Source organism: Macaca thibetana, chromosome 15 (genome assembly GCF_024542745.1).
Source record: "Macaca thibetana thibetana isolate TM-01 chromosome 15, ASM2454274v1, whole genome shotgun sequence".
NCBI classification, from domain to species: Eukaryota; Metazoa; Chordata; class Mammalia; order Primates; family Cercopithecidae; genus Macaca; species Macaca thibetana.
In genome coordinates this window covers 40,536,847-40,608,778 of record NC_065592.1, presented here as the reverse complement: position 1 = coordinate 40,608,778, position 71,932 = coordinate 40,536,847, and the positions used below count along the sequence as shown (strand labels likewise).

Genomic DNA, 71,932 nt, shown 5'->3' with positions numbered 1-71,932 from the left:
GACCATGGCAAAGGTCAAAGAACACTCATCAGAAAGAGAGAGTGAACTGCAGGATCATATATCCTCCCATGAAGAAGACTCTGGTGCTCTCGTCACCAAGTTCATGAAAAAGAACAAATAGAAGGGGTGAGCCACACTCCAATAGGCGTGATCGTGAATTACTCAGGGGCCTTTCCCACAGGTACACATGACCCAGTCAGGGCCCTGGAATCTGAGCTTGCAGCTCAGAATCCACTTCTGTTGGAGAAAAGCAAGGAGAGGGCTGTAAAGGGGTGGAGAGTTTGAGTGTACCTGTTCCTTTAGAGGCCTCCATTCCCATAAACCCAGTGGCCTAACAGCCAAGACTAAAGTTGACTAGGGCATGTGCTGCCTTTCTTGGGGAAGGAGATTAGCAGGCTGCATGGGAAATCCTACCATGATGTCCACCTAGCTGCTGGGATTGGGATAAAGGTCAGATGGTCCACAACTCTAAGTAAAAGAGACCAAAACAAAACTACTACTTTCCATTCTGTGTCCAGAGTCTCCTTTGAGAAGGAGATGTCAACTGGCAAGGATCGGGCAAATGTAATTAGAAGGGATTGGAAACCTGAGACCAAAGAAGAGATAGGAGTGGATTCAAGTCTCCCAGCCTAATTACATTTCACCTTAGTGTACTAGAAAAGTGCGGGGAGGTGGGCTCAGTGATTCTGAGTCATTGGAGAGTCAAATCTCCCTGAAAGACTACACACTATAAAAGATCATGTACATCTGAAAAGTGAAAGAACATGAAGTTTTGACAGTATAAAAAAGGAAGTAAGAAATTAAAAAATGAAAAGTGATGAAGGGTCAGCTCCAGGAAACTGGCACTGCAAACTTTCCATGGGTTAAGCTATCTGGTGCATAAGAACCCTAGGAGGTAAGTCATATTTTCCACACTTTGTAATAGCGGAAGCTTAGGTTTATAAAAAACTTTATGACAGTTGGTGAGGATCTAGGAATTAAACCCACATATGTTGATGTGGAGACATAGTTAAATACAATTAAAACTCTCTCTGGTGGCTCCACTATACCATGTCACCTCTCTAAAAGACAAGCAAGCAATCCCGAAAAACTTCTACCACAGGTTACCAGGCATGATGATCTATACGAATCCACACTTGTGATTCCTGGATCAGCTGGTTCTACTAAGCCTTAGCAAATACATACTGTTTCTTTTTGTTTTTGTGGACTGGCAGAGAGGAGCTGCCAAATCTCTATATCTTGGCATCAGCAAGTCATCTGGATAATTTTTTTTAAGAGCTGGATGCTTTTTCTAAAGCACAAATGAATCCGTAACCTGTTCATTACTCAGGGTAAACCTGTAGGGAAAATTTTTCTATGACTCCAAACTCCATCTTTGGACCTGTTAATCATTATAAATAAGGTGTAGGTGAAGAGGTAAAAAAGTATGCTTTAGAGTTTCAAAGATGAGACAAAAGAAAGAGTCATGGCTAAACCATTGGACAGGGACAACTGACCTAAACCAAGAGGATGAAATTTAGCCATGCTAACAGCCCAATGCTCAGCCATGAGGAACCTCTCTGTTGACCAAGAAGACAAGGAAGAGGCTTTCTCTTCAGAAATCCAGGCTCTGGCTAGCAGCAGACTGCACAGGTGCAAAGGAGCAGTCAACATGTGGATGCAGATGTGGGTGGCCTCTCCCAGGAGACTGAGGCCCCAGGTGAGCAGGGCCACGTTTTCCAGATGGTCCTCTGAGAATACCGCTTTTTTATTTGGGGGCGTGTGTGGCGCAAGACCAGGGGTTGGGACACGTGTTACATCAGGTTCTTGTCCCATTCTCCTTTGCTTCCAGAAGGCAGAATAAGAGCTTCCATCAAAACAATAACAAATAGCAACTCTCTTCATGGTTAACTAAATCTACAGGCACCTACATACCAAACAGCACAGAGAAACATTCAAAGGAAAGCCAAGTATGTATGCTAAGAAATTTCAGAAATAATTTTAAAACCAAGGAAGTCAATATATTGTGTGGATTTTAAAATATAGCTCAAGTATAACGGGAAAATCTGAATTTTCATTTTAATTCTTGCAATAAGATTTCTACTAGGCTTTTTATTTTATTGGCTTGAAGGAAATGTTGTGTTTTATTCTTTTTTTATTTTTCTTTTTTCTTTTTTTAGAGAAGCGGTCTCACTATGTTGCCCACAGTGCTCTTGAACTCCTGGGCTCAAGTGATCCTCCTGCCTCAGCCTCCCAAAGTGCTGGGATTACAGGCATGAACCACCATGCCCAGCAAATGTTGGGTTTTATATGGCAAAACTGAATACAGAGGAAGTCACTAAAAATGAAATCAAAGACCAGAGAGGATGGGCTCAGCCAAATTTTCAGTGTTATTGAAAAGCCACTGCATCACATGAGGCTAATGTGAAATACAGCAGACACAGGCTTTGGAGTTGGAAAGACCTGGGTTTGAATCGCACTCTGCCAGTTAGTGGCTGGTTTAGTATTGTCATATAGTAAATGGACTAATAATACTTATTTTAGGAAGATTAATTGAGGTGATGTCTGCAGGGCATTTAGCACAGAGCCAGAACCATAATAAACACTCAAATTTATTATTGTTGCTATTATTGTTATCATTATTATTGTAGAGCGTATAAAATCATGTTGAAAATCCTCATCATCAACCGATTAAAAAAATCACTTTAATAATAGACCCAAGAGGCAACTAATCCATTAAATTCACAAGCCAGGCAAATATTCTGAGAAGCAAGCAAATTAAGTAGCAAACAGTGAAACTAGCATTATAAGTTAACAGAGGGTTTCAACATCAAGCCTAAGACAATAGGAATGAAAAGAAAAAAAAAAAAAAAGAAGACAACAATATTGGTCCAATTGTTTAGAGGTAATAAATGTATGCAGTATATAAGTATGTAAGAAATAACATTAGATAATATCACCTATTTAGAATATGCAAAGCTAAAATGTCTCTGCCAAAAGGCAGACAACAATGAGGTTTTAATGAAAAGAACAAATGAGACAACAACAAAGAAAAAGAAAAAGCTAATAATAGATTAAGAATTAATCACCAAAAGATGATGTTCACATAAAATAAGCTAAAAATGCTACTATTTTCACAACCAGAGAAATGAAAATAATTCATTAAAAATATCTGGGGCAGCCACGGTGGCTCATGCCTATAATCCCAGCACTTTGGGAGGCCGAGGTGGTCAGATCACCTGAGGTCAGGAGTTCAAGACCAACCTGGCCAACATGGCGAAATCCCGTCTCTACTGAAAATACAATAATTAGCCGGGCACAATGGGAGGTGCCTGTAATCCCAGCTATTTGGGAGGCTGAGACAGTAAAATTGCTTGAACCTGGGAGGCAGATGCAGTGAGCCGAGATCACACCATTGCACTCCAACCTTGGCAACTGAGCAAGACTCCATCTCAAAAAAAAAAAAAAAAAAAAAAAAAAAAAAAAAATCTGTAGCACCTAAAATCCCCCATGCCAGAAGACAGGCACAGAAGTATTGACAAGATCATGCTATTGAGAGACCTTTTTTCAACAATTAAAAAGTAATAATAATAATAAACATGAAATCAAGATAGCTAATTAGCAATCTCAAACATGTGGAAATAGGTCAGAAAGGAACATAAATATACATAGAAGATATGTCACACATATCCATTTCTCAAGAAGCAGCAGGGTTTTTTTGGTAAAAATTACGAACCCAGAATTCAAGACAGAAAAATAAAACCAAGAAAATGGATAACGTTTGGGTCTCTTTAGATACATAACTTAACTTACTATTGTAGAAGTTTTAAAGATACTATTTTGTTTAAGCAATACTGGACAAGGACATAGAAACCTAAATACAAAACCTATGTTGAGAGATTGATTCACCTTTCAAGCATGGTCAGTGTTACCTTCCTAATTCATATATTATTCCAACCTTAAAGAAATCTGATAGGTCTCTAGTGAATGTAAAACAAAGTTTAAACTTCATAGTCCACTGCTGAAGTCTCTGGCTAGAAGCAAATATCCTAAATCAGGCTGCCTGGATTGAAATCCCGCCTGCATCACTTTTTGGTATTACCTGAAACCTGGGATGTTACTCTTTAAATCTTATTCTTCACCTGTGGAGTGAGGACACCAGTGTCTCATAGCAGTCTGCCTGGTACCCAGTGAACATACAACCAATTGTCACTATTATGTGGACTTCTTGCATTTCTCATTTTCTCTCCCATTATTCTTTGCTCAAACAGCTATTCCTGAATACACCCCATTATCTTCCACCTCTGTGCTTTTCTTTAAATTTTTTGAAAAAATAGAGTCTTACTCTGTCGTCCAGGCTGGAGTGCAGTGCTGCAATCTCGGTTCACTGCAGCCTCTGCCTCCCGGGTTCAAGTGATTCTCATGCCTCAGCCTCCCAAGTAGCTGGGACTACAGAACACCACCAAACCTGGCTAATTTTTATATTTTTAGTAGAGACTGGGTTTTGCTATGTTACCCAGGCTGGTCTCAAACTCCTGGCCTCAAAAAGTTCACCTGCCTTGGCCTCCCAAAGTGCTAGGATTACAGGCACGAGCCACTGTGCCTAGCCACCTCTGTGCTTTTTTTTTTTGAAATGGAGTCTTAGTCTCACACTGTTGCCTGGGCTGGAGTGCAATGGCGCGATCTCGGCTCACTGCAACCTCTGCCTCCCAGGTTCAAGTGAGTCTCCTGCCTCAGCCTCCTGAGTAGCTGGGATTATAGGTGCCTGTCACCACGCCCGGCTAATTTTTTGTATTTTTTTAGTAGTGACAGAGTTTCACTATGTTGACCAGGCGGGTCTCAAACTCCTGACCTTGTGATCCGCCTGCCTCGGCCTCCCAAAGTGCCATGATTACAGGTGTGAGCCACCATGCCCGGCCACCTCTCTGCCTTTAATCTGGTGTTTTTAAAGGAAATTGAGGCCTGCTAAGGTCACAGATACAGTAAATAGCAAAACTTGGATCTGAGCTCACCTCTGTTGAGTACCAGAGTCCTAACTTACTCTACTCCTACTTTTCATCTTATACTCACCTCCACTTGTGTCAGAACAATTCCCTTCCAAAAAGAAATACCCCTAAACTAGGGAAAAAATACCTATTTGAAGACATTGATAAACTACTGATTGAAGGGTCAAGATCATGGAAAGAAGGGAAATCCACTGAGATGAGCCTAGCGTTCTGCATAGATTTTCCTCTTGAAGCATTTACTGCTTCATAAGATAAACTAAACAAATGGAGGCCTATTCCACTTTCATGGATTAGAAGACTCCATATTATCACTTCTTTCAAATTAATTTATAGATTATTATAAGCCTAATCAAAATTTTAGTAGATTTGTGTCTGTGTGTAGGGAAATTAATAAGCTGCTTCCAAAAATTATTTGGAGACACAGAGGGCCCAGATTCCTAAGGGAATCTTGAAGAACAAAATTGGAAGACTTACACTACCAGATAAAGCTGCAGTAATTATAAGAGCATCGTATTGGTACAGAGAGAGACAGACAACCCAGTGGGATAGAATAGAAAGGCCAGAGATAGACTTATACATGTACAGTCACCTTATTTATGACAAAGGGGACATTGCAATGTAGTGAGAAAAGATTGGTCTTTTTAATAAATGATTCTGGGTCAACTGGGTATCCATATGGAAAAAATATGAATCTTGTCATCTACTTCACACCTTATGCAAAATCAACTCCAAGTGGATTATAGCTATAAATGTGACAGTTAAAATTATAAAGCTTCTAGAGGATAACACACGAGAATAGAGTGATGACTTTGGGGTAGACTGAGAGCTCTTCAACATTAGGGTGGAAGTAGCACTGAAAAGAAAGGAGAATAGTAGGATGTTGGACTATATTAAAACTAAGAACTTCTGTCGAGGCTGGGCACGGTGGCTCACGCCTGTAATCCCAGCACTTTGGGAGGCCGAGGCAGGCGGGTCATCTGAGGTTGGGAGTTCGAGATCAGAGTGACCAACAAGGAGAAACCCCATCTCTACTAAAAAATCCAAAATTAGCCGAGTGTGGTGGCAGGGGCCTGTAATCCCAGCTACTCGGGAGGCTGAGGTGGGAGAATTGCTTGAACCTGGGAGGCAGAGGTTGTGGTGAGCCAAGATCATGCCACTGCACTCCAACCTGGACAACAAGAGCAAAACTCTGTCTCAAAGCAAAACAAAACCAAACAAAAAACCAAAAAACCAAAACCAAATTTCTGTTATCACATACACTATTAAGAGAGTGAAAAGCAAACCACTGAATGGGAAAAGATATTTGCAAAACATGTATTTGACAATGAACTTGTGTCCACAATATTAAAGAAATATGTACGGTTAGAAAAAGATAGACAATGCAATGTTTAAAAAATATTAAAAACCTTGAACAAAACTTCAGAAGAGAAGATATCCAAATGGCCAATAAATGTGAAAAAGGGCTCAGGGTTATTCATCAATCATCAGGAGAACAGATATTAAAATTACAGAGACGATGTGACATATTCACTAGAATGGCTAAATCTAAAACATTAGGAGTATCACATGTTGGTGAGGATGTGGCACTACTAAAACTCTCAAACATTGCTGGTAGAATGTAAATTTGGGGGTTAAACTATTTAAAATTACTGGTATTTAAAATTACTGATATTCAATCAAAGGGAAAAATGGTAACTTCCAAAGGTCAAAGTAATACAACCGTCTTGGTAGTTTGTCAGTAACTACCAAAGCTGAACATGCACATAGCTGATGACCCAGTAGCAATGTCACTTTTAGGATACCCTAACAGAAATGTGTATATATGGGTTTCATAAAACAACACCCGGAATGTTCACAGCAGCATTACTTGTAATAGTCAAAAACAGTAAACTCTCATTTTATATTAAGGAGTCAAAAAGAACCAAACAAACTGTAAACAACTCAAATATCCATCATCAGTTGTAGGGAAAATAAAGAAATTGTGGTTCATTTAGTCAATAGAATACTCTTCGACAATGAAAACAGATGAACTATAGCTACAGGTAAAAACATAGATGCAATATTAAGTGAAAGAAACCAGACACAATACATGTTGTATAAAGTTTAAAAGTAAGCAAAAGTAATCTACAGCAATAGAAGGCAGAGTAGTGGTGCTTTGGGAAGGGTGTATTGATAAATGGGAGGGGCATGAGGGGCTTTCTAGTGATAGTCTATTTCCTGGCCTAAGTGGATGTGAAAATCCATCCAACTGTACACTTAAGCCATACTTAAATGTATATCATACTTAAGTTAGGTAATTAATATTGTTTAATTAAAAGCCAGGGTGATTGATGGAGAACCCCAGACAGGTTTGTAACCCCAGAACTAAAGGTGTGGAGATTTGCCCCAGTGATCATCAGGAATCTTAGGGGAACATGGCCTTGTAGGTGTCTTGAGCTCCATGGGCCAGCCACGGTAGAGGAGACGCACAGGTGCAGTGTGTTCAGGTACTGAGAGCAAGGATAGTATCACATCACCCTTTCCAGCAATCCTCACCTGCATGTGCTTCTGAGGAGATCGAGATAGTCTCTTGAGCTCTGCTGGGGGGAACTCAGGGATGCTGGAAAGGCCAGTAGAGTGTAACAGGCCTCGAGTCAGGTTGAAGAGCTCTCTGAGAGGGGTGAGCTTGTAATTGGAGACCAAGGCACACACAATGAGCATCAATAGTGCACGCAGTTTGGGTAGAGATCAACACCCAAAGAGCAACAGGACAAGTCCCCTCTGCAAGGGCCAGTGAGCATCTGGAAGAAGCACAACCAGGTACCCACCCTCTAAAACCATGATGTCATTTGGGGCCACCAAGTCCCAGACACCTGGCTAAGGAGAGGGGAGGAAGGGGTAGACTTGGCTCTGGGATATATGAATGTGTGAGGAAAGGACCACAGCCAAGTCTCAATTCTCTTGTTCTATTCTCCCCATCTCCCAACACTCTCCTTCTATCTAGGAAGTGTGTTTATTTCCTACTCTTACTCATATCCTGCATTCTACCTGCTCAGAAGTTTATGAAAAAGTACCATACCATAAATCTTTTCTTCTCCCAAGAAAACTTTGTTTTTGAGAATGAAATTCTTGATTTTCACAGTTTTAAGATCCTAATTTGGAAGTTAAAGGTTGAACTGACATCTTTCTCTTTGCACTCCAGCTCTAAAAATCCTTCGTCTCCTCAAGACAATGAACCTCTGGCTGAAAAGGATATATTTGATGTTCAAAAAAAGTGAGAGAAAAAAACACATTAAAATACTTTAAAATGTTATCTTGACACATTAGCTTTTACACTCATTCAATAATAAGCATCAATAACATAAAGTAAACCTTTTATACAGCTGGAGTTCTTGCTTGGTGCAAGAACTTTTGATTGGTGCAAAAGTAATTGCGGTTTTCGCCATTACTTTTTCCTGTAAAGTTCCTGAGGATAACCATGATTACTTTTGCACCATCCTAATAAAAAGGTGACACAGTAGGTGTCACCTTTTTGCCACACAAAGTAGGTAGCATTGAGCGGTATGGGGCCTAGAACAAGGAGGGTGATCTTCCAGTTTTCCATTGGTCTGTGGCCAGGTTTTTGTTTCACATGATAAGTGGGTCATTTATAAGCACAAGTGTGTTCAGGTACTGACAAAGAATAGAGGTGTATTGACACCACGATGTACAGAGAATAGTTGAAGAAGCTGTATATTTTAGCCTTAAAAAAGACCTCAAGGCAACAGATCAGTTGACTTCAAATATCTAATGGGTTGTCCCTTCTTAATATTTTAAATTATACTTGCACATGTATTTTGGGTTATGTCACTTCTTGTCTATTTTTGAATAAGGATGAATAGGTAATGCATTTCCAAACAAATACAATACAATTCAATTCCTTATGTTCATCAGATGGACCAGTCTGACCTAGTCGCATCCTGTACTGTCACATACCAGATTCGCTCCACTTTGTTCCATTCCTTCCATTAAGATTTGCTTGTCCCTGGCGCCCTGCTGTACACTTTAACATTTCCACATGGAGTATCCCTCCTTCACAGGGAATTGTATGTCAGGTGGGGGTGTTGGTGGTGGTTAATGTTTTTGAAACTATTTCATCATGAATGTCTATACTGGGAATACTTACACAGCTTCACGTTTAAACTTCAGTCTATTTTACCTATTTTATCTCAGGTAAGAAGCAGAGTCCCATTTAGGAAAGAGAAATTTGTTTTGTATCAAAACTCAGTCACTCATACTGACACACATTTTAAAGCCTAATTAGTCTCTTATTTTAGAGCCTAAGGCAACAATGAGATCTGAAAGGCCCTTAGATATACTGCAGCTGTGGCTTAAAAAAGAGGCTTCGAGCATATTACTCATTCATTTGTTCATCTATACATTATTGTACAGGCATTTACTGTGCATTAGACACAGTGTTAGATGTGGGGGGAAACAACAGTGACTAAAACGCAAGATCTCTGACCTCCTTACCATTCTTCGGGTGCTGAGATCATTTCCTTACCCTTTCATCTTTTTTTGTTTTGAGCTCATTTGTGGTTTCCCCTAATTATCAGCTCTTAAGAAATGAGTGGAAGCCCAGATTCCAATTTCGTGCAAGGCACATACATTGGATGAGACTGGCCATATGCCTCAATTGGCACTTATTTCTTTTGTCAAGAAATGATTTGTTACGCCTTTAATAGAGATTTAAAAAATAGATGCAGTTTTTCCAAATCTCTATTACACATAATGGAGAATTTTCTAAAGCTCATTAGTGAAATGAACATTGGGCAGTTGACACTGAGTTTGGGCATAGGGATGCCAGATTGAAAGATTGAATACATTATTTGGGACATACTTACTAAAGATTGCTTGTTTATCTAGAATTCAAATTTAATTGGAAAATTTTCTGCCTAAATTTTTGCAATCTTATTTGGATATCATAAATTTTATAAAGTCGATTAGGTCAGCAATTCATCTTTCAGTAGAATCTGGGCTATGTTTCCAAACACTGCCATCCAGAATTGCATATAAAAGAAGGCTGGAGGTCCTTTTGTATCTGAGAGAATTCTATCTCAACCTTACTGAAAAGTCACTGTGAGGCTCCTTAAATGGAGAGTAACACAAGCATTGGAAAGGATGCAAAACATCCAAGAACCGGGGGCCTCTTGAGTGCCTGCCTATATTCGAGGCTGGAATGAAACTCATGAATGTGAAAATGCTCTGTAGAGGGCATGACAGTGCTTCAGGTGAATCTCTGGGTTCATGGCATAAACACTCCTTTACATAATGTTTATCTCAGAGACTAGAACAGTTCCAAGAGAACTCCTCTCCCTTGCCAAGAAAAATCTATTTTTAAAAACCCTTATTACAAAAAACCCTATTTAAATATCATGGCAATAATCCCTGAGGAAAGGTGTAGTATTATAAAGAAAATTGTAAAATAAAAAGATTCAGGAAGAACTCTTAGGAAAATTTCTCTCTCTTCCCAGCTGAGACTTCCTGAACTCACATACCCAAATGACTCTAAAGAAATTCAGTATTTAGTATTTTAAAGTTATTTGTACATGAATATTTTACAGGGATTTTAAAGAACAGATGTTCTCATATTTCCACTCTTGCAAATTTTCAAAATAATCTAAAATGTCTTTAATATTCCAAAGTGCTTAACCTTTGTTCTGAGGTAATTACAGGTAAACACCTCGTTACTCACTGGGCAGGTTTTTCAAGAATATTTCTAAATCACGCAATCATCAAATGTCTCCAGCACTTTGTAGAGTCTATCAAAGAGTGGGATGAGGATTTATTCAACACAAATGCCCAGTGATTCACTGATAGTAGTTGATACTTCTTTCAAAATTCCCTGATGACCCAGCTTCACACAAGAATTGAAAGGCGGAGAGTGAAACCAACCATGGATGAAAAAAAAAAAAAAAAACTAGAAGAAACTAGTGATGATTAGGCTGCAAAAGACATAGAAGGAAGACAGAGGCCTTCCATTCAAACCTTGAAGTGCTATTAGAGGAAGAAGGGATTGGGTTGGTTGAATGTGGCCCCAAGCAAGGACATGCAGCAGAAACTGAAGGACGGTAGAGATTTCAGTCGATGCTATAGAAGCTCCTCAAATGACGACAGTGCCCAATTCTCCACTATATTTGGGGAGACTATATACCAGCAATGCTATATCTTCAGGGCAACTGGTCTTGATGAAGCCTACCTTGTCAACTCTATGATTCTATGGTTCACAAAATTTAGCAAGAGTGAAGGCAGAATGTGCTGCTTCAAACCCCAGTCATTGGGGATTTCTATTTGAACTTGAATCTCAGCTATAGCTGAGTGAACCTGGATACATTGCTGAGGCTTAGATCTTCTAAGAACAGCAAAACATTGTGGTGAATATTGAATAGCATATCAATAATGCCTGGCATCTACCAGGTGCCTAAAAAATGCCTTGTTAAAAAAGAAAAATAAATAAAGAAAACTGTTTCACCTGGGTTGGGCTTTGTGTTTCTGAGGTCTGAGATTTCTCTGATAGACTCACAAGCACAGCTGTGGGAGAAAAGCAGGACATCCCAAAGTTTAGTGGGGTTGAAGAGGTAAGTAGTCTGACCCCCAGTGGATTCAAGAGGAGGTGAATGCAGATTTCAAAATGGGTAGATGACTGAACCAGCTGTGACATTGCATCTTTGGGGCTAAAGGGCATGACAGTACATGAAAAGACAGGGTACTAAAAGTTATGACCTTTTCTTAAAGGCCAGTTTTGGCTTTTAGACACTGGGCAAGCAAGACTCTTCTGCAGGAAATAGTAGCAGCACTAGACAGCTGGTGTGCATGGTATGGATCATGCTGGCACTGGATAGATAGTAGAGGCTCTGGATGGATGGTGGGGACACTGCATAGTGGGATATACTAGTAGATGGAAGGGGCACTGGATGGATGTGGGGGGCACTGGATGGATCATAGGGCACTGCACAGTGGGGGATACTGGACAGATGGAGTGGGCACTGGATAAATGTGGGAGGCACTGGATGAATGGTGGGGTCACTGGATGGGTGGTGGGGTCACTGGATAGATGGTGGGGTCACTGGATGGATGGTGAAGTCACTGGATGGATGGTGGGGTCACTGGATGGGTGATGGGGTCATTGGATGGGTGGTGGGGTCGCTGGATGGATGGTGGGGTCACTGGATGGATGGTGAGGTCACTGGATGGATAGTGGAGTCACTGGATGGGCGGTGGAGTCACTGGATGGGTGGTGGGTCATTGGATGGACGGTGGGGTTACTGGATGGATGGTGGGGTCACTGGATGGATGGTGGGGTCACTGGATGGACGGTGGGGTCACTGGATGGATGGTGAGGTCACTGGATGGATGGTGGGGTCACTGGATGGACGGTGGGGTCACTGGATGGATGGTGAGGTCACTGGATGGATGGTGGAGTCACTGGATGGATGGTGAGGTCACTGGATGGATAGTGGAATCACTGGATGGATGGTGAGGTCACTGGATGGATAGTGGAATCACTGGATGGATGGTGAGGTCACTAGGTGGATGGTGGGGTTACTAGATGGATGGTGACAACACTAGATGAACAATGAGGGTCACTGGGTGGATGGTGGAGTCACTGGATGGATAGTGGAGTCACTGGGTGGATGGTGGGGTTACTAGATGGACGGTGAGAGCACTAGATGAACAATGAGGGTCACTGGATGGATGATGAGGTCACTGGATGATGATGGAATCACTAGATGGATGGTGGAGTCACTGGATGGATGGTGGGGTCACTGGATGGATAGTGAAGTCACTGGATGGATGGTGGGGTCACTGGGTGGATGGTGGGGTCACTGGGAGGATAGTGGGGTCACTGGATGGATAGTGGAGTCACTGGGCAGATGGTGAGGTCACTGGGTGGATGGTGGGGTCACTGGATGGATGGTGAGGTCACTGGATGGATGGTGGAGTCACTGGATGGATGGTGAGGTCACTGGATGGATGGTGGGGTCACTGGGTGGATGGTGGGGTCACTGGGTGGATGGTGGGGTCACTGGATGGATGGTGGGGACACTGGATGGATGGTGAGGCCACTGGATGGATGGTGAGGTCACTGGGTGGATGGTGGGGTTACTAGATGGATGGTGACCGCACTAGATGAACAATGAGGGTCACTGGATGGATGGTGGGGACACTGGATGGAAGGTGAGGGGCACTGGGTGAATGGTGGGAGTCACTGGGTGGATAGCAGGCCACTATATAATGGGGGATACTGGATAAATGAAAGGGACACTGAATGGGTATGGGAGGTATTGTATGGGCAGCGGAGTCACTGGGTGGATGGTGGGGACACTGGGTGGATGGGGAGTCACTGGATGGATGGTTGGGGCACTGGATAGATGGTGAGAGCACTAGACGGATGGTGGGGTCCATTGGATGAACAGGGGGGCACGGATGGAAGATAAGGAGTACTAGATGAATGGCAAAGGTCACTGGATGGATGGTGGGAACCACTGGATGGATGGTAGGGGCACTGCATGGGGGGGATGCAGATTAAATGGAGGGGCACTGAATGAGTGTCGGGGGCACTGGATGGGCGGTGAGGTTCCTGGATCAATGGTTGGGGCACTGGATGCATGGCGAGGGACTAATTTCAGTGTCCATGCAGGAGTAGGAACAGTCATGGTCACTCCAGCTGAGAGCTGCAGGGGGCTTTTCCTGCCTAACAACATTTTCAAAATGTGTAAGCCCTTGAGGTTTTTGTACAATCTGTGGGAGGGGAGGGAGTAATGAGAGTAAGATAGTGTTCTCTTCTGCCTTTGATGGATGGACCAGGAAACAGTTCTAACTTAATTTGCAAAATAAATAAATGAGGTCTTCCTTGCATCCTTGGAATATGGAACTCTTTGGACTGCCAAGGTCATCTCTGCTTCTCCCTGGCCCTTTCTCTCGTCAGTGCTCTCTCTTCACCTCCCTCTCAGCCTCACACCTCAGTACACTCCTCTTCTTCTTCCTCCCTGCAGACTGTAGGCATCTGTCTTGGAGCTGCATTTATGGACTATTTTCTCTTTTTCCTTTTCAATATTAGAGAAAGTTATGAAAACGTGAAGGAGGAAATTTATTTTGTTATGATACTGACTTTTTGTCCTTACACAGTTAAAAAAACATAAACAGAGTAAAGCACTTTACCAGCTTCGGCCTCAGTTGCAATCTCTTTAAAATGCAGGAGTTAGAATCTCTAACAGCCTTTCTAGTTCAAAAGTCTTGTGATCTTTGGTATAGTTGGGAAGTACTATTCAGTCATATTCACACACACAGTGATAGACCTGGAGCCATGGTGATGCCTTTGGGTATCTTCACTTGTGTAGCTGACCTGCCCATGCTAAGGGCTCACCCTAGGAAGAAGGCCTGCGGGCCTGGGAGAGAAGCAGGTTTTATTCCCATACTCAAAAGCACTGCAGGAGAGACTGTTTCCTAACTTCAAATTGCTCAAAGACATGAAGCGCAGGGTCAGCCTCACCTCTCAATTTGCAGCTTCATGGAAGACCTATTCAAAGTAAAATATTAAAACATTTTTGTTTTTAACAAGTAATCACCAAACAGTGTAATCAAATACTCTTCTGGTCTTTTCTACTATCTACAAGAATCCTTAATATCTTTGTGCATAAAATGGGGGTAATTGCTTGTGGGATTATTGGAAAGACTGAATGAAATAAAGTATAAAAGGTACCTCTCAAGGATTTTGCGAATAAGAGCTTCTTAGTAGAAGCTATTGCCAGTAAATCCCATGCCTTATACCTCCTGTTTTATTTACATCAGTGACAGGTCATGACTTTATCCTCCCTCATATTCCTCAGGCTCCTGAAAGTAACTTTTTTTTTTTTTTTTTTTTAAAGATGCAGTCTCGCTCTGTCACCAGGTTGGAGTGCAGTGGCGGGCGAGATCTCGGCTCACTGCAACCTCCATCTCCCTGGTTCAAGTGATTCTCCTGTCGAGGAGCTGGGATTACAGGGCACATGCCACTACACCTGGCTAATTTTTGTAATTTTAGTAGAGACGGGGTTTCACTCTATTGGTCATGATGATCTCGATCTCCTGACTTCGTGATCTGCTCTCCCTGGCCTCCCAAAGTGCTAGGATTATAGGCGTGAGCCGCCGCGCCTGGCCAAAAGTATCTTTTGTGAGAAACCAGATTTCTCAGCCATGAACACAATGAGTCCAGGGGATCATCAATCCAGTGATCCATTTCTTTGGAACTCTACTTGCATGATTTTCCATATTTAATGACATTCCACCAGCAGGATAAACACACATGCAAGGTTGAATCATCTTTCCTTTCCCCTTGGATCAGGAACCCAAGAAAACAGGTGCAGGAAGCAGGTGGGAACGCTGGTGAGCAGGATGTTGCTTCTGCCATGCTTCTACTGCTCAGCGGCCCCAGGGGGGATGTGGTGGGAGGAATGAGGGGGCTCTTCAGCTATCTGGGGGCTCGTCTCGATAATATACAGCAGGTCTGCAGACAAGGGACACAGTATGGGCTGCCTAAAAGCAGCTCTCCCAAAAGCCCTTTCAATCAAGGCCAGAAAGCAGCGGTTTCCACAGCAGTGGTAGAGAGGGTTTTGGGAGAGCCATACCACACTGCTGTTTTGTTTAGGGCTGGGGTGTCCAATCTTTTGGCTTTCCTGGACCACAGTGGATGAAGAATTGTCTTGGGCCACACATAAAATACACTGACACTAACGATAGCTGAGGAGCTTAAAACAAATACATTGCAGAAAAATCTCATAATGTTTTAAGAATGTTTACAAATGTATGCTGGGCTGCATTCAAAGTCATCCTAGGCTGCATGTGGCCTGTAGGCTGCGGACTGGACAAGCTTGGTTTGGAGATTCAGAGCACATGGACAATGAGGGAACTTCTGTAGGAACCTATACAATTTGGCTGCAAAGGGAGAGAACTAAGTACACATCTGGCAAGTGTATTCTGGCTAAAGGAAGAGAAGGGGTCAAAAGAGAATACCTCTTTGAGCACTTTTAGGGGATAGAAGGGTTTCCAGATCGGATGAAAGAAATGACAAAGAAGAAAATTAAAGATGAGGAGACCTCCAAAGAGATAAACAGCAATCAAGGTGTAGAGAGGGGCAGTGGAAGAACATGACATTTAAAAATGTATATACAGATACCCTCACCTTATTTCATAGCAGGCCTTGAAGACATTTACAGAAGCATACACGATACAGAAGGATAAAACATAAATGAAAGGATTTGGGTTTCAAAAGGCTTTTGGAACTTCTGGCTAAAGATGGCAGCATAAAGGTGTTTGTAGTTCTTGTTTCTCCTTAGAAACACACTGAAAACAAACATGAATAAAACAGAGGGAAAGAAAACTCTTCCTCTTTAGTAAAACAAGGAAAAGGGCACAGCCCCAAACCACAAGCTATGAACCATACTGCGAAATCTGGAGAAAAATGAGAGAGGAGTAGAGACCACCTCAGGGCTTGAGCAAGAAAGATTTCCCTAAAAGGGAAACAGGAACACGGAAGAACCCACACAGGCTTAGGTATAGGTCCTGCGGAGAAAGGAGGCAGATGACTTACAAGGGGACACAGCATAAGAGAAATCTTGAGCACGTCTGAAACATCCAGGACGCTTCACACTGGTGTGTCATCTGGTGGTGCCAAATGAAAACATTATTTCGGTTGTGAAAAAAAACAGACTTGGTTGTGGACTTGAGTTAGCCAAGTAAATATTTTCTTGGCAGTGTACAACATCAGTGCAAAATGCCTATTACGCATTCACTATAATTACAGCATTCAATTAACATTCTCAATGATCATCTTGGGCCTGGTGGTGGCTGAGATTTGGGAGGTGTGAGCTCTGCCTTATATTTTTGCTTGGAAACTGCTGATATTTGAATTTGGAGATTTGATATGGAAAAACCAGTTCAGAGGATAGAAGGTGGATGTGAGCTGTGGCAGGTTCACATCACAACTCGTTGCCCAAACTTTTCAGTGAAACTGATCTTACTAAGCTAAAAAATTCAGTTTCCAATCCAATAGACACTTTGAATTATTAGTTTACTCAATATATTTCTGAGGAATGTGGGGTTTGGACCATTCTTTTTCCTCTCCAGAGGATTAGAAAGGTAATCTAGAAGGAAAGATGTGTGTAGTAAACACATTATACCTCTCCTAAACACAGGGAGGGGCAGTGATTAATTGAGTACCTCTTGTGAGCAATTTGTGGTTATTTGTTAAGGGTATAACCACTCTGTGAAAAAGGCGGCATTATTTCCATTTTACAGATGAGAAAACTGACTCAAAGAGGCTAAATAATTGGTTCAAGATCACACAGCTAGCAACTGGAGGAGCTGGGATTCAAACCCAATACTTAGGCAGGGCGTGGTGGCTTACACCTGTAATCCCAGCACTTTAGGAGGCTGAGGCGGGTGGATCACCTGAGGTCAGGAGTTCATGACCAGCCTGTCCAACATGGTGAAACCCTGTCTCTACTAAAAATACAAAAAAATACAAAAAAAGCCGGGTGTGGTGGGAGGCACCTGTAAGCCCAGCTACTCGGGAGGCTGAGGCAGGAGAATCATTTGAACCTTGGAGGTGGAGGTTGCAGTGAGTGAGATCGTGCCACTGCATTCCAGCCTGGGCAACAAGAGCAAAACTCCATCTCAATAAACAAACAAACAAGCAAAAAACCCCAATGCTTAGAGAACGAGCCAATTAGCATCAAGAGTCAGAATATTAGGATAGGCTCAGTGGCTCATGCCTGTAATCCCAACACTTTGGGAGGCCAAGCCAGGAGGATTGCTTGAGCCCAGGAGGTCTGGACCAACCTGAGCAATGTGGCAAAACCCCGTCTCTATAAAAAAGACATGAGCCAGGCGAGATGCTGCATGCTGTAGTCCCAGCAACTTGAGAGGCTGAGGTGGGAGGACCACCTGAGCCCAGGAGGTCAAGGCTGCAGTGAGCTGTGATTGCATCACTGCACTCCAGCCTGGGTGACAGAGTGCCACTCTGTGTCAAAAAAGAAAAAAGGATAGAGTATTGAGCGTTCCTCAGTCAGAAGTGCTTCTTAAAAGGTATCAACCTACTTAAAAACTTTGATGGAGTTCAAGACAGAAATCTGAACATAAGCATTTTACTGTATTTTCATGCATACAAAATCTCATCAAAATGGCCAAAGGAATATAATAGGAGAGAAAAAAATAAATGTGCAGGAAAATAGGGAAGGGTGCTATCCACTCCCTAGAAATGACAAGCACTTTCTGCAGATCGCAGTGAAGATGTGTCTAGATAGGAGGGGTGATGGGCTGATCAGGAACACCTGATCACATGCCATTAACACCTGCTCACTTGTGCATGGGTGGAGATGAAGGTGGCTCATGGGACTACCAGAAGCTTATTTGAGCAAGAAGCAGATAAAGGTGCACCCTCTTGCCTCACATGGGCCTGCCTGGAGACCTCTTGAGGTAAGGTCTGCATTTTTCATCAGCCTTTAACATAGGCCGTGCCCAGCATTAGGAAGTGGCAGAGTCAGGGCTTGAATCTGCTCTGGAATTCAGAACATTTACAGCTGGGAGGCTGACCATTTACCCAGCTGGTGTTGAGGACACTGAGAGAATTGGGAAGCATCCTTACCTTCCATGAGTCTCAGTCTTTTGTGGGATGCAGAGTAAACTGGGCTATGACAAATGCCAGGGAAATCCTCAAGGGAATGGAAAACCCAGAGGAGAGAGTGATTCTGTGTTTGACGTAGAAAAGGAGCAACTTTAGAAAAGGTGATGCTGCTGGACTTTTTTTTTTTTTTTTTTTTTTTTTGAGATAGAGTTTTGCTCTTGTTGCCCAGGCTGGAGTGCAACGGCACAATCGTGGCTCCCTGCAACCTCCACCTCCTGGGTTCAAGTGATTCTCCTGCCTTAGGCTGGTCTTGAACTCCTGACCTCCCATGATCTGCCCACCTCGACCTCCTAAAGTGCTGGGATTACAGGCGTGAGCCACTGCGCCCGGCATGGACTTTAAGGTTCCTGGGTAATAGTTGACCTATAGGGGCGGGTGTGGCTCTGAATATATGGAAGTATATGAGGAAGAGAGGAGTGGATGGGATGATGGGAGAACATACTTGGGAAAATGGAAGAGACTGCCCCCCGCCACACACACACACACTCACACACTTGAGGGGGCACGCTTCCAGTCCCATGAAGTAAGTTTGCTGAAAGGTGTCTGAGCAGGGAAGTAGGTGGGACAGTGTTCTCCCATGAATGTCTTAGAGTGTTCTGGGATATTCCTGGGTGCTCTGGCAGGAATCATCATGGGGGTAGTTCAGGGAAGAGGGAGGGATTGCTGCTTTTTATGGCAGCAGGAAAATCCCTGCCATTAGAGAGGATAAGGTGGCTTTATACTTGTGTCTAAGGTGGTGATCAAATTATGCCACATCCCTGGGTCTCAGCTAAGAAGACTGAGAAGTAAAACAATTATGCTAGTACAGGCTAGTACTTACTGAACATCAGCTCCCCATCTGCAGACTGGAGCGAGGTAAAAGTTCTCCCATCATGCAGTGACTGTTAATAAAGAGCCTGGGATATATGGTATAAGCTTAGCAACTATAAATGGAACCATTATTTTTTTCAAGTTATCCCTATTCCAAGTCCAGTGCTTCTTTCACTAGTCACCAATGATCTCTTCTGGAAAAGCAAACAGAGAAGCAAACAACTTTAAATTTCATTTGTACAACATGTTAAAATTTGTTGGTTGCATTCTTTCTGCATTCTCGGCCAAGCTTTCTCAAGCTATCTCATGTTAGTGTTTAGTACACGTTATTCCCTTTGCCTAAAACCCCTTTCCTCATCGTTTCCGCAATTGACTTCAACATTCAGCTCAGCTGTCACCTGTGCCCCTGCCTCTGGTCTGTGTGTCCCTCTTCTGATATACGTCTATCATGCATACCCTCACCCTGGATTGTAACCACCAGGACATCTGTTTCTCTTACTAGATCATGAGCTTCTGAGGATAGGGCTGCGTTTTATTTCTTTATATCTAGTACCTAGAATGTAGTAGACCTGAACAAATGTTTGTTGAAAATCAAGTTGAAGCAGAACTTAGGAATTATTTGGAGGAAAATGCATTTTTCCATGATTTGCTTTGAGTCACTATGCACTGAAAAAAAAAGTTCTGAACTTAGATAAATTCTCATGATTCATTCATTTAAATAATCCCTGCTCCCTCTGCTCCAAGACTCCTCAATACTGGCATTGTTCCAGGCTCTGGGATATAAAGATGAATGAGAGAGTCAGTTTCTGCACCCAAACTGAATGAGGATGACATCAGAAGTCTACATCTTGTATTCAAGAGGTGATGGAATTGTCTCCCAACGCCAGTAGTTGGCTCTGATGTCTGTATTAGAAAACATTGATGTAATGATTGAACATTAAAATACAAAGCTGTTGAATTTGGGCCCCCATAATAGGTGTAGAAATAATAGTGGTCCAGGGGTCAGGAGATCCAGGCTCTTGTGTGAGCTTAGTTATGAAAGGTTGCATGACTTTGGGTAACTTGCTTCCTCTCCTGTGGCCTCAGTTTCTGTCTACAAATAAAGAGATGGGATGAGAAAATCTCTATGCTTCCTTCCATGAAGCTTGGGTCTGTGATAGCTTAAAGCAGGCCCTGAAATCCATCAGCAGGAGCACTTTGATTGGGAAGATACCCTATGGCTCACAAATTGACATTCCCCTTCCCCAGCTGTGTGAATGGCATCTCATCAATACGGTCATAGCATCTGGCCTAGAGAGCCAATGCACTACCTCTGAATTGATTTTCAGAACCTTATTGCTGGTCAGTAAAGGCCATCTTAATATCTAAATGAAAGTCTATGAACTAGACCAACAAAGTGGCCTCAGAAAGGTGGGGGCAGAATTCTGAGTACCAGGAGGTGAGTCTGTTTATTTGTTTCCTAATTCTAATTAGAGAGAGGAAAAGAGTGTCAGGAGCCTTTAGTGATTCACATCTTAATAGCCTGGTTATAATTTATTAATCCCTTTCATCAAATTTTCAGCATCCCTTTCCCCAGGAGTCTAAGACTGATTCAAATGTATTTATTGTTTCTAGGTGGGGTGTCATTAAATATTTGGCATCTCCTAAAGCTGGTTGAGAAATTGGATTATATACTAAGTGCAGGCACACAATTTCTGAAGGGAAAAGCATGAACTGATAAAACATTAGGCAGAATGGAAGATATATGCATCTTACCTCCAATATTGACAATACAGAGCTACCATTTCATTCCCTCCTGCAATGTCCCCTCACCAGTTAATCCAGTGGTTTTCCTTAAAGTAAAGCACCAGTAAGAATAATACATGTGTTTATTCATTGTTTTTTTTAATTCTAGTCCTCTTCACCTATGATGCACCAGAATATGTGGCAACATTACTAAGGGTCTACCATTACCACAGAGCAGAAAAGGGTTTCAAGGGTCCTTGTAAAGATCAGGAAATTGAAGCCAGGAGTGGTGAAATGACTAAGAATCATAGCTTTTTAAGATGGAAAAGGATCTAATAGGTCTATTCTCTTTTGAGGCTGTAAACCTTCTACAGCATTTCCAACCAAAGTTGTCCTGCCAGAGACAGAGAGCTCATGATCTTCAGAGGCAGCTCTTCCATCCTGGAGATCTGGCCATTAGAAAGTCCTCCCTCAGCTGCACTAAAACCTTCCTTCCTTCAGTTTCTTCCTTATAGTCTTGTGGTTTCTGAGACATCCTTGGACCCTTTTTTGGACATTTTATATCACCTCTCAAACTTAGGACCTGTCAGACAGCAGACATTGAGAGGACTGGATGCTGGGTGAAGCCAGAGTGGGAAGGATCCTGGGAGAGGGACAGCCAAGACACACACAGACACCAGTAGCCCCGGGCACTTCTGCCCCAGATGGAATGGTTTCCTGAATACAGTGGAACATTAACTACTTATACAACTTGTTCTGACCAGCAAAAGGAAGCCCTCAACATGCTTTAACCTAGTTTATTGGAATTCTATAATAGATCTTAGTATTAAAGCCTCAGCTAATAATGTCTTATTTTGGCACTTTTGAGCCTTTGTATTTCCCTTGGGTGCCTCATGAGAAAGAAGGTGGGTGGACCCAGGTAGAATTTAGAGTATACCTGGCTCCCCTGCCTCAAATCCCTTTTTTCATTCTGCTTCCCAGGTTGAAGTGCAGTGGTGAGATCTTGGCTTATTGCAACTTCTGCCTCCTGGGTTCAAGTGATTCTTGTGCCTCAGCCTCCTGAGTAGCTGGGATTATAGGCATGTGCTACCACGCCAGGCTCATTTTTGTATTTTTAGTAGAGACAGGGTTTTGCCACGTTTTGCCTAGCCTCAAATGATCCACCTGCTTTGGCCTCTCAAAGTGCTGGGATTACAGATGTGAGCCACTGGGCACAGCCCCAGATCCCATTTTTATATCACCTCTCAAACTTAGGACCTCTCAGATAGCAGACATTGATATTGTATACCCTTGGGCTCACATAGATTATCCTTGAACCCACAGAGTGCACATTTGGGCTCACACTGTCCATTCTTGGCCTCCTTTGTCAACTACCAGATGCACCATTGGTCCTTTTGGGCCTTCTGTTTCTCAGTTCCTCTTCTCCTTGTAAAAGCAGGAGCCCTTTAGCATCTTTGGTCCAACATTTGTTTATACAGCCAGGGCCTGCCCAGTGCTACCAGCTTTCGTATTCACCAGTTTTCCTTGGAGAACAGGGCCTCCAGCATCTTTATTGGCCTGTTTTAAAAGTGCACATACTCCCACGTGGAGCCTTTTCTCTTCCCTATGAATAGGCAACATATAAACCTTATAACTTAACCAAAATCTACAAATTCTGTCTTTATAGTTATTTAAAATAATATAAGCCAGTTCCCTCCTAAGAATTGTCCCATCCATGCTGTCCCATAGCAATGGCATGATGAACAGGTTCATGGAAGGACTCAGTATACAGACCCTCCACCTGGCTTCTAGTTATCCTGGAGCCAGCTTGCTGAAGGGCCTCAAGGTTTCCCAATGGCTTGGTACACCACATCTGGAGTGTCTGCACATCTCACACCCAACCCACCAATGAGCAAGCATGATCTGAGGAAGCTCGCCTTGGACTTCCAGCATTTCCAGGGATTGCATTGGGAGTTATACCTGATGTAAATGACGAGTTGATGGGTGCTGACGAGTTGATGGGTGCAGCACACCAACATGGCACAAGTATACATATGTAACAAACCTGCACGTTATGCACATGTACCCTAGAACTTAAAGTATAATAATAATAATAAATAAATAAATAAATAAATAAATAAAAAAGAAAGACATTATGAAAACCTCTCAAGGTACAAACCTTGGGAAGCAGAGTGGCTGACATCAAACTTCCCATTATGTTCAACACTTCATTTGAGCAATGGAATATAGGATGGAATTTGTATTGAATTTCTTACTAATGGGTCTTCAGAGGAGATTTGCACTGCCTGTTGTAGTCCAGCTATCTTCTCAAGAGAATTACCTTGTAGTCACCACAGTATGTATTACTTTGGCCAAAAATCAGACGGTGACAATTTGGTCGTTGAGTGACATTGTTGTTATTGTGATGATAATAGTAATAGCTAACTGTATAACAGTAGCCTGAGTCCTAGCCTCTTTCTATACAATGTCTTTAATCCTCACAGCTGCAGGAAAATATATATTATTGGTGGTTGTGCTGAAATGACAAGATGTTTTGCTGAGATCTCAAATCCACAAGTCCATCAGCTTCCCACCTTGTCTGGCACCAGTCCTGCTATTTCAATGAGCAGGGCACAGATCAACAAAGCCAGTCAGAGGGAAAATGTTACTACAGAGAAAGCTTTCGCACCACATCTTCTCACCCTGGTGAGATAGGCTAGACTATATCCAAACTGTAGGGTCCAAATTTGTGCCCCTAGATTAATCAAGTCCATCACTAAAAGTCATCCTAGCTCATTGTAGGAGCTATCATCTCCATGAGCAGAATTAAGGAAGAACACTCCCAAGGAAAAGAGCATAAAAGGGAAAGAAAGCATTATCCTGAGATAATGCTTAAATTATCTTAAATAATTTAAGCTTAAGATTTAGGCTTAAATCTCCTACCTACCCTCTCGCTTAGAAAATTATGGTGGAAGAGTGGGACTTTATAAGTTAGAATATCGCCTCAGGCCCTTGTTAGCCAACTACAGTTACAGACATAATCAGTCCCAAAAGGAAAAAGCATCCAGTAGGGCATGCCATGTAGAAAGAGGAATTTTAAAAGTTTTTTGTTCCACCCACTGAAATTCTTTTTGTTAGCATAGAAATGGTAAATTACCGAGACGTGTGCAGACGCTTTCTGCTCCGGAACCATAGTCAATATCCCACATCACTGAGGGCTCTCATTCTTGCCAAACTTAGATTCTTTCTCAACATGGTGCACTAAGCGTCTGTATTAGATAATTGGAATTGGAGAGTGTTTGAAATCCATTTACCATTATTATCTTAGCACCCCGGTAGAGCAGTGCTCATCACCCATGTCAGAAAGTTCCTGCTTATGAGCAGATTGTTTAAAAAGGTATTTTAGCTTTCCTCTCCAGAGGTTGGAGCCTGCAGCCAACACACCCTCATAGTTTGACCTTCTCTCTTTAACTCAGGGATGTGGGTGTTATCCTTGGTACAGAAAAATCAAGAGAATCAGAGAAGTGTTCCTCACTTCTTCATTTGGACTTTAATCTTTTCCTTTTCTCTTATGTCTAGATGTGAAGCCAATGAATGGGAAGCTCAGCATTTTCCTCACGGTTTCCATGTTAATTAGCCACATAGTCTCACCTGTTCTAACTTCCATCTGGAAATATGCTCAGATACTTTATACAAACAAGTTCACCAGACAGGTGCCTACAGTGTGTATGGCAGAGGAAGTAACCCCCTGAGGAGTAAAAATAACGTATATCCTGGATGAATGCTAAACCAGACAGGAAGTCAGGACAACAGACTGGGACTTTCCTGAGCAAATGTGGGTGTAAGGCCACGTTAGTCAACACTATCTCTAAGGAGCACCTGGTATCAGTCCCATACTTACAGAATATAGAAATCACAAGCATATCTCCATATCGACGTGACTTCACTTTTCCCCTCTAGCCTGATGATACCTAGACTAGGAGCAGGCCAAGTATCTCTCTGATTCCATTTCCCTACTTCCCAAATTAAGAAAAAGAAACCAGGGGGTGCTTTTAAAAAAAAACTTATAACATGTGACCAACCAACATGTAAAACAAGATAGCCCTAGAAATGGAGATAAACTGAAGCCGATCCCTGCCATTTGGATGCTGTCAATCCCCAGAGATGGGCTCTATGGAGGTGTCTTAATCTTATTTAACCCCAGCTCATTATCTCCTGGAAGTGGGCATATGTGGTTGGCATTCAGCTTGGAGATTAGTTTGTTTTCCAGATGCTGCAAGTGAGTCTTGGCACAACAGTTTGTCTTGTTGACTCTTTGGAACTTTGGGAAAGCAGGACACATGAGAGAGTGAGCATTAGATGGACCCAACTTGGGAGGTCAACAGAGGATGGTTCCAGTCTGTCTTCAGCTACTGAGGAAGAGACCCAGCTTCCATCTAGGCTCCTACAGCTCTTACAGCTGGGACCAAGTGAAATAAAAATAAACAAGGGATAATTGTTGAAAGATTTTGCATACTTTGAGATTTTTCTCTCGGTGGCAAAGGAGGTATATTTATTTAATGTTTCTGTGAACTGATTAAAATAGGAGAGGATAGGCAATGATAACTTAATAGAGTGGTGGCAAATTGGAGTGTTGCGATTACAATAATAGTCCATTGCTCTTGGATGTTCATTATGTAGTCTCTGGCTTGTTAGCCACATGGTTAATACGAGAGAACGTGACTTTTTAGCTAAGTGTAGACAGTGTACTGCAGCATGAAAGAGGCATTCATAAAGACCTTGGGTGTGTGGACCTCCCATCTAGATGATCCCATGTGGGACCGAGTGGCAACAGTGGAAAGGACTAAGAAACAGTGTTGCCAAGATACTACTAGGGCTATCCTGATAATTCATGATTTTGTCACTTGAGAGTGACAGCTGTGCCCCTGGTGGGCCTGGTCTTTGAGCCCATTGGAATAACTGGAGAGGAATAGAAAGATTGGCCTCTAGAGGGTGCACTAGGCACCACCGCGGGTGGAGATCAAGTCAAGGTCCCGCTTGGATTACTGTTCTCCATGATGGAAGCAGGTTGAGAAGTTCTGGTGCCTGAGTAGCAGGTGCTACTTAGATCTTCCTCCTCGTGTATATTCTCTTTTGGGAATCCCAGTCTGGGCTTTCGTCTCATCTCCCATGTAGTCACTATTTACTCTCCAAAGGCCACTGGGACTGAAGAGTGGCACAGGCAGGTGCATGGCCAAGAGTGGCACAGGTGGGTGCATGGGCAGTTGCGTTCATTGCAGCCTAAGCTTGAGGGAGTGGCTTGCCTTCTCTGGCCCAGAGTTAGGGTGTAGCTTGAAGAAAGGGAACTCTAGAGGACAGTTAACCACTTTCTGGCCAAGGATTCAAGCCAGGAAACAAATGGAATTCCAGGCTGGCATCAGCCAGCCCAAATGACTAGGGCACTTGATTACAGTTTGGAACAATGAAAAGTAATGAAGACAGTGGGCATCTGCCTGCCTTTGGTCACCCTGCTACAGGGCCACAGCAAGCAGCTACACGAGATCCAGAGGTTTCCAACCTGGCTTCTTACAGACAAAACTATTCAGTATCATCCGTGTACAGATGAGGTCAGATGGTTTAGAAGTAGCAGAACCAGGACTGGAACTCTGCTCCAACTCTTCTTCACAATGCACCAGTGGTTTGAGAGTCAGAAGGGATATCCAGGAAAGCTCTCCCTTTGGGTCTTGATTTCCGCACCTGAAAAATGCCTGGCTTATACCAGGCCTTCTTCAAATTTGACATTTAGTGATTTGTTACACTATCATGGCTCCTAATATTTGATTGAGGGTCTTGGCATTTTGATCTTCCTTTAAACAAAGGCATTCAAATCAGGAATTCAAGCCTGTAGCCAATGAACTTTCCGCCCCCGTTATAAGAAACAATCCCCAGAATCCCAAAGAAATCAAGGTCCAGGACTCACCCCAGGGGAGAATTCTGCATACGCATAACTTACTTTGCCTTAAAAAAACAAAACCTTGTGACGTCTTTCCCTCCCTCCACCTCACCCCCTTAAAGTCAATGACTTTCAACATCCTTTCCCTTTCCAAGTCTTCGCAGAATTTTAGGCAAATTAAAGCAGGAACATTTGATCTTCTTCCCAGATGTTTTGATCACAGAAGGGCCACATATGTGCACACATTCCTGGATATTTTTAGAGTTTTACAGGATCCAGTGCTCTAACTGCTTTTTCATTCTGTGCTTTGTGGCCACTGCTGGAGACACTCTGCCAAGGCAGCAGAGGCAGAGTCTGGTGGAAGAGGCTGGCACGGGGGAGGCTTCCAAAGCAGCCCCACTCAGTGATGCTCAGGGAGACAGCTGTCTGGAGCCATTCTTGGAGCCTGCAAAGCTTCAGGCCCTGGAGCCTCTCTAGCCACCAACAGGAAACAAACCACCACCGTTTAAAAAATGTGGGCTAACCACATACTTTCTGGGAGAATTCTGGTTGCCGATTCTTTAAACACACACACAAAGGCCTCAGTAGAGAGGTAGCAAGACACAGTAGATAAAATATTGAACAGAAAGTCAGCAGATGTGCCTGCGGCTGGTTACATGATCAGTTACCTTTCTCTACTAGGACTCAGTTTTTGCACGCAAAATGGGTTGCATCATACTTGTAGCACAGGGATCTGAAAACTCTGCCTGCCAACTGGCTGCCTGTTCTTGTGACTAACGTTGTATTGGGACACAGCCCTGCTCATTTGTTTATATATTGCCTGTGGCTGAGCTGCAAGGGCAAAGTTGACTAGTTGCAACAGAAACCATGCAGCCAACAAATCTAAAAAAGTCCTGGCCAATTAAGAAAAAATTTCCTGGCCGAGATGTGGCAGATGCAGTACCTGATATGCCAAAGGAGTCCTATTCCCAGAGACTGGCCCTCCTTTGTCTTGGGGGAGGGGAGGTAGAAGTCGATGTGGGAAAATCCTAAAACGTGTTTCTCACTGTCTCCCAGAGGTCTCCAATAGGATTGAGCCCACAACAGTACATTGGCACCCCCACGCTCTCAGCTTTCCCTCTCTTCCCTGTTTCCTCTACCAGTGCTTCCTGGAGACTTCCTCCGCAAAGCCTCTTGCACTCAAATTTTTGACTCAGGATCTGCTTCTAGGGGTTCCCAGACTAAGACAGGATGTAACTCTGGTGCACTTTCTTCTTCTCCCTTGGCTGATTTCCCCCTGCACGAAGCTGCCCATTGACTTCTGGGCTTAGGTGAAATGCCAGAACACCTAGGGGATGTGTGTCCCTGAATGGCCACCATGGTGCTGGACAACACGCCCCAGAAGTGGAGGGGACATTGCTCTCCATGAAGTCAATCTTGATCATGGGAGGGAAGATGTCTGACAAGCATCCTCTACTTTTTCCCTCCTTGGGCTTCTGGGAAGTGTGCTTGCTCTTTGTAAACCTTCCAGGGAATTTCTGGGTGCTGAACAAGCACTTCTGTCAAGAGACCTACTGTGTCTCTTTGGCAATTTTTTTGTGTAGCGGAAACTTGCACAACAACCTCCAAATCTTCCTGTCTCCCTTCCTGATTTTTTCCTCACCCTGAGAACCCTAGGTTTGCACATCTCAAATAAAGTCCCAGCATTGTAATTCTTGCATCAGGCTCTTATTTCTGGAGGACCTGGGCTAAGGCATGGCCTTGGTTTAGATATCTCTAAAGACTCTTTCTGCTGTGACATAATAGACTGGTACGAAATTCCATATTTCCAATACCTAAGGATAAAAAAATTTATGTGTATCTACTGTACTGGAAATAAAACACCATTTAATTCCTGCAGAGATTAGTTTCTGAGGTATGCCAGGGGTCTTGCTTGTTATAACTCCAATTGGACCGAGGGAGAATGTTATAATAATTATTAATAACGTTCATTATGTTTTATATGCTAGGCCTTGGGTTAAGTACTTTAAAGGCATTTAGTATTTGATCCTCACTCTAACCTTATTGGGTTCTTTTATCCTCATTTTACACAAGAGGAAGATGAAGTTCAGTGAGGATAAGCCACTTATCCTAAATTTCACAGTAAATGGTCAAGCTAGAAAGTGAAACTAGGTCTGATGGATTCCAAAGACCATGTTCATAATTTTCAAAACTCTGTCTTTGAATATATATTTTACCAATGAAAATATATGAATGGTAAATAAGCACAGGAAAAGATGCTCAACATCATCAGTCACTAGGGAAATACAAATTACAACCATATTAAGATACCACTACATACCCACTAAAATGGCTAGAATTAAAAAGATGGACCGAACCTAGTGTTGGTGAAGATACAGAGGAACCAGAACTCTTGTACACGGCTGGTGGGAGTGTGAAATGGCACAATGACTTTGGAAAAAAGTTTGGTAGTTTCTTAAAAAGTTAAACATAAATTGATCATATGACCCAGCCATTCAACTACTAGGCATTTAACCCAAGAAAAATAAAAACATATGTCTACACAAAGATTTGTATGCACATGTTCATGACAACTTTGTTTGTAGTAGCCCAAAACCTGAAACCATCCAAGTGTTCATGGGCAGCAGGTGGAGAAACAAGTTGTGGTACACCCATCTTCTTTTGATGACCCAGTTAACTTCACATCTCCCTCTGTACTTTCTCCAGTTCCCCAAGTATCTTCTGCCATTGAGGCCAGGTCTGCCCATCTACACACTATCAGGAGAAACTGGTGGCTTCTACTGTTCATGTTCACCCTGTTGAGGGAACCCGCAGTCTGGTGGGAGAGACAGATACACAAGTCAGCCATCCCAGCATCTGTCCTGTGTGATGTTCTATGGAAGAGGGGCTGTGTGTTACCCCAGGAACAAGGAAGATGCAGGATAACAACGAAAGAAGGCTTCTCAAATATGCCATAGCTGGACTCAGAACAAGGAGCGGGGAGTGAGTATCTCTCAGACAGAAGCGGAAGGAGAGCATTCCAGACAGGGTATGGAATCTCCTTCCTCAAGGGCAAGGACCTTGGAGTATCTGGGATGTTGATGGTCTGGTGTAACCAAAGCTCAGTGGGAGATGCGGCTGAAGGGTAAGCCAGGGCTAGATCATGAAAGGAAGTCTTAGTGCCTATGCCCAAGGGTGTGGGCTCAAATTTGAGGGCACTAAATAGGCATAGAGGGTTCCAAGCTTGGAACTCACAGCTGCAGCTCACTCTGGTGGGTTTATTCATGGGGTCCTGCTCAAACCTTCCCTAGCAAGGTCGCTTTCTGTCTAGATCAGGGTTTCTCAACAGCAACGCTATCATTTGAGGCTGGATTATTCTTTGTCGGGAGTGGGGGCTGTCCTGTGCATCAGAGGCTGTTCAGCAACAGCATCCTTAGCCTCTATTCACTAGATTCCAGCAGCGCTTCCCCAGTTTCCACAATCAACAATGTCTTCAAATGTTACCAAATGTCCCCTGGGTGGCAAAACAGCTCCTGATTGAGAACCCCTGATTTGTTTGTCTTTTTTTGTGAATATGTACACAGATGACGCCTCCTGTATTTGTCCTCTTCCCTCTCTCCAAGGCCTGGCAAAGTCCTGCTTCCAGCCTTTCCATGAAGCACACTGGATGCTGCCATTGGCTCCCTGCACTGCCTTATTTCAGCACCTGTGGCTCAGGCTCCCTGCTCGTGGAGCTGGGGCTGGCTGTGGGGAAGCAGCTGCCAACAGCTCTGTCTACCTCTGGATTGGGTCAGTAAGGCACCTCGTCTCCCACAGGGCACACCATGTAGTGTCCAGGAGCCTCCCGGTTGGGTTCCCACCCCAAGGTCAGCTGGGAAGAGAACTGTCCAAGCCTGTTGGCCCTGTACCCTCTGTCCGTCAGTCCCACTGTCTGCTACGCTGCGGCCTGGAGGGAAGCATTAGCTCAGGAAGCCTGCCAGGGAGAGGGCAGCAGACCGGGGACAGAGGGCAGGTGGTGGCAGCTGGAGACCATGTGACTACTGGAGGCTGTGTGTGTCACAGGGCAGAGCTGGCCACTGGCTCTTCCCTTGGCTCAGCCTGAGAAGCCTTCACATGACATCTCTGTGGGAGCCTTCGTGTTGTGGGCAGAGGAGAAGGAGGTGGGAGGGAAGAGGGAAGTGTTTTTAGGATCCAAGCTAGAAATACAAAATACATTTGTGAATCACAAGCTGATCCTCATCACATGACCACAATAGTTTGCCAATGCAGAAATCAGGCTTCGGACACACATACGGAAAAATCTATCCTGTCCCTGCCGTGTCCGGGCTGTGGTAGCCAAGAGAGTAAGAGAGCGGGGCACTGGAATTGGAGCAGGAGGCCAGCATGCCAGCTATGCAGCCGGTCTTCATGTCCCAAAGCGTCACCAAAACCAGAACACAAAATGAGCCCCCATTCCAGCATTTTCTACATGCTATTCATGTGGTAATCTCACAACAGCCCCATTTCCTGGTGGAAAACCAAGGCCCAGAGTGATTCTTCCATGTTCCATTTTCTTCCTTCCTTAGAGTTTCCAGGGTTCTATATATATATATATATGTATGTATTTTTTTTTCACTTGCACCATCAGCTCACTTTATCTTTCTGTGCCCCCAAACTGCATACACTGGCAGGTCCTTCCTGCTGAAGGGATGTGGTAGGGGTCCTGAAATTATCCCCCCTCCGTAAGAGAGAACTCCAGGCAGGCTGGGGCTCACAGTCCCAAGCCTAAGAGGTTAGAACTGCACGGGACTCTGAGTCAGGCTAGTCTAAACAGCTGCCAGGGTGAGAATGGGCCTGGCAAGGCTCTGAAAGCCCTGGAACCTCCTTCCCCTCAGGAATGAGAGGAAAACCCCGAGGGTTCCACCGGCAGCCCCACCTCACCACCCACAGCGGGCCAAGAGCTTTATTTAGCTGCACTGAAATCTCACAGACCTGGAGCATGACTCTAAGCCGGTGTCCTTGCTGCCTAAGAGGACAAAAGCTCGTGAGTGGGCTTGGCCCCTCTGGGAAGACAGCCACCTGCCTCGTGCTTGCTGATTGTCTCACCTCGAGGGTTTTTACTTTTAAAATAACATTTAATATATTTACTCTCATTACTTAAGCAAGATCTATTCAGTGTAGAATATTTGGGAAATCCAGAAAAGTATCAACAAGGAAATTAAGTTTACCATAATCTTACCAGTCAGAGACAAGCACTGTTAGAGTATTGATAGTTTTCTCCTCGATTCTTGAGTCATGGATATGTGTATAGCTCCAAAAAGCAAAACCAGAATTATGTTTTATATACATTTTAAAAATTATCAAGTTCTAACATACTATAGTAAAAGGCACAGTTCTCAAGTGTGCAGCTCAGTACATTTTCAATTTGTTACACCCTTGAGACCATCACTCAGATCACAATATAGAGCAGCCAGACCCCAGAGAGTCCACCTTGCCCTTCCTCAGTCAATAGCTACGTGCCACCTCCAAGAAGTCGTCAGTCTTGTGACTTCCATTGCTGCAGATTAGATCTGCCTATTCCTGAGCATTGCACACATGGATTCATACACTACATCCTTTTGTGTCTGGCTTCACTCATCCAATCTGTAGCATCTGCCACAAGCCTGGCGTCGAAAAAGCATGCCACATTGGCATGTTAAATGTAAATGTGCATGCTGAGGATTGAATGAATGAGTGAGCGAATGAATGAGAGAATAGGCTTTAGCTGAGGTGTGGTCTCCCAACAGGATTCTGTTTTCAGTAAGTATAATACCTGGTGGGCCATGGGGAGAGGGAGAGCAGGCAGGTGGCTGGTGGAATAGTCTGGGTGAGAAGAGGCGGCAACCCGAACTAGAAGGGAGGTGGTGGGGACAGTGAGGAGGGAGCAGGTTGCACATGCCTGTCCCGTCTGCCTGGCACTCGTGAGCCCTGTGAGCAGCAGGACAGATGTATTTTTAGAAATCCCCTCACACAGAGCAGCCACTTGACACCATGTGGCTGCCTCACTGCCACAGAGTCCCAGGGACTGATGCCGAGGCCCCACAGGGGTCAAGCTTCTGGGCTGTGAGCTCACGACCCCCTACCGCCCTGCTGAGCAGGCGAGAATCATGCTCAGGTGATGAACAAGCACAAGACAAGAGGACCCAGATGACCCTGGAGAGTATCCCACTGGAAGATGCAAGCACGTGGCTCATGGAGAAATGGGTGCCATTGCCCTGCATCCCCCAAAAGACATTCTTACTCCCTAGGATCAGAGGCATGGCGTGGCTCCAAGCCAGGGGAGCCCTCGTACTGCTTAAAGGCCCCAGGGTTGGAAAGGACCTCTCTTCTGCCCTCACCCCACCCAGTGCTTGAGCTCCCTTTGACATTCTTTTCAACACGAGCTCAGCTTTCATGCCTCCTTTTCCCTTACCTCCATAATCAGCACCCTAGACTTAGCCACCACTTTCTCTCGCCTACTCTGTCTTGCCACCTTCTTTGTCTGCTCCTGCCCCCTCTTATCCTCTTATCTGTCTCATCCTGCAGCCAGGGTCCGTGCTCTCCACAGACGTAGCTTGTGACAAAGTGGCTGGACGCTGCCAGAGAAGGAGCAATGTTATTGGAGAGGGATGGAGCCAGAGCAGCAGGAGAGAGCCACTGGGCTGTGATGATGGGAGGAGGAGACATGGAAAGGACAGTGCCCCGGGAGCCACCGGCCGCGAGGGTAAGATGTTTTAATGGAGGGACAGGGCAGGCAGTGCTTGGATGGCACAGGTAGGCCTGGCACCAGGCAGGATTTTATTGTTTGATGAAGGTTCACTGCCCTTGATTCTTCTCCTTGGGCTTGTACTTAGTGATTGTGGGAGATAAGGAGGATGAAGGGGAGGCGCTTGCTCTTTTTCCTGAATGATAAAGCTGGGAGCTGGCGATGGCTTTGGGAATATGGGGAATATGGGCAATCAGTTCCCAGAAAGCTATTAGGGTAAAAGATTGTCATGTTATAAACTTCTAAACCACAGATGAACAAGCTTGAACAAACTGTTAGAACACCTAGTGTTGATTATTGAGAGTGTTTCTGCAGTGTGTGACTTGGCGTGGTTCGTTCGTGCTGTCCCTGAGAACAGTGACATTTCAGATTAGCAGTATTTTGGGGTTCCACTTGGAAAGAGCCCACCCCTCAGCTGACTGGTGCTGTCCTCCACTGGGTGATTTAATGGTCAGGCATGCTTGGTCAAGGGGAAGCAGCATCACGGCAAGGCACCTGTACCCATCTGCCAGTTTGGATGAAGGGCCAAATCACAGGGTCAGTAATGCTTCTTGGCCAGAGAACATGAGCTGAGCAGCTGTCCCTGCCTGCTATCCATGAGAGGTCCTCTTACCAACTCAGCCTCAGGGAGGGAGAGAGTCCCCTGTAGTCAGAACGGTATGTGAGTGTCGCAGCTAGGGGCAGAGGGAGACCAGGGAACCTGCCCTTAGCCACTCACACAAGATATAAATCCAGGAAGCTGAAAGGGAGCCCTTTTAGGCCAGGATGGAGGATACTCCCAGCATCCCCTGTGGCCAGATGCAGGGGTCCTTGGAGCACTCAGGGACCACCCTAGGAGAAGAGATGGGAGCTGAATGTGTTATAGTTAAATAACTCCTAGATTGCAGAACATCTCTCAGCTTCATTTTTCTGTTTTGTAAAATGAATATAAATGAGATGAAGGATGCAAAATGCCCCATAAACTGAATAGCTTTATATGAATCTAAGTCATTATTTGCCCTGAAATTTTTCTATTTAATATTTTTGTCAACAATTTGGAGGCAGATACTGGATGTAGGCTTATCAGATATGTACAGAAAATAAAGCTGGGAGGGCTAGCTGAAACACAGGTATGGAGGACTACAGGTTGCAGAATCTGAAAGCACAGCACTCCCCTGGCTTCCTTCCCCTGGATGCCTTCTCTGTGTGACCCTCAGAAAGCACAGTGCCCCTAACACAGCTCCATTTTTTCGTGGTGTGGCTGCTCCTTCTCTGTAGTGGGTAGAGAGGCCAGGGATACTCCTAAACACCCTACCATGCTCAGGGTTTCTCTGTCTCAGCAGTATTGACATTGTGGACCAGATCACGGTGTTGTGGGGACTGTCCACATGGTGGTATGGTAGGATGTTTAGCAGCATTCCTGGCCTCTACCCTGTAGATGCCCGTAGCACTGCTATTCCTCTCTTTGTGACAAACAAGTGTCCCTGGGGTACAAAATTGTCCCTGGTTAAAACCTCTGCTCTAGATTCATCCTTTGCACTTCCCTGCCTGCATGGTAGCTCCTCTGGTCATGTCAAAGTTCTCATAGTTCCTTAAATAAACAAAGCTTTTCCACATCTTTCCCAGAACTTTGCATGCAAGATCCCTTCCCACTGCTGCCCTTTACCACTTCATAAAATCCTGTGTGTCCTTGAAAACTCATCCCAAGCATCCCTTCCTTGCAGATGCTGTCCCAGATGCTCCCAGACAGCTAGTGCACTCACAGCAAAGTTCTCCTGGAGCCCTGAGTGCATGGATTTTATTTTTTTGCTTGGGAGAGTCACCCCCACTGGACTATAAGCTTCTTGAAGGTAAATCCTGGATCTTTCTCACCTCTGCTCCCCAGTGCCTGGGAGGCATGGCCTAGCACAGAGTGGGTGCTTAGTGAATCCTCCTTGAGTAACATTGCTTCATGGATCACTACTGGCTGGTAATGGGACATACAACGCTGTAGGCAAAAAGCATATTTTCTGGATCTTAATCACACGAAGGGTCCAGTACTCCACCCTCAGGTAGCAGAGCACCTTGTCTCTTTTGCAGAGAAAAAATAACTTATTTTAATCTCTAGGATGCTAGAGAGGTTTAGAGAAGTTTCCTCCTGCGAAAACCTTTTTCAGGCTCTGCCCTTGACAAAACACTGAAAGGACAGCAGCAGATAGCACTTTCTCTTCAAAAGATGCCTGAGGATGGGCGCCAATCCCAGCTAAACTTTCTGCCTGTGTTGGAGCAAGGGGCTCCACCTAGTCTTTCTTGAATGCAAATGTGATCTGTCCGGTCCAACAGCAAAGCCCCGCCCTCCAATGCCAGGACTCTAGGCTGTGGGACTTTCTCCAGCTCTCCCCTCTGCATTGTCAAAACGGGAACAGACTGAGCAGAAGGAACGCGTTTGGTGCTGAGACCAGAGCCAGGGCAGTACGCAGCAGATCCAGACAATCTGCTCCGCTCCTCCCAAGGAGAGAGGAAAGGCTTTTATTTCTTGCTGACAACCAAGTCTGCAATGGGAAAATCTCTGGGGGATCAAAGCTAAGCCAAGTGAGAGATGCACACCCCACACTGGTGTGCCTCACCTGGCTTTATACGGCCAGGTTTCTGTGTGTGTATGTGTGTGTGTGTGTGTGTGTGCTGGGGGTGGTGGTGGTGATGTGCATATGCATTAAAAGAAAAGTCATGAACTGTCAGACATAAAACATCAAGTGCACCCACGCCTTAGACACCTTCAGTGACAGGGACTTCTCACTATCTTAACAACTGCTAGACAGTTCTGTCTAGTAGAAAGCTTTCGGTCACTCTGGTGGTTTACCCTTTGGTCCTAAGTCCAATTCTTTATTCTGTTTAGAATTGGTCCAATCTTTTTTTCCCCAGGAAGGATTGTCAGAGGCAACCACTTTACCAGCCAAATCCCTTCTTCTGGCTAGAGACCCAGTTCTTTCAACTCTTTTCCATGTGGTACAGTTTTGATCTCCCTTCCTGATCACCCTTTTCTCATCAGTGCAATAGGTAATACAATACTCTCATTTTTTCTGCAGTTCTCAGAGAGTAAGTTATTTGGGGTGGACATGTTTTCCATGCAGCTGAAGAGCAACAGAATTTTAAAAAAAACATAACGGAAAAATTGTCAGCATGCAGGATACAGGTCCCTTTTAGATTGTGCACATCCCTGCTAATTCTCTCTCTGACGTTTCTCACTACCTCTGACTTCATCTCTCACTACTTCCTCCCATGTGTCTTCCTGCACCTCTTTGTACACCACCTTCCAACAAGATTGGACTCTCGTGCCATCCCTGAAAACACTAGGACCAATGAGAGGAAGCCAGAAGAAGTCACCTGGATACCTGGATGCCTGGCGCCTGGACATGAGAAGCACCTTCTAATGGCCGGGGAGTTCAATGCTGGAAAGGGTGACACCAGCTGGGGGCGAGCTCTCCACTGTGAAGGTGTGTGGACAGAGGCTTCTGGTAGGGGATTTCTTGACAGGCCTGGACTTAACGAATCTGCTAGGTACTTGCTGTCTCTTTCAGCCCTGTGATTTTGTGATTGTGGGCAAAGATTCCATAAGGGCGTGTGTGTGTGTGCGCGCGCGCGCATGTGTGTTTGTGTGTAATGGGGACTCTGGGGTATCCTTTTGACAGCTGTGGGAGAGGGAGCAGAAAGTCAGTTCCTTCAGCCGGGCAGCTGTAGGGCTGGCAACTGAGCATGGCTGACTCAGTCCGTGGCTGAGCCGAGCTGCTCAAGAAGAGGGGAGGCACAGTGTGGTGACAGGCAAGAAGAAAGTGGGCCTGGTGCAGTCTCCTATGCTGGGGAACTTGTTGGTCAGGAGGATTTTGAGGGCCCATAGGTCAGTGTCCACTCTGCACCCCCCAACTCAGGGGCACAAGCTGGGTCTCTAATTGGTTTGAGTGTGTGGACAGTTCTGAAAAGCACAGGGCTGGTGCCTGTGACATTATTCTGGAACTATATTCCAGATTTCTGGACACGAGAGTGGCCACTGGTCTTACCATAAATGTGGGATGTCAGCATTTTAGAGACTCCTGGAGTCTCAGGTCAGGGGGGACCTCTGCATCATTCTTGTTCAGTCCCTCAGAAGCTGGCACACCATCACAAGCCTTTTCTGGCACACCATCCAGCCTTTTCTGGAACATCTCAGCATTAGATTAAAAGACATAATGGATGGAAATTATCTCCCACTGGCAGGTAGATAAACAGATTCCCTCCCTTTTCTTCCCTGTGAAATGACAGAAAGCTCACTGCCCTCTGAGGCGACTCATTCCATCTTTGGATGGCTTTGAGCTGAAGTCTGTTTAGTTGAGTGCGCTGTAGGACATATTCTTATCACTCTCGTGTTATCTGGGGAATCAGATGTTCTTATTACTATTGCTTATGGGAAATACTACTACCTACAGCCACTGTTAGGTGAGCTCTACCTTGTGCCAGCTACCAGGTTAAGTACTTAACATGAATGTCAGGTCTATGGAAACTTCAAATCCCACTGGGCCATAGCTGGATGATCCCCCAGAGGTCAATCTAGTTCTCATGTTCATGGTTAAATCAAGGCTCAGACCCTAAGCCACGAACCTAGTTCTGTCATAGATGAATGAAAATAGAGTCTTCCTAAAGGGGGCTGTGGCCACATGGATTTCTGGATACCCCCATTTTCCTGTGGTTTCTGGGAAGCCAGTTCTGCACAAATGTGAAGTTAGTGGCTAGCTCCCTGGGTCACCCAGAGAGCGTACCTAGAATTGCCCCATCCTTCCAGTGACAAGAGACAAGGTAAAAACTTGAAGTCCGAATGCTGCAGGGGTTGGGGGGTGGGGGTGGATCAGCAAAGCTAAAGCCTTGCTCTTGTGTCTCTCCTGGATTCCCTGGGAGGCACTGATGAAGCAAGAGTCTAAGAGGCAGGAAATATGGTTCTGTATTGAGGCACTGCCACTTTCTGTGAGGCCAGGTAAGCTATTGCATCTCTCTTGCCTCAGTCTTCTCATCTAAAAATGGATCTAAGAATTGTAGCCACCACTCAGGGCTGTTGTGAGGACCTGGAGGACCTCAGCTGGTGACAATTAGTGTCATGATTTCCCCCACTCTAGCCAGGATGGACTAGGTGAAGTTTGAACAAAAAGAAAGGTTCTGCAAGGTTCAGGGGAAATGAAAGGACTTCTCTGGTCACCTTAGGCAGCAGAGAGGGACTAATGACAGTCTTACATCAGATTCCCTAGAAGCAGAACCTGAGGCAGGGATTTAGGTACATATGATTTACTGGGGGAGTGCTTTTCAGGAAAAACCTACAAGGGAGAGAGGAAAGGAAGCAGGATAGGAGCAGGGAGAGAGACAAACACAGGTGTGGTCAAGGGTCGGGCTACCAGATAAAATATAGGCTGCCCAGGTCAATTTGCATTTCAGATGAACAATGAGTAATTTCTCATTATAAGTATGTTGCAAGTCTTGCATGAAGCCTGCTTATACTCAAAGCGTATGCTTTGTTTATTTGAAGTGCAAATATATCTGGGTATCTTGTATTTTTATTTGCTAAATCTGGTAACCCAGTCTAAGCTAGTCAATCAGCCCCATTTGCCCAAAACTGATGGGACATGGGAATTTCAGTGTAAAACTGAAATTCAGGCTGCTCATCCTAAACTGTGATTTCAGGGAAAGCCAGCTTTGGGCTGATCCTTGGAGAGGGGATAGAAGTGGACTGACTCTCTGGAGCCTGAAGCATACTGCAGCGATGTCCCTTCCTGAGGGGAGGGGACTACCCTTTTGCATTTCTGTGTCACTTAGTCATTGCCTGTGGTGGCGGTGATTGGGGAGCAGGTATGGGGAGAAAGTTGTAACCTCGTGGAGATGCAGCTTCTGTCTTCTGAGAGCCATTCTCTGGAGAAGGGGGGCATCTGTGAGTCATTAGCAGGCAAACAGGTGGCATTCAGCAGCTGGGGGCAGGGGGTGTGCATTGGTCCTTAAAAGGGGAGCTGGTGCGACACCATAGCATCTTCTACACTGTTTGTATCTCTCCAGCCCAGAGGCTCTGCTCCACCCTCAGAAGAGGTGAAAACTAAGCCTGACTCAAATTCCATGGATGAACCGCACGACTCCTCTGATTGTAGGCTGGGTGCCAGGATAACTCCAGCACAGACTGGTCTGAGACCGCTACCACATTCACAGAGAACACTAAGGGCACAGAGAAGGGAGCGGGGGTAAATTATTCCTGACTGGGAGAAAGAGGGCCAGACAAGATTTCACATAGGGAGCAACACCTGAGCCTTGAAAGCAGGTGAAAGTCTGATGAGGGTTGGGGTAGAGAGGTGGAGTGGCGGCTGGTGGCTGGTGGTTGGTGGCTGATGGGTAGTAGTGGTGAGAAGGGCGTGGCCAAGATGTGAAGGTCAGAGTCATGGAGGTCAAGGTGTGTAGGTTTTCTCATCAACTCCTCCAGTAAGCAGGTACAAAGAGCCTCTTTTCCCCAAACTGGCCCCTAAGCCAGGTGAGCACAAGGCCTTCCCAGGCTGCAGATTCTGGGTCAGGTTTTGCCTGCATTGACAAAGCATTTGGTCTCCGCAAAGTGCTGAATGATTTATTTTCTGACCAAGCTAATGCTTTGAAAAACTGCTGGTGGCCCTCCTGATCCGGGGATGCCCGGGCACCTAGGGAATGTCCCAGCTCCTGGCGGGGAGGCCCCGCCACCCAGGTCTGGCCCAGATCCATGGGAAGACAAGCTTCCTTCTCACCTTTCCAGTGTGTCCTGAAACCAGAAGCCCCGTGACTCTGGCTCCTCTTTCACCGCTCTGGGATTTCGGCTCTGGCCAAGGCAGGACACCCATGCTGCAGAGAAGCCTGAGAAGCCACTGGGACCAAGGTGCAGGGAGGGTCAGCTGGGGAGAGTGATGGGATTCGTCCCAAATCAGTCTCCCCATTTCTGGACTGAGCTCAGCCTAGCGTTGCTAAAGCTCAGCACCCGAGCCTTTCCACTGGCTCTGTAATTTCTTTTCAGCCCCTTGCTGAGGGACACAGGGCTATTGTGCCTTTATTTCAACCACTTACTTGCTGTGTGACCTTGTACATGTCACCTGGCCTTCCTGAGCCCTCTCTCACATCCTCACTAAGGATGAAAACATCAGCACTAGCGACTAGCAGTCTTGTCGTGTTTGCCAGCTTTCACAGCAGCACACTCACATGCATTGTCTCACTGCAACATCTCTGTAAATTGTGAAGTGGGTGAGTGGGCAAGGGACGTTATTATCTCTATTTTAGAGATGAATGTGACTTGGCCTCATGTTACAGCTGCTAGACTCCTGGGCTCAGAACCCCTGACACTAGGACACCAAGAAGACAATAATCTCTTATCAGAGTCTCTAGGAAATGTCTGAACCAGAATCTGCAATTTTAAAGGCTTGAATATGGGGACTCAGGGGGCATTTGGTTCCCACATGTTTAATGATACTTTCAGAAACGAGGCTACAGAGGGCAGGACATCCTGTGATGGGCTCTGTATTCTGTTTCCAGCACAGTCTGAGGCGGATTCAAATCTCAGCTCTCCTCTCTCAGAAATGCAGTAACAATATTTCACTCAGAAGCTACAATCCAAATTGACTGCTGGGGAAAAACGCAAGATTTGACAACATGGGGTTTCTCTGGGACCCTTTAGTGCCCGCAAGGCCTTTTCTGTTGTCCTTTTTAGATTCTGACATGTGTATGTTTCAGATGACTCATCATCTGAAGAAGTAGACCAAAGAAGTGCAGATGGGGTTCTGAGGTGGGAAAGGTCTCTTCTCATTGGGGTGGGGGGTGAGGAGAGGAGCAGAACTAGGGAAAGAAAATAACAGAAAGAGTGTTAATGAAGACCGCTGATTTTTTAGAGAGCTGAAAAGGTAACAACGGGGGAGGTCTGAGATTTGGGGCCAGCACACAGTCTGTAGCCAGACACATAGATTTAAGTCCCAGCACAGCCACTTACCAGCTAAGTGAATTTAGGCCAGTCCCAGATCTCTGCGGGCCTCAACCTCGTCATCTGAAACCTGGTGCAGGCAGGACCACCCCTTCACTTCGTTCTCAGGGTCCAGATGTCCCTGGTGCCCAATAGGGCTTGACTACAGCAGGCACTTAATATGTGTTAACTCCGTGCATCCCCCCTCCTTTTCATAAGTGGATTATGCGTGTAGGAAATATGAAACTTCCTTTCACCCAAACAAAAACTGTGTCATCTAAGACAAATCTGATAAAATTAACTTTTAAGTTGAAAAGGTGTTCTGCATGAATGATGACCCCATTGGCTTATTTTCCTCTGACCTTGCTCACTACCCCTCCCCCAACACACACACACACACACACACACACACACACACACACACACACACACCCTTCCTTCTCACCAATAAAACTAGATTGGCATGAGGAGAAAAGGCCAGGCTGTCATGGTCCCAGCATCCTGCTCACAAAAACTTGGAGGCAGAGCGGGCCAATATGGAACCCTGGGGACTGGGGTCTCTGCTGGTCCCCACAGTAGGTGCCAAGAACAGTTCACAGCCCAGCATGTGGCCGCACTGCCCACTCTGCTCCATGAGGACAGAGCCTCGCCGTCCCCTGAAGGACTCTGGCAATATAGCCTGCCAAAGACCTCAATCTGATTAAAGGAAGGAAGGAAATTGGAGAAAGGAAGAAAGAAACGAAAGAAAAATGATGGAGAGAAGGAGAGAGAGAGAAGGAGAGAGGCCCGGTACAAGTGTGAAATCAGAAGAACAGACTGAGGATGGTGAGATGCATGTGAACAGTGTGACGTGGGCAACCCCCACAAATAGACCTTCTGTTAAAAATAGCCTTTGTCTAAATGTGGAAAGGGTGTAAATATAGTAGCGGTTTCGGCTTACTACGGAGCCGCCCCTGCTCCAAGTAACAGAGGCTTATTATAGGAAGCGTGCGTCAGCAGCGGGAGGGGAGGAGAGGAATAGAGAAGCCCCGGGCCGTGGGTACAGTACCCCCCAGCAGGAGGGGGGTCAGCCAGCCAGCGTCGCCCTGTTGGGGGCAAGCGGCCCGAATGACTCTGAAACGCTCTCACAGAGTTCCTCTGGGCAGAAAACTCTAGCCGAGCTGTGGGAGGAAGGGAGGAAGGAAGGAATCGCTGTGCTGAAAAGGATCTAGGCTTGTCTCGGCGATGCCGCTCACTTTCAAGTGGGATTTCAGCAGCCATTGCGTCCTGTGTGCAGCAGGCTGCTCGCTCCTGGACACTGCAGGAAGTTTTCAAAGGAACCCCCTGGAACGACCAGCCTGCAGGCAAGCCGGTTTCCTCAGCCCTGAGTACAGAGGACAAATGTCTAGAAAATCAGTGGAAAGTGCCAGAAAGGAGTTTGATTCAAGTTTTTTTTTTTTTTTTTTTTTTTAAGACTGGGTTTTCATGTCTGTGTCTGGTATCACGTGCTAAGTAGGTGCATGGGGTACGGTGGCTGGACTCCTGAGCTGGACAGCTGGGAGATGCTGCAGGCACTGCCTTCCAGTATGATGCATGACCAAGGGAACAAAACTGTTCTGGGAAGCTCACTGCTCTGCTTTCTACAGCTACAGAGATGGCAAAGGGTTGAGTGCCCATGTGGGTGTTAAGACCTGCTCCTGCCGGTGTGTCTCCCCTCCAGGCCTTTGGGGGCCCTCATTATTCCCTGGTCTGTCACCCTTTAACCCAGTGCCCTCTCCTCCCAGCCCGGGACATGTCCATGCATCCTTCGCTGTCCACACATACAGCCCAACACACATACACGCACTCATGCACACTCACATTCAGTGTGGGCCCTGTGGCCCTTTCCAGCAATAGCCCTCACACCCCAACCCCCCACCCCCACCCCCGGCGTCCCACCCTGGCCCTGCACTCTCATAGAGTCCCTTCATCTGCTCTGCCCCTGCCCTCTGGCTCATCACTAGCCTTGAGCTTGCCTCCTGGATGTAAGGCAAACCTAGCTCCTCCAGGTGGATCTGCACTTCTCCTCAGATATGATTGGGGCTTGTGTGCTTATGCTGCTCCTCAAGCCAGCCTGGGTGACCACCTCGCTGCTCACACCCCTGGATTGAATGCTAATGCCCCTATCATGTTTCACCGACCTGCTCCTCAGGACTGATCTTCAACCTGTCAGCCACTCCCCAGCATCATCCAAACTGCCCTGAAAACCACCTTTCCAAAATGCAGAGCCAGCAGTGTCACTGCCCCACTCAAAATGCTCCCGACAGCTCCCCACCGCCTGTAAGATAAAGTCCAAACCTTGGAAGGCCGGACTTGACCCCTGTCTGCTTTTCCAGCTGTGTCTCCTGCTACCCTACCCTATGTGGTGCCTACATAGGCTCTGAAGGTGGGTGATTACCCCCAGGAATCTTCCCTTTCATGCCTCTGCAGGGACCATGCTGTTTCTTTGGGCTACAATTCTTCTCTTCCAAGTCTCTGCACATCAGGATTCTACCCACCCTTCAGGGCCCCAGTTCCAGAAGACTGCCCACCTATTGTGGGAAGCCTTCTTGGATCTCTCCTCCCACAGCAACTACCTTTCAGTTTTTTTTTTTTTCACTCCTTCTGCAAACCCCAAGTCATTTTTGTATATTTGGAAAATGAATCAAGAGGTGCAGTACTGCATCTGGGTGTGGTGCCCTCCCCTACCCACCAACAGAGCCTGCATGTCCCTCCATCACCAGAATGCTTGTTCCTCTGTGTTGGAATTGCCTGTTTATCCACTGGTCTCCCCACTGGAGTCTAACTTCTTAGGGAAGGGTCTGGATGACCTTGTTCAGGCCATATCCCCAGTGCCCTAGCATAGTGACATTCATTACACTAAATGAACTGGGCCTCCAGTGCTCTATACTTCTGCTATGTAGTGAATTTTTGCATTCCTCCCAAATTTATGTTGAAACCCTAATCCCCAGTGTGATAGTTTTTGGAGATGGAGACTTTGGGAGGTAATGAGGTGTTGAGGACAGGACCTTCATGGTGGGATTAGTGCCCGTATGAAGACAGACAGAAGAGTGTTCTTCCTCTCTCTGCTCTCTGCCATGTAAAGACACAGCAAGGAGATGTCAAGCGAGGGCCCTCCCCAGAATCCAACCATGCTGGCACACTCAACACGTACTTCCCAGCTTCCAGACCGTGAGAACTAAATTTCTGTGATTTCATCTACCAAGCCTAGGGTATTTGTTATAGTGACTAAGACAACTTCCTTACCTTTTCCAGATGTTCCCATCTGTTTTCAAGCCCCTCTGCTATTTTCTGCTGACCCTGCCATTGGCCCTGATACTGGTGCGAGAGCCACTTGGGTACAATCCTGAGATGCTGGGCCTGGAGTTGGAAGAACTACGTGAGAGTTTCAGCTCTGCCTCTTACCTGCCTGCCAGTGGGTAATTCATTTTTCCTCTCCCAACAGTCTCCTCAGCCATGAAAAGGAGTGACAGCAGTCACTGCATGGGATTGCTGTGAGGACTAAGTGAGAATGTGGAGCTGAAAGCCGCTGACAAACTGTGCAGTGCTCTTCAGATGTCGGGGCCTTTGTTGCAGCCCTCACCTACTCTCCACCTCGCCTGTGCTTTGGAAACCTGCCCAGGCACCAGCTATGTCGACTCCCGCTGCCATTCAGGCCCATAAGGATGTCCTAGAAAATACTTTTGCCACCTCTCTATGTTAACAGCTCGAAATCTCCAGACACTTCTGATTACCAGGATTTTGAGTACATGACGGTTTTCTTCCTCAAAATTCTTAAATAGCAAAAAGGCTTGAATGACAGTCAGGACTGGCAGAAGTTGGACTGTCATTGTGAACCAAGGAAGGAGGCTGCAAAAGGAAATGGGAAGAAAGTGGATATGCTGATAGCCAGGCTGGTGCTCTTCCAGGTAAGTCTACCTGCCCTGGCCCCAAGCAGCCCTGTCCTGGGCTTGGCTGGTCCTGCAGTTTCCCAGGATACAGCAGAGCTAGTGGATGGCCTGGAAAGCAAGTATTTGGGCAGATCGTATCTTCTGCCTGGAGAGAATGTGAATACTGTGGAAAGAGCCAGGCCATGAGTTCTGCAGAGCCCAGCTCTAGTTCCTGTTATGTCCCCTTACTAACAGGGTACATTGAGTAAGTCTCCTAACCCATTAGACCCTCAGTTATTCATTGCTGAATAGAAATCATTTTGATGAGAATCAAAATCAAATATGATCATTTATGAAAATTGTATGCATAGTGCCTGTGATCAATAAATGGCAATTGAAACTGATTCTAAATCTGTTTCTCCAGAGTAGTATTTCATGCTGCTGGGAAACAAGCAAAGACAAGTGATTTGGAAAACTAAGGTGTTGGAGTAGATATTTTTTCTTTAATACCTCCCAATCAGGACAAAACAATTTCCACCAGGTAGGCTGAAAAGCTTGCCATGGGAGCAAGGATTTTGGGGGAAGGCCAAGAAAGTGGATCACTGTTTGATTATACTAGAAGAATAAGAGACTCGAGTTGCTTAGAATCTCCAAAATTTGTCTTTGTAGCCCATTAAATAGAAATTCTTACAGCTAGAATACAATATGTTTTTAGATGACACACACTAATAAAATTACATTTTGGAGAGTGGGGGCTTCTGGCAGAAATACTTTTCACCAGTCACCAATCCATAATCAATCTATACCTCTCCAGCTATATTCCCCTCCCCTATCTGAATCTTTTTTATATATGCACACATATGTGCTTTCATGCAACATATGAGTAGGTGGGATGGGGATGGGTGGCAAAAAGGACAAGAGCTGCAACTTTGAAGGAAGACATTTCTGGTTCAAACCATGACTCTACCTTGTATTATCTGAGTGGCATGTTGGGGGAAACAAGGATTGTACCTGCAACACTACCTGCTTATCTACCTCAAAGATAGTTGTAAAGATCAAAGATACTGTGTGCAAAATGCTTATGTAGTGCTAATGGGCTAATGGTATTGTTGCGTAAATTCACAACATGCATGCACGTAGATATAAATGCTCATCTATATATACAAATATACTATTCATATGCATGCACACTGACAAATAAGCATGTATTCCTACACCTGCGTGCATTCAAATGCAGAATGGAACAATGACTGTGCACCTTTGCTACATAATCTAATTAAAATGTAGAAAATAAATTTTTTCCTAGGGGTGGTATTCTAAGATATCATTGAGCCTGAGTTCCTATAATATTCTGGGTAAGAGGACCATGGATGTGGGGTACAAGGCTTCTGAAGTAGAGGTGTGGGCCTGAGGCCAAGTACCTGATGTGGATGTCCAAGCTAAAAACATCTGGATTGGGTAGGTGTGGTGGCCATAAGAATATGTCTCCTGAAGAGGGAGCTCAGATGATCATGGCCTCTAGCTGCTTGTACCCATATTTATGTAGAGGCCACTCTTCCTGTTGGCTGCTTCCAGACAATCAGCAACTGAGTGTGGTAGGGATACTAAGGCAGAACTGTCTCCAAGAGACAGGGAACTTCTCTGATAGGTGACTTTGGCTTGAGGACTCTGATGGCCTTGCTATAGGTAGTCTAGGAGCTTCCACCCAACCTTGCTTCCCTCTCTCCTGCACTTGGGTCAAACTTGCATCAAGGTGTGATGGCTCTCCTAGCCTTTCTCTCTCCTAGCCTCTACCAGCTCCCTCCCCATTTTTATCTCACAGATGTTTCCACTAGTAAAATCCTTTGTATGGTTTATCTTGTCTTGGTGTCTGCACCAAAGGGGAGTACAGAATCCCAAGTCACAGAAAGAGCCCAGATAACCTGCACATCCTCTCTGTGAGGCAGGGCTTCTGAACCTTCTTCCAAGGTGAGGGTGTAGGTCTGACAAGCTCTATGACTTTCCCAAGCTCATAAGATTAGAAAGCAGCAGAGCCTGGTCCAGAACCCAAGCTTCCTGATCCCCAAATCCCTGTTCTCTTCTGCTTGGCACTGTCCACTGAGCACTTTCCCAACAGTTTTCACAAGCTTCCTATCATATCCACAATTTTCCCTGTGAAGAGGCAGTGCAAGCTTACCACTCCCATTTCGAAAATGAGAAGCTGAGAGTCAGACAGGCAAGGTCAATTGCCCAAGGTCATTGGTTAGCAAGCGACAGGGCAGGTATTTCAACCTAATTCTCCTGCCTCCCAACCCAGGTCTGCACCTTTTATCACCCTCCATGCTACTTTACCTCCTGCCAGAAATCTGGGAGTTGTCTGCTCCACCTGCCTGCCACTCCCCACAAATTCCTTTTCCCCCCTCTTCTTGGAAGCACACACCCTAGGGTCGGGGAGTCCTGGCTGTGCCCAGTATGCAGGGGCCTGGGGTCCAGCCCAGGGCTGTGGGAAGAAGCGCTACTTGCCACTGTTAGAAACCCACCGCTGAGCCTCCTTCCTTCTAGCTTGAAAGTGCTCTAGAGTTTCTGTGCTCACAATGCATCTCTTTGGAAGTCTGCCCTCCCAGGGTTGCCATGGTGACTATTTTGGTACTGCATGCTAGAAAAAGCTGAGGCACCTGCTGGTCACACCACCAAAACTTGTCTCTCTGAAAAATCAGCAGATGGCATTTGTCAGAAATTCCTACTTCTTGATTAATTTGGGAAAAAGAAGAGTGTGTGGCAGTGCTGATATCCTTTAACCCGGACCGGGCGTGTTGGTGTTTCAGGGAGGATGTGAAAAGCCATGCACAGACCCCATGAGATTCTTCTGAAGTGGTGGGTCATTTAGTTTTCCCAGAGAGGCAAAGAAGTTTGGTGATTTGGAGCCTAGTAAATGAAAACAAGGGAAAGACCATGATGTTGCTTTTGTATTAAGAAGAGTTGAAATTTCAAGGCCAGTTCTGAAGAGATCTATACCCCACTTCTAGTAACTTCCGTGAGTTCTCATATATGCCTCAGATTGGGTCCAGCTTTTAATTAGAGGAACATGTTGAAATCACAAGTTAGATTCATATCCCAGTTCTGCCACCTATTAATTGTGTGAGCTTGGACAGGACCCTCAGTCCATCTACACCTCAGTTTCCTCATCTGTAAATCAGTGATAATAACATTTACCTCATAAGGTTGTTGTGAGGATTAAATGACATAGCTATTGTTGTTATTATTATTGACTAGAATTAAATCTAGGCATGGAGAAATTAGCAAGTCCATATGTTCGTATAGTTTTACATACAACTTTGCAACTATGCTCCTGAAAGTAAATCAATTAATTTCACTGTCTCCATCTAAGCAGTGATATTACAGTTGGAGCAACATTAAAAAATACAACAAAAACTTCTGGTGCACATTGTACAATGTGTTTCTACCTTGCTTGTTCTGCTTCCCTTTTCATAGTTTGCAATACTATTTGTTCCCAGTGCTACTTAGCAAACTTTGACTGAACTGGTCCCCTAAGCATGCATTGACTACCACCTCTGAATTTTTGGCCAGACACTTAAAAGAGTTTTCTGTAGAAGGAGTTATGTAGTTTACTGCTTTTTTCTCACCTGTTGTTTCTCTGTGAAGAAGGAGCCTCAAGTTCCCCACTGGCAATTATGTTCTGTCACAAGTCCTGGTAAGTCCTGGCTGACAAAATCTGGGTACTCTCCTTTCCTGTGGCCATATCAGACATTGCTAATCAATCAGCATTCTTCTTGCAAATTTTGAAGGACCTGGGAACCTTCCAGAAGTCAGTGCTCAAGGCAGCCACTGCTAATTGATCAGAGGGCGGAAAAGGATATGTATTTGTCATCCTCATTGTAGGGGAAAGAACCCAGGAATGGATTAATTCTAATCCCAGTTCTGCCTTTAACTAGCTGTATGAACTTGAACGAATCATCTCCTTCTCTGAGGCTCAGTTTCTATATTTGGAACAAGTTGAATAATCTTTAATTCTTTCTAGTTCTCAGTCTCCACACTTTACCATGCTCCCTATTCCCCACCACATGTACACACACTCTCCCATCAGGTGGGCTCCCAGCACCCAACGCAGGCTCTGATCTGCTCCTTTCCTGGGACTTATCCAAATGATCAGATTTTATCAAACATCCTGGGATGGCTGAGGGCCAAAGAAAACATTCTCAGATGCTTAGAATTACCAAATCATAGCATTTCTGCTATGAAAGTTGCCTTAGAGCACAATGAGCTGAATCCTCCATGTTAAAGATGAGCAAACTAGAACAAGAGAAGTTCAGTGACTTCCTTGAGGTCACGCAGCAAGTCAGCAGGTTGATCTGGCCCCTGTTTGAGGACCCATCAAATCTGAGGCCAGGCATTGTCCTGAATCTTGAGAAAGTTCATAAGGATCCTAGCTAAGAGCAAGCTGGGGAAGATGCTGGCCACCCGGGTGCTCTGGAAGCCTGAAGGGTCCTGGGGGGGATGGGGGCTGCACACAGCTGGAAGTGGCTGAGGAACACCTGCTGGGGATCCAAGCCTATGCAGTGTGACTTGAGGAGGTCTTGGCCCCTGTCCAAGTCTCTGGTCTCACCTGTATAAAGAGGTGGACTGTACAATCACTGGTCCTCAAGCCAGGCTAAGCAGCACAATACTTGGAAAGTTGACAACAACAACAACAAAATGCAGTCTAGACGCCACAGCCCTAAAGATTTCAATTCCATTGGTCTGAGTAGGCTTCCATATCTGCATTTGTATAAAAAGCCTCATTGGTGGTTTGAATCTATAGCCAGGTACAGTGAGTTGAATGGTTCCTCTCCTCCAAAAAAAAAAAAAAAAAAAAAAAAAAAAAAAAAGAAAGAAAGAAGGAAAGAAAAATGTTCCATGTCCTAATCCCCAGAACCTGTGACTATTACCTTATTTGGAAAAAGGATCTTTGCAGATGTGAAGGATCTTGATATGAAGAAGATCATCCCGAATTACCTGGTGGGCTCTAAATCCAATGCCAATGTCCTTATAAATGTAAGGCAGAATGAGATTTAACACAGAGAGAGGAGAAAGAAGCACTATGACCAGAGAAGCAGAGATTGGAGCAATGTGGCCACAAATCAAAGAATGTCTATAGCGCCAAGGAACTGGAAGAGGCGAAGAATGGATTCTGCCCTACAGTGTCCAGAGGGAGGGCAGTACTGCTAACACCTTGATTTTGGACTTCTTGTCTCCAGAAATGTAAAACAATAAATTTCTGTTGTTTTCAGTCACCCAGTCACGTGCCCTGGGCTTTACAAATCAGATATGCCCATGGAAGAGTGTGGTTTAGAAATGGACCAGAAGGAAGGGGGCTGCCCAGAACCCACCTTTGGCCCAAGCAGCCCTAGAGACCTGCAGCTTTGAGGGTGTCAGAGCCTGAGGTTCTGGTGCTGCCCAGAGCTCAGCATTATTTGTGAAAGCCGTAGGGTCTATGCCAAGGAGGGGTCTTCAAAGCTGTGATCTCACTGCGTGGTTTGGGCACTTTTTCTGGCTGGCACATTTAAGCTGGACTATTTGGCTATCCTGGAGATTCCTTTGAAAGGAAAGGAAGTTCTAAACGTAAATGCCACCTCACAGACACTTGTTAATCCTCTCTTCTTCTCCTCCCTCCTGCCTCTCCTCTGCCACGCCTGTCAAAATCCTTAGGACAGTGTATCATTCTAAGCCTTGTGGGACCCTTGAACAGGGATATATTGGATCTAAGTTCCCACAAAATGGCTCTGATTGTTTGAAAATGCTTAGAGTCCCTGCTCCTCTGTGGGAAGGGGTAAGACTCTCCAGGATTACTGAAGGCTGCCAAGGTAGAGTCAGGGAAGGTGCAGATGTTCCTTCAGCTCCTCTCCTCCCACCTGCCTTGTTCTAGAGTTTAAATTTCAGTAAGAATAAGTAGGGGAGGCCGGGCGCGGTGGCTCAAGCCTGTAATCCCAGCACTTTGGGAGGCCGAGACGGGCGGATCACGAGGTCAGGAGATCGAGACCATCCTGGCTAACACGGTGAAACCCCGTCTCTACTAAAAAATACAAAAAAAAAGCTAGCCGGGCGAGGTGGCAGGTGCCTGTAGTCTCAGCTACTCGGGAGGCTGAGGCAGGAGAATGGCGTAAACCCGGGAGGCGGAACTTGCAGTGAGCTGAGATCCGGCCACTGCACTCCAGCCCAGGCAACAGAGCGAGACTCTGTCTCAAAAAAAAAAAAAAAAAAGAATAAGTAGGGGAATTTTCACTGGCTCATGTGTGAACTTGAATGTAAAAGTTGACTGCAGGCTGGGCACGGTGGCTCACGCCGGTAATCCCAGCACTTTGGGAGGCCGAGGCAGGCGGATCACTTGAGGTCAGGAGTTTGAGACCAGCCTGGCCAACATGGTGAAACTCTGTCTCTACTAAAAAATGCAAAAATTAGCCAGGCATAATGGCAGGCGCCTGTAGTCTAGCTACTTGGGAGGCTGAGGCAGGAGAATTACTTGAACCCAGAAGGCGGAGTTTGCAGTGAGCCGAGATGGCGCCACTGTGCTCCAGCCTGGGCGACAGAGCGAGACTCGGTCTCAAACAACAACAACAACAACAACAAACTGACTGCATTTATTTCCAAGTTGACTGCCCAGTTCTTTCCCTAGACACCTCTTTGGGAAGGTTTGTGCTTTGCAGTGAGAGGTACCTGCAAGCTTACTTGTTCTGAAGGACCTTCAGTGCAATGGCAAAGTGGTTATGGATAATCCAAAAACAAATGAACAAAAAGGGTGGGAGATGAAACAAAGAGCAGCATTAGCAAAGGAGAGGTGAAAGACATCTGGAGTTAGTCCTCCTTACCCAAACTCCACAAATGGCCATTGTCTGTACAAGTCATCAGGCCATGAACCCCTGAGCCGTGGGGGTGGGGTGGGGGGTGGCAGTGGTGGTAGCAGAGGGAGCAGGGACTCAGACAGACCTGAGTTCAGGGGCCAACTCTGGCTTCTGCATCAGATATAAAATCCGGGCCATTTAGGCAGATTCTCCTTCCTCTCTGAGCCTCGATTTTTAAAATTTCATATATTTTATGTATATCCAGTCTGCCCTGTATTGTTATTATTTGCAGTCGTTGTATTCTAAAAAGCCTCTGGGAACACTGCACTGGCAGATACTGAACCACTACTCCAAGGGGAAATAACAGGGTTAGGTTCCAGTGAGCCTCTGGTTACAGTTCTGTCAATCATAAAACATAATCATGTGTGTGTTTCTGTTTAAAGACATCTTATTTAATATTATTGCTGATTCATTGACATTGAACTCACCTGTTTAAAGACAGCTTATTTAATACTACTGCTGATTCATTGACACTGAACTCATGGTCAACAGCACTGTAACTCATGCCTGAACGAAGCGTTTCTACCACAGCTATTTTCTCTGTAAGGAGCATCATAGCCTCCCTGGGCTTACTTCAGTGCTATGCTGGGCGACCATTTGAAACAGTGAAATACTAAACAAAAAAGCACAAAAATGTGAAAAATGTGGTACCAAGTAGACCACAAAAGGACACTTGTTTATAGTGTGAGAGCTGAAACAAGGAGGCAGAGTGTCGCCTTGTTTGACCTCAGCTGGGAATGTGCACACTGGGCAGCTACAACTTTTTGCCATTCTGCTCACAGCAAAAGTGCTGCAAGTATTGATTTTGGGGTTAAAAATTAATCTTAATGAATAGGCAGATTTGCAAATATAGAAATTATGATTAATGTAGACTGTATATAAATATAAATATATATTCAGTTGACTCTTGAACAACACAAGAGTAGCTGGGATTAGAGGCACCCGCCATCATGCCTGGCTAATTTTTGTATTTTTAGTTGAGGCTGGGTTTCACCATGTTGGCCAGGCTGGTCTTGAACTCCTGACCTCTGGTAATCAGCCTGACTCGGCCTCCCGAAGTGCTGGGATTACAGTTTATGAACAGATGGGTTCTCTGTGCAAAGGCAGTAGTTCTTACAATGAGTAACCTGAGTTGGGAATGAGTAATCACAGTATGAACTGTGCAGGAAACTTACACAGATTTTCTTCCACCTCTGTTACCTCTGAGACAGCAAGATCAACCCTTTCTCTTTCTCCTCCTCCTCAGCCTATGCAATGTAAAGATGGTGAGGATGAAGACTTTCATAATGATCCACTTCCATTTACTGAATAGTAAATAGCTTTTCTCTTATGATTTCCTTAGTGAAATCTTTTTATTCCATGTTACTTTATTGTAAGAATCAGCATATAATACATACAACATACAAAATATGTGTTAATTGAGTATTTATATTATGGGTAAGGCTTCCAGTCAACAGTGGGCTATTAGCAATTGAGTTTTGGGGGTTCAAAGTGGGGATTTTCGACTGCATGGGGTGTCAGCTCCACAAAGCCCCTCATTGTTCAAGAGTCAACTGTATCGCTACTTACCTCACATGGTTTTTGTCAGGACCAAATGCATAGGGAGAAGACATCTTCTGCCAGAAGGCACTGTACAAGTGAATGTAATGCTTATGTAACATACCAGCCTGGTGGATGCCTTCTCAGCTCAAGAGTCACCCCCACCAGGAAGTCTTGCACAAAGGCCAGAACCTAACTGTAAATACAAACTAGAACCAGATTCTGAGTTGCCTAGGTAGGGAGGAAGGAGAAGACAGTCAAGAGGAAAACTTGTTGGCCGCATTCAACTTCTCATCATTTAGGAGCCTAGTTGCAAGGGCTCAATTTGTTGCTTGGCAATACCAGGATTTGCATCCAGGATCTCTGATGCAAGAGTTAGCAGCCTTAACCCCTAGAATATATGACTATTAATTTAATCACATAATCATTGAAATAAAAACACATCACTTAAAAATTCTTGGAGAGAACTCATGCAACTCTGAGAATACATGTATGCACTTCCCCCCATCACTCTACTCGGAGAAACATCGCTTTACTAGAGTCCCTCTAAAGATTGCTAAAAGTCATAAGCTCCTTTCCTGCTCCGTTTTTTTTGTTTTTTTTTTTTTTGTTTTTTTTTTGAGATGGAGTCTCACTTTGTTGCCCAGGCTGGAGTACAATGGCGTGATCTTGGCTCACTGCAATCTCTGCCTTCTGGGTTCAAGTGATTCTCTCACCTCAGTCTCCTGAGTAGCTGGGATTACAGGCACCTGCCATCATTCCCAGCTAATTTTTGTATTTTTAGTTGAGGCTGGGTTTCACCATGTTGGCCAGGATGGTCTTGAACTCCTGACCTCTGGTAATCGACCTGGCTCGGCCTCCCAAAGTGCTGGGATTACAGGCGTGAGCCACTGCTCCTGGCCTCCCTGCTCCCTTTACACCCTCACCCTAGAAGAAGATAGTGACATAGCATCTGCAAAATGACACAAGACGGCAGCTGCATGGGATGAAGACTTCTTGTTGCAGGATGGTTTGAGTTGGGAATGAGCTGGCTCCGGAAGGATGAGGATGGAGACATGGACCAGGAGTCGGCCAAGCATCAACAGAAAACAGCAGAGGCTCCTGAGGTGGGAATGCTCCTTGCTGGCCGAAACCCAGCCCCATTTCCCCTCCACTGCCTGTGAGTTTATGAACAGATGGGTTCTCTGTACAAAGGCAGTAGTTCTTACAATAAGTAACCTGAGGAATTCATTTACTCCACAAACATTCAGCAAGCATCCACTGTATTCCAGGATTTATACAAATGCCTGGCCATACCAAAATTAGTATTAGAGAACAGTCACATATTACTTACTTTAGAAGAGACAGTTGGACCCAGGGGTTGCAAATGCATCTTCTGGAGCCTGGCTGGCTGACCACCTGGATTAAAGTCCCTGTGTTCTTTGGGCAAGTTGTTTAACCTTTCTGTGCCTCAGTTTTCTCATATGTAAGATGGAGAAAATCCTAGCACTTACCTATGGAATTTGTATGGCATTAAATGAAATGGGTTAATGCATGTAAAGCTTTCTACCAGTACCTCTCATGTAATAAGCACACATTAAATGTTAGCTGTTACTAACTTAAGTGGACCAATCCCATTCATGTGACAGAGAGAGAGAGAGAGAGAGAGAGAGAGAGACTGGGAAAGAGAGGGAGAGAAGAGATGTATATCCTTTTGAGAGCACATAAGATGGGATTTTGAAGTATCATATTGATTATGTATGGTTTTTACCTGTGAAGTTACTTCAGAAATTAACTCCTACATAGAGCAATCCCTCTGTATTACTATTACTAGTAGTGGCAAATATTTATTGTGTCACATACATACCAGGCCACAGTGCTAAGTGCTTTACATGTATTATTTGCTTTAATTCACATAATAATCAGTACCAATATTATTTACATTTTCAGATGAGGAAATTGAAGTATAGAGCAGTAAAGCAACTTGTCCTAAGTTGCAACTGACACATGGCTGGGTGGAAAGGTGAACTCAGGTTTTATTAGTATAAATGCTGTGTCTCACCCAATAAGCTATACTGTCCTTGGGAATTCACAGTTTGGTGGCGCAGCTGGCCATTTTAAACAAATAATTGCAATAATTTGGAAAAGTGCTAGAAGAGGTGACATTGTAATTAAACTTTTTACAACCTGTCCTCTCCCCTTCACTCTCTTGTTGGCGCCTAGATGGCAGGAACCAGATCTTACCCATCTTGGTTGGCCTTGCACAGGCAAGGTGTTCGGTAAATATTTGCTGGTTTGGTTTGATTCAAGTGAGATAGAGGGACTCTTTCAGATGGTGCTAGGTATCTGAGCTAATGATTTCTCTAGTATGGATTACAAGCCCTAAGGGGATGTTATTATTTCTGAAGTTAGAGCCAGAAATGACAGTCTCTGTTTCAGGATGTAAGAATCCTCAAAATGGGAATGATGTACAACGCAGGCAAATTTGCTAAATGTAGGCTGCTTTGGTTTCTGGGTCATTTACAACTGGCTACCTTGGACTCTTGTATATTCCAAAAAGTTCCTGGCTGTTCTGTCTCTCTTAGTAATAAATTGAAAGCCCAAAATAAGAAGGCAGATTGTATTTTTGCAATGAAAACCCCACGGGCTACATTTCATACATAATAGCTCACTCTTTGCCAATCTGACCTCCTCCTCCAATCCCCAAGCTCATCCCGCCTCTGCTTGGACACACCTAAGAGATCACCACCATTCATCCATCTTTGGGAAGTTCCACACCTCAGGAAGGGTCCTCTGACTAATTGGAAGCTGCTTTGCTAGAGGTTCTTCCACCCATCCTGCCTCCCCAACCCAGGCCTATGCAAGCATCCATCATCTTCCTTTGCCTCAAGACAGCTCTTTAGAGATGAAATAGTCAACTCTGCCCCATATCCATAGTTCCTTTAACCATCAGCTAGACAGTGTTATTTCCACCCCTTTGGCAACCTGGATATAAGTGAGGCCCAGAACACAGTACTCTAGACATGGTTTAAATAGTTCAGTAAACTTGGACATCTGAACATTGCACTTTAAGACAGCATTCTTATTTCTATAGCCACAGCCCACCTTTGATGGATCTTGAATGTACAGTGAGCTGGATCCCATAGTTCTTTCTCTTTCTATCGCTGTCAAAAAAAGAGATCACCAGAGCCCCACAACCAATAAGCATGAGTCTCAGGACCCTGAGATCCAGTGGGAAACTGCCACGAATAGGGAGTGGAGAGTTCAAAAGCACAGAGGTGATTCTCTCCTCTTTGCACAAGACCTGGGATTCACATCATGAGGCCAGGCCACAGGAGAACACACAGATGTAAGTAGGCCCTGAGAAAGGACACTGGCTCATGATTAGGAGATCTGAGTTTTGCTATGGATTGAATTGTGTTTCCTTCCACCCACTGCTCTGCCCAAATCCATAAGTTGATGCCTTAACCCTCAGTGTGACAATATTTGGAAATAGGGCCTTAAGGAGGTAATTAAAGTTAAATGAGGTCATAAGTTGGGCCTCTAACACCATATGATTAGTGTCCTTTTAGGAAGAGGCACCAGAGAGCTCACAAGATCTTTCTCTCCCCATCATGCGAGGTCACAGTGAGAAGGTGGCTATCCACAAGCCAGGAAGAGAGCCCTCACCAGAAACCAACTCTGCTGGACCCTGATCTGGGACTTCTGGTCTCTGGAACTGTGAAAAAATAAATTTCGGTGTTTCAATCAGTTTTTGGTATTATGTTACAGCAGCCCAAGTAGACAAATTCTGGTTTGAAGCACACAGATCCACTTCTTGTGAAATAGAGATGACAACACTGCTTTGATCACAGGAGGGGATGTGTGGGGACATACACTGGATGGCCTCCAGTCCCACCTCATTAGGTCATATGGACAAGAAACAGCCGTCTGACATCAGAAAGCAATGACAAACTACATACATTTCTACAGAGGTCTCTTTTATATGGACAAAACCTATGTGTCTTCCCACAGTCGCCCACACTTTCATAGCTACACCATTTCTCTCATCTGGAAGTTCTCTTCTTTCCCCTTCTCTCTTCCCAAACTTGTAAACCAGACTCCTTGAAGGGGAGGAGGGCCAGCAAAAGAAAACCAGACTCTTGGTTTCTGATCTGCTTTCTGGCTTTCCCCTTTAGTGTGTTGGCCACATTGACTCCATTCTTCCAAGAGCTCCTTAAAAGTTCTCAAAGGCATCTCAGATGTATGTTCTGGTGGGGAAAGACTGCTATAAAGCAGTGTTTACACAACTGAGAAAGTTAGCTCTTCTACCCCTCCTATCCCTGCATGCACACTGTAGGAGCCTGCAAACAAAAGTCTGGTTCAAATCCTACCTCAGCCACTTGCTACCCAAGTGACCTTGAGCAAGTCACGTTACCTCTCAGAGCCTCAGTTTTACCACCTGCAAAATGGGATGATGTGCCTGTCAAGGCTTTGAAAAGATTAACTTTGGAAAGATAATGAATATAAGGTATCTAGTAAGTGTCGGGAAACAATATACTCCTTCCATAGCAAGTTACGTGCAGTCAGCATCATGCAGGGGCCAAGAGGATGTGCTCCATGATTTAGGCTGATTTGTTTCTTGGAAAAATTCCAGAATAGACAGGGAGACAAGACAAGCACAACAATATCTCTAATAGAAAGTAGAGCGTGCTGACTGGATAGCACAGGACTGTGAGAGATACTAGGTTAGGCAGAGTCCAGAAGGCTGCCTGGAGAGGTGAAGTTTGAAAGGGTCCTTGCTGGATGGTCAGAGCTGGCCATAAAGGGAAACAGAAGAAAGAAGCATGGCACATGTCTAGGGAAAGAGAGTCACTATACAGAATGAGCAGGCGACAAGGCTGGAAAGGGAATGGAGAGCCGGCATTTGTCTGTTAAAGACTGACTTTCTGGTTCCAGAGTTGGAGCTACAAATGCAAACAGGTCCTCTAAAAGGACTTTTACACAGATTCACAAGGCCTGAGCAAAACACAGTCCAGAAAGTTTTAACACTGCCTCTCATTTACCCAAGACCAAATAGGAAGAAAGTGGATTACTAGGCTAGGGGTGTCAGTGTTTCCCAGCCTTCAAGCAGGTTTGGGGCCAATGACTCCAGTGGAAAGTGGAGACAGTCTGACTGTACCTAGTCCCTGAGGAAAAGGGGACCTCTGCATCCTCTCCCAGTCCAGGTGGCCTTATGTCAGCAGGAGTAAGAGTAGCAGGACCAGGTGTCATTGCCTCAGGCTGTTCAGGAGCGGTGGTCACTGGCTCTTTTCTTTTATGTGATTAACTGAGCATAGACCTACCTTTTATTGACAGTCATCTATCATTGAGCCCTGGACTCTCTGGGCTATAGTGATCACCAGTTCTTCAAAAATGTATAGCTAAAAGCCTGTCCTATCTTTAATGTCTCACACATAGCGCTGGCTTCTAAACATGAACAACTAAGGACTTCTGCCTTTATATTTAAAGCCGATCTGCTTCAAGAACTTTGGGATAGTGTTATCTTCTTATGGACTTCGGGCACCAAAAAAGGATTTTCCCCGGGACTCATACCAAGATCTATGAGTGCCAGGTTCAAGCAGCTGAAAGGTCTTTCTGTAGGTTCAGGAGGTGTGTGAGATGTCGGTGGGAAATCTAAGGCCCAGAATGAGGAAGACAGTAGTGGCAGAAAGACCACTGGGGAGAGGGTGGAGTATATCGTAACTGCCTGGAGGTAAGTCTAGAGGGACTAGGTTAGGCTGGGGGCAGAGGAGAGGAGAGATTCAAGAAATGCAATCAAGGATAGACCACGACTCTCCAAGTGTGGGGTGGGTTCCAGCCGCTAGGGAAATTCTTAAGGAGGAGGTGGGGCACTTCTTCCACGGTAGTAAGATGAGGGAGTTCCCTCTTGTTGATTCTATTTTCTCTGTAAAATAGGAGAGGTCATTCACTAGGTGTTAGATGCTGGGGTAGAGGTAGGGAGAAAGGAATGGATGATGTCTGAGAGCCCCAGATGAAATGCGGGGGGTGCGGGGATGGAGGATGATGGCATGAGAGAAGCATGCATTAGGAACTCTTGCAGGAGCAGCTCTCCCTGTTCGCACCCTCCACTTCCCTAAGTCTCCTGAAGGAGAAAAGTGCTAAGTACACATTGCCAACCAGACCACAGGGAAAGAGACCGGGTTGCTCTGGGATCCTCAGAAGGCATAAGTGGTTTAAGTCATCACTGCCCCCTGAAAACTGCAAGGTCCACCGCAGGAGGTTGTTGGAAATGATAGATGTGAAATGCTCAGCCAAGGAGGGGCCGTGTGTTCGATGTTAATTCAGTTTCTTTTCTTTCTTCTTCTTCTTTTTTTTTTTTTTCCTATTTTTTAGGCGTTTCCATCTTTAGAATGTTTGAACTGGAAAAGATCATGTAGTCCATGGCACAATTTTGCCACAGGGAAAAGAGACACATCCATGATAGAACAATGGGTGCTCCAACAGAATGAGCAGGGTCATATGGGAACACTTCTGAAGGACAATTAATCCCAGCCTGGGGACCCTGGGGACCTCCCCAGGGAGGCTTCAAACTCAGATGGCAGGAGCCCGGTTCCTGCTGTTAGCCAGTTCCCAGGGCTGTCACTGCAGGCTGCTGCAGCCCTCGTGGATGGGGTACACTGCATCAACTTCAGCCATTGCCCATGCAGCCTGCCTCACCCATAGCATGCCTGTGTCCCCTGCCCTCCTCCACCCCCAGGCTCTGGCTCCCTGCTGATCTTCTCCCACACGTAGGCACACACCCACACTGGCTTCCAGCCGTGGCCGCCCCTAAGAATGATCTTACAGGGTGGAAAGCTCTTAGGATACTTTCCTGGGACTAGAATTTCATTGTGGAAAATCTCCCCAGGCTCCAACCGCTGAATCATCCCTTGAGCCTTGTCCAGGAAATCAGTTTCCCAGATTGCACAAACTCACATGCAGAAAAGCTATCAATATGTTCGCATTTGTATCCATGTCGATCTCCCTTCCTTATTCCTTGATATAATGAGTTATCTAATTATGGTGACATCTGTTGAGGAGGAATCTAGCTTCCCTCTCCCTGCCCAGAACCCAGCAACCCAGCACAGGGCTCTTTTGGGGGAGATCACACGCTGCGGGGTTTGTGTAGGAGAGGCAGAACCCCAACAGAAATCAGCCGTGTCTGCCTCGTGGCTTTTGTTATCCCCAGCTACCAGCCACCCGATATCCCAGGCACTTCCTTCAGAGATGGGCAAACCCACAGACTGTGCCAATGTTAGAGCTATAGGCTCCTTGCCCTCAGGACTCTACTCTCAGCCCAGGGTGATTGAAAAGGAGTCGAGAGAGAAGAAGGAAGAACATGTGCTGGTTGCTTTGCCTTTATCTGGTAACTACACATAAAATTTCTTTTAACCCAGAAATAAATGTTCATCGGTTTCCACCACACAACCTGGAAATTAAAGGATCCACAACACCTCCTCTCTCACCTCACCATTCCCCAAAGCCAGACGTTAAGGCTTAACCAACATTTATTCACTCATTCAACAAATAATTGTTTTGCACTTACTAGACGCTAGTGGGTCTTCAGACAAATAAGCCCAATCTTTGGAGAATTTAACATCCAATGACACAAATGATAGTCACACAGGCAGTTGGAGAGGATGCTGAGTGAGACCTAGAAGACAAGGCCATCTGGTCTAGATCTCCCTCTGCCATCGTCTCAGGGCATCTTTAAAAACCAAAGTCGGCAAGGTGTGGTGGCTCATGCCTGTAATCCCAGCACTTTGGGAGGCCAAGGGGGGCAGATCACGAGGTCAGGACATCAAGACCATCCTGGCTAAGGCGGTGAAATTCTGTCTCTACTTAAAATACAAAACATTAGCCAGGCGTGGTGGCACATGCCTGTAGTCCCAGCTACTTGGGAGGCTGAGGCAGGAGAATTGTTTGAACCTGGGAGGCGGAGGCTGCAGTGAGCTGAGATGGTGCTGCTGCACTCCAGCTTGGGTGACACAGTGAGACTCCGTCTCAAAAAAAAAAAAAAAAAAAAAAGTCAGAGTCTTCACCCTTTACATTGAGCCCCAAAAAGATTTGCAGTGGCACAGCTCAGTCTGCCAAACCACTTATTCAGCAGCGTCAGTGACTCCCAAGTGAATTTGGATTCATTTTGCTGGTGCTTCTCATTGTCCTTTTTCCCAGGGACTTCTGAACAGGTCTGGTCCCTCTTTGCAAGCTTCCTGTCTTTGGGGCACATGTGGCTGATGTAGATGGAAGTGTTTTTGTCCTTGATATGTTAGTACTAATTAAAATGAGGAAACAAAGAATCCACCTCTAACTCAAGCTCTCACTACGTTTGATAAGATCTTTCTCTACATCCTAGTACTAGGAGTCCTTTGGAAGTATTTTTTCAATTAAAAAAATTCTTCCACTCATTTTTCTAGGAAATTCCAAATGATGTAGTCACCAAAAAACAAGACTTTTGAGAATCTAGTGATTCCCAATAATAGAACTTTAGGACCATATAGGACCTTTAAAATAATTTAATCAAACCTCCTTATTTTGCCAATGGAAAAATGAAGGCACAGAGTTGGGTTTTGAAAATACATGCTGGCTGGGCACGGTGGCTCACACCTGTAATCCCAGCACTTTTGGAGGCCAAGGCAGGTGGATCATGAGGTCAGGAGTTCAAGACCAGCCTGGCCAAGATGGTGAAACCCCATCTCTACTAAAAATACAAAAAAATTATATGGGCATGGTGGCAAGCACCTGTAATCCCAGCTACTAGGAAGTCTGAGGCAGAGAATTGCTTGAACCCGGGAGGCAGAGGTTGCAATGAGCCGAGATTGTGCCCCTACACTCCAGCCTGGGCAACAGAGCGAGAATTCATCTACAAAAAAAAAAAAAAAAAAAAATGAAAAAGAAAATACACTCTATAAGATTTACCCTCCCTTCCTTCCTTCCTTCCTTCCTTCCTTCCTTCCTTCCTTCCTTCCTTCCTTCCTTCCTTCCTTCCTTCCTTCCTTCCTTCCTTTCCTTTTTTAAGATAGAGTCTTGCTTGGGTGCAGGGGTGCAATCGTGGCTTACTACAGCCTCCACCTCCTGGGCTCAAGAGATCCTCCCACCCCAGTCTCCCGAGTAGCTGGTACCACAGGCACATGCCACCACCCCTGGCTAATTTTTGTGTTTTTTGTAGAGACAGAGTTTCACCATGTTGCCTAGGCTGGTCTCAAACTCTGGGCTCAAGTGATCCATCCACCTCGGTCTCCCAAAGTGCTGGAATTCCAGGCATGGGCCATCATGCCCGGCCTTGTCCCATGTTTCTGACTCAAGTTCTTAGGATCCTGCCATTACCCACATCATTTGTTTTTATTTCTAAAAATCAGAGTATCCTTGAATACAAAAAATATCATATTTACAGCACCATAGGTAAATCCCATTCCAAAGATTACATTTATTCATTAATTTGATCATTTATTCATTAACTTCACAAATAGTTATTGAGCACGTACTATGTGAATGCATTTTACTACTCACTGGGGAAAACACAAAATGAATCAGGTATAGTTCTTGCCTTCAAAGCCTCAAATCTATTACAGGAGATAAGATAAGGGCACAAATAACATAAACATAGTAGTAACAGTAAAATTGACAATGATGATAATAGCCATTGCTTATATAGAGCTCACTATATTACAGGCAGTGTTTTAAACATATCACATATTTTAATATATTAAATCCTTACAATGACCTTAGGGGAAAGGTATTATTATTATCCTCCATTTTACTAATGAGGAACAGAGGCCCAAGAAGGCTAAGGGACTTGTCCAAGGCCACAGAACTAGCAAGTGGCAGAGCTGTGATTCAATTCCAGGCAGTCCGGTGCTAAGATAAAAAGTAATCATTGTAATTAGAGGGAGACATTCGAAGAGATGTGAGGGCCCCGAGGAGGCAGGTCCCTTCCAGGTGGGAAAATCAGGGAAGATTTCACGGAGAGGGTTGCGCCTGAGTGCGGTTGCCAGATTTAGCAAATAAATGGTGTATCAACTTGGTGACCCTCGGTGACCCAAATGCCACACAATGTGGCTACATGTGCAAAAGGGACATCATTACAAACCGCAGTCCAAGTGGTCTTGTTAGGCTTAAGATTCTTTTACTCCCTCTGAGCACCCACCCGTCTCATCTGGAAAGAGAAATATGGTCATGCCACGCTCTACTTAAAACCTTTCATTGGCTCTGCAGTGCCCTCAGGACTCAGCGCTGACTCCACCTAAGATTCACCTCTCCCTCATTCACTCACATCCCTTTGGTCATTTGTTTCATTTCTCAATCTTGTTGCAGATAAACTTCCATCACCATAACAACCGATTCCTTAAAAACCTTCAGTGCTTTCCCATTGCCCAGATGGTACCGGTTTTCCAAACTGGCTTTCTTTTTTGTAAAATTTTTTTAAAGTTTTTCTTTTGTTTATTTATTTATTATTTACTTATTGTGGAAACAGAGTCTCTCTATGTCACCCAGGCTGGGGTGCAGTGGTGCAATCATAGCTCTCTACAGCCTCCAGTTCCTGGGCTCAAGTGATCCTCCTGCCTCAGCCTCCTGAGTAGTTGGGACTACAAGGTGCACACCACCACATCTGACTAACTTTTAAATTTTTTTGTAGAGATGAGGTCTTGCCACATTGCCTAGGCTACTCTCGAACTCCTGGGTTCAAGTGATCTTCCTGGCTCATCTTCCCAAAGAGCTGAAATTACAGGTGTGAGCCACCACCCACGCCTGGCCCCAGACTGGCTTTCGAGGCTGTCCACAGTCCAGACTTGCATATCCAACCTACTGCTCCTTAAGGAAAATACTTCCTCTAACTGGGTTCTTCAGAATTCAGGAGCACATCCCACTCTTGGCCAATCCCACACCTTGGCTCACCAAGTCCCAGAAAATGACTCATGCTTTTATCTGTCTCCACCTACTCCCTCCAGCCAGCCCAAGCTAACCTGTCTCCTTACAACTTTTTGAGTCTTGCCACTCATTTAATCCCGCCCTGACCTGTGTGCTTCCCCACACCCAGCATTACAATGGGTCCTCGATCCTGTCTCCCGCAGAGCTGCAGCAGGCTCCTTGATTTCCACGGAATGTCTGGAGTGTCATTCCCGGGCCTCTGCAGAGATGATTATTTTATTTCGATGTGTTTTTGTTGGCAGCAGTCTGATGCATCATCACACATCCAACTCAATGTGCGATGTGCATCATACAGTGCTCTTACAAGAGGAGTAAACAGTGAGACGAGCAAGCGGCTGTTATTTGTCTCAAAATGTCTTCATTCTGAGAATTGCAGACTGCGGATAAGAGCTGTCAATCAGCAGTCATGAACATTGTTAAAACTGGCGAAGACTCTTTTCAAACTTCTTTAAAGAAGAAAATCCAGACTCCTTAGCCAAGCCCTTATAATCGAGGTCTCCCAAGAGCTTATTCATTAATCAATTAATTAATTCAATAAATATTTATGGATTGCCTACCACGTGCCAGGCACATTAGTAGGTGCCCCAGAGAGTAGTGAACAAAAAAGACAAAATCCTTACTCTCCTGGAGCTGGCATTTTAGGAAGTGGACAACAAATGATTAAACTAGGGGTTGTCAGATTATGGCCTATAGGTCAAATCCATCTTGCTGCCTACTTTTGTAAATAAAGTTTTATTGGAACACAGCCATGCTCATTTATTTTACTTACTGTCTATAGCTGTTTTTACACCACAATGGTAGAGTTAGTAGTTGTGACGGCAACCGTATGGCCTGCAAAGCCTAAAATATTTACCATCTGGCCCTTTATAAGACAAGTTTGCCAACCTATGGCCTAGAAAAAATAAGCATAAAATATGTCAGGTGACGATTCATGTCATGAAGAAAAATAAACAGGTGTGGAGATAAAAATGATAAAAGGTGTGTCTAGAGATTTGCACGCCAATAACATGACCATGAATAAAAGAGCCAAATGAAAGGAGAGAGCAAATCACAAGAAACAGATAACTGAGGAAAGTGGGTTCAGGGAGAGAAAACAGCAAATGCAAAGACCACACCACAAAACCATGCCACCTGGCATGTTTAAAAACATCAAGAAGGGCTGGGCACAGTGGCTCAGGCCTGTAATCCCAGCACTTTGGGAGGCCAAGGTGGATGGATTGTTTGAGCCTAGGAGTTCTAGACAAGCCTGGGCAATGTGGCAAAACCCTGTCTCTACAAAAATACAAAAAATTAGCTGGGCATGGTGGCACTCACCTGTAGTCCAGCTACTCAGGAGGCTGAGGTTGGAGGATTGCTTGAGCCCAGGAGGTTAAGGTTGCAGTGAGCCATGATTGCACCACTGCATTCCAGCCTAGGTGCCAGAGTGAGAGACCCTGTTTCAAAAAACAAAACAAAACAAAAATAAACAAACAAAAACATCAAGAAGGTACATGGGATTGCAGCTGAGTGAGCAAGGAGAGGAGAAACAAAGATGATATAGAAACCTGCCCAAGGGCCAGACCATGGAGGACTCGAAGGTACAGGTACCAACTGACCTTGGTTTTATTGTGAGTGGGGTGTAAAGCCATCACAGGTTTGGAGTAGACAATGGTCTGACTATGTGTTTTGAGGGATTTCTTTGACTGTTGTGTAAGGCAAAGGATTCAGGATAAAGAGTGAAAGCAGCATGGCCAGTGAAGAGGCTACTGCAAAAGTCCAGATAAGAGATACTAGCAACTTGGACAAGGATAATAGCCCTGAGGTGATGAAAGGTGGTCCAATTCAGGGTACATCTGGAAGGCAGAGCCAGTAGGATTCCCTAATGGATTAGGCATGGAGGTGAAAGAGATCTCAAGGTTTGGGGCCTGAGTCAGTTGAAAAGTGAAACTGCCATTTATGAGATGGGAAAGGTAGGAGGAGAAGCAGAGTGGGAGAGCCAGCGAGTGGACATCAGGATTTCTGCTTCGAAGGCTTCAAGTCCGAGTGTTTATTAAGTAGACACGGACAAGGCAGCGTCATCCACTGCTGCTCTCTTTCGCTTACCTCCTTGTGGCTTGCGAGGGCCTGCTTATTAGGCTCCTGTGGACCCTCCGACTTATTTCCCGCTTCTCTCTTTCTCGGCCCTGCCTCCTGCTTCTCTCCTTCTCGGCCCTGCCTCCTGCTACACAGGCCTTCAGCCTGTTGAACAGGTCACACACCTTTTTGCCTGCTAGCCCTGATATCCTCCAGGTTGCAACTAAAATACTATCTTCTGAGAAGAGATCTTACCAGCCCGCCCCCTTCTGTTAATCTCTCAGTCCCCACATTTGACCTATGTAGAGTATTTCTACTTTCAGTTATTTAATTAGTTAGTTGGCTTGTCTTTGGTCTGCCCGTCTGGCCTCTCCATGCCCCGCAAAGCTGAAAGTCATAGCCAATATGCAGCCTGTGTCAGTCTCGCTCTTCACAACATCCCCAGGGCCTCGCATAGTCTTTGCCGCACAACTTTTAACTTTTTCTTTTTCAGCTATAAAACCCTTTCCTGATGCTGACATCTCATGCAGAAGCCCAGTGTGCTTGTTTATTTATTCATTGTACAGATAAAACAGGTGTGACTCTGGCTGAATTGGGGCTGAGGGGTCCCGTATTGTGGCCCCTGTCCTGAGAACTGTTACCTGTGTTAAACCGGACACCTCCCCACACTCCAGTTATCAGTGTCAGAATGGCCAAGGCATTGTACTTCCCGGGGCAATTAAATATCAAAAGAAAAAAATCATATCAACCTAAGATTGGCACCGTTTCATTTTGCTAAATAAAGATATAAAAAAACCTCCTAGCTACTAGCTACTCTATTAGTCAGAGTGTGCTACAGGAACAAATAACCCTCCAGATCTCTTAGCTTCATACAATAGAAGCTTATTTTTCACTCCCACTACATGCCCAGGGAGGTTGGCAGGGTTGCGGTCACTGGGGAATCCAGGCTGACAGAGACTGAGTCTTGACACATGTTTCCATGACCTCTGAGGCAGGAAAATGGATCAAGGCAGACTGTCCACCAACTTTCAGACATTCTGCCTGGAAGTGACATGTTCTTTTTACTTTTCTTTCATTGGTGAAAACAAATCACTTGGCTAGACCTCACTCAAACGGGGCCAGGAAGAGTAATCCTCCCACATGCCTGGAAGGTGAGAGAAGAGGAACAGTTAGGAAAATACCCATGGCTCCCGCAGTTATGTTTGATGATAACAATCGTTTTATAAAAGGAAAGGCATTTTAATGTTCAAAACAATAAAAAAGAAAACTTCAAGTTGAATGAATTATCTTTGTTTAAAACATACTCTTTGTCCTTATTTTTCTCACTTTGACTGTGGATCGGAAAAAAGCTATCGCAGGTTGATTTTGGTCCACAGAGCAGCATTTGTTAATCAATGCTGAACTACAGCCCACCTGTGTGGCCTCACCTCCCCACCCTCATACTGGTCCCTTTACCTGCAAGATCTTCCTCCCCTCAGTCTCCCTATATCCCAATTCCTCCATCTTTCAAGGAGCAGTCTGAAGTCACCCTGCCAGAGCCAATCCCAAAGCAGGGTATGCTCCCTCTGGTATCACTGCCCGTGCCTCTTCAAGTCCCTGAGCCCTTCCTGCCTGATCTGTGCATCGTGTCGAGAGATCTGACTACAGATGAACAGAGATGCTGCGGTCTGTCTTCATCTTCACATGTTCATAGAAAAAGTGAAAAGGAGAAGGGCAAAGGTTCCCCCAATTAGAGTTTCCTTATGCTGAAGGAGAGGAGATACTCAGAAAGAACAGATGGCCCAGGCGCTATTTGGAAATCCTCAGAACTACAATTTTCCCCCAGAGGAATGTGTTGACTGAGAGGCACGGATGACATGAAACTGCGGAGCAAGCCTCGGCACCTGGGAGCCGTGGGGCAGCCCGTGGGGTCTGGGCCGTTTAGACTTCTTCTCAGGTGTTCCTGGGCTCTTATTTTCCAAGGGAGATCTGGAAGACTGCCCTGTTTCTTCTTCCTGGGGGATTTTTTTTTTCTCATGGCACAAACTTTGGCCGCTTCCCTTTCCTTGTAGGAGACCCATTTGAAGTTGGGCAAGGCAGAGGGAGGGGAAAGACCTGTGCACTGTCCTCATGCTAGCATGGCTCTGCAATAATGCAGCTGAAGTTGCTGGGTCAAAGTAGAGCAGAGATGTGAACAAATCCACGATGTAAACCATCAAGGGGCAAAACATGTTGCACATGACAAATATACCCAAATTTTGTCAATTAAAAAACAGATTAGAAAAAAGTAAATTTGAATAAATCCATGATATAAAGAATTTTGTTAAATAGACTCAATTTGAGCAATGGACATTTACCAAAGCTTAAAATGATAATAATAGCCTAAATTGTCCAGCACTGTATAGTTTGTTTGAAATATGCTTTTGTGTGTGCTTTTCCACTTAATCCTCATAGTGAGTGTGAAAGGTGGATTATGATAAAGCTCAGAGAGGTTAGGAGGCTTATCCAAGGTCACACAGCTACCACATCAGTTTAATGCTTTGGGTGGCAAATGTTGGGAAGCAGGCTTAACCAATAAAGATTTATTCTCCAATAATTTATTCTCTAAAAATCAGAATTCTAGGGTAAAGCAGCCATCAAGTTTAGTTGACTTCATAGCTCATGGGGATCAGTAAGAGCCTGCACTCTTTCCACCTCTCTGCTATCCTCAGGCTGGCTTTATACTCAGGCTCGTGACAAGACAGCTACAGGAGTGCCAGACTTGTCATCCAGACATAATCATGGCAGGAGGAAAAGAGAGACCATCTCCCACTGGGTTTCTCTGGATAGTTAGAAAGCCATTGAGGGGCACTACAATGATATACATAATACATGTATCCCATTTTTATTTTTCAATTAAAAAATAAAAAAATTAATGAAGTGCTAGGTTAAAATTAGTGCAGTGCAATTTACAAAATCAAAAAATTAATGCAGTGCTAAGTTAAAATTATTGCAGTGCTAGGTTAAATGAAAGTAGATAAAACCTTGTTTGATGTGATTTTGATATACCAGCAACACTGCAACAGTAGAACACTGGCAAATTTTTTTCAATTTGTTCTGTGAAAATTAGTCTAGTTAGGCTTCCTACTTCTCCTTGGTGGCTTGTATTTCTTTAAATAAAATTATCCATTTCATCGGCCAGGCATGGTGGCTAAGGCCTATAATCCCAGCACTTTGGGAGGCCAAGGCGGGTGGATTACCTGAGGTCAGGAGTTGGAGACCAGCCTGGCCAACGTATAGTGAAACCCCATCTCTACTAAAAAAAAAAAAAAAAAAAACAACAAAAAAAACAAAATTATCTGGGCGTGGTGGTGCATGCCTGTAGCTCCAGCTATTTGGGAAGGTGAGGCAGGAGAATTGCTTGAACCTGGGAGGTGGACGTTGCCTTGAGCCAAGATTGTACCACTGCCCTGAGCCAAGATTGTACCACTGCCCTCCAACCTAGGCAACAGAGCAAGACTCCATCTCTCTCAAAAAAAAAAAAAAAAAAAAAAAAAAAGAAAGAAAGAAAGAAAAGAAAATTAATTATCCATTTCATCCAGGTTTCAAGTTTATTGATAATTTTTAATGTTCTGTTATAGTTAAAAATTAAAATATTTTTACCTGAAAAAAATTGTTCTTACAAAATGGATAAATAAAAGGATTTATTTGCTATGCATAATCAAAGTTTAAATTTTCTTGAGTCAAAATATCATTTTTCATTATTTCATTAAATACGTTCTTACAACTTAAAAAAATAAGACAGACCATTCTTATTCTTCTACCTCTGCCCCAAGTCAGCAGCCAAGTTGCCTTGAATCCAGGCCTCAGAGGCAGAGTTGTCCTAGTAGATTCAGACTAGCATGGCATCTCTTTCTTACGACAAATGACAGTTCAAGTTCTAGAGAAGATTCCTGAAACTGGAAAGTCACAGGGAGGATAGCTGGATCCTGCTCCAATCCTAGCCAGCACCAGTGAGGACTGGGAGGAAGAGGCTGGGACATGAGATGTATTCTTTTCTTTGTTCCTCACTCTATCTCCGTGGGTGGGAAAAATTACGCCCATTCTATAGATGAGAGACCAGAACCTCAGAGAGGTTAAGCAACTTTCTTAGGGGGCACAGCTAGGAGAGTAGGCTGAATAATGATCTCCCCAAAATGTCCACATTCTAATCCCCAAAACGTACTTAAAAAGGGACTTTGCAGGTGTGATTGAGTTAAGGACCCTCAGACGAGGAGGTTTTCTTGGATTGTTTGGGTGGGTCCGGTGTAATCCAAGAATCCTTTCAAGAGAAAGGCAGGAGGGTGAGAGTCAGAGAAAGAGACACAACAGTGGAAGCAGAGGTTGGGGTGATACTGGAGCAGGAGGGGCCACTAGCCAAGGAATGCAGGCAGCCTCTAGGAGCTGGAAAAGGCAAGAAAGCACGTTTACCCCTCAAGCCCTGCCAGGGAACCAGCCCCACTTGCAGCTTGATTTTAATCCTGTAAGACCCATTTTGGACTTTTGAGCTCCAGAGCTGTAAGCTAATACATGTGTGTTATGTTAGGCCAGGTGGTGGTAATTTGTTATAGCAATAACTGGAAACTAACACAAGTTGGCACAGAGTGGAGGGAGGCTTTGTGCGCAGGCCTGTCTGGCTTCAACCTCATTCCACCATGGGCCAGGAGGCCTGGGTACCCGGCCTGCACCTTCCCCTCAGCAGGCAAATTTCTGGCTCTGTAAAATGACAGGATTGTGATTAGATGATCCTGGCTGATCCCAGCTACGGAAGAACACACTGGGGAGCTCTTGCCCTGGACAGTGGAGGCCCGAACCACAGATGAGAGAGCTGGGCAGCAGAGGACAGGTGGGAGCTGGTTAAGGGGAAATAAC

The 71,932-nt window shown here is 45.0% G+C and overlaps 1 protein-coding gene and 1 long non-coding RNA gene across 2 annotated transcripts; both read right to left on the bottom strand.

Annotated features, from left to right (window-relative positions):
• Positions 1–33,904: 33,904 nt before the first annotated feature.
• LOC126937279 (uncharacterized) lies at positions 33,905–48,180 on the bottom strand. Its single transcript, XM_050760696.1, has 8 exons — positions 48,034–48,180; positions 45,490–45,648; positions 40,586–40,702; positions 39,927–40,031; positions 39,092–39,148; positions 36,289–36,364; positions 35,706–35,820; positions 33,905–34,062 (listed from the first exon to the last, which is right to left on the bottom strand). Exons 2-8 carry the CDS (start codon positions 45,627–45,629, stop codon positions 33,905–33,907), a joined length of 768 nt encoding a protein of 255 aa, XP_050616653.1. The 5' UTR covers positions 45,630–45,648; positions 48,034–48,180.
• LOC126938121 (uncharacterized) lies at positions 43,088–45,351 on the bottom strand. The gene is made up of 3 exons (XR_007719953.1): positions 45,046–45,351; positions 43,941–44,077; positions 43,088–43,144 (listed from the first exon to the last, which is right to left on the bottom strand). It is a non-coding gene; the product is annotated as an uncharacterized LOC126938121 (long non-coding RNA).
• Positions 48,181–71,932: the final 23,752 nt, after the last annotated feature.

Excerpts from the sequence above, each read along its gene's own strand:
- LOC126937279 (XM_050760696.1), bottom strand. The coding sequence starts at position 45,629 with ATGACAGTCCAACTTCTGCCAGTCCTGACTGTCATTCAAGCCTTTTTG. Across the intron at positions 40,703-45,489 it reads CGAGCTGTTAACATAGAGAG|TGGCTTCTCAGGCTTCTCTG; the intron begins GTGGCAAAAGTA and ends CCTTGGTCCCAG. Across the intron at positions 35,821-36,288 it reads AGATTGTCTGGATCTGCTGC|CGTTGTATGTCCCATTACCA; the intron begins GTACTGCCCTGG and ends TTTTGCCTACAG.